Source organism: Bos taurus, chromosome 29, assembly GCF_002263795.3.
Source record: "Bos taurus isolate L1 Dominette 01449 registration number 42190680 breed Hereford chromosome 29, ARS-UCD2.0, whole genome shotgun sequence".
Lineage (NCBI taxonomy): Eukaryota > Metazoa > Chordata > Mammalia > Artiodactyla > Bovidae > Bos > Bos taurus.
Genome location: NC_037356.1, coordinates 15,036,293 through 15,108,381, shown reverse-complemented (window position 1 = coordinate 15,108,381; position 72,089 = coordinate 15,036,293). Strand labels below are relative to the sequence as shown.

At 37.4% G+C, this 72,089-nt stretch overlaps 1 long non-coding RNA gene across 1 annotated transcript; it reads left to right on the top strand.

Annotated features, from left to right (window-relative positions):
- Positions 1 to 43,881: 43,881 nt before the first annotated feature.
- On the top strand, positions 43,882 to 52,763 carry LOC132344248 (uncharacterized). The gene is made up of 4 exons (XR_009493434.1): positions 43,882 to 43,947; positions 47,421 to 47,588; positions 50,933 to 50,999; positions 51,861 to 52,763. It is a non-coding gene; the product is annotated as an uncharacterized lncRNA (long non-coding RNA).
- The last annotated feature ends 19,326 nt before the right edge of the window (positions 52,764 to 72,089 follow it).

Sequence of the window (72,089 nt, the reverse complement as noted above, 5' to 3'; positions counted from 1 at the left end):
CATGGGATTTTCCAGGCAAGAGTACTGGAGTGGGGTGCCATTGCCTTCTCTGAATCCCCCACTAGGCAACCACTAATCTACTTTCTGTCTATGAATTTGCCTATTACATACTTTTCATAGAAAGGAATCATATGCTATCCAGTCTTTTTAAACTGACTTATTTCAAGATACATCCCATTGTATTATATATCTGCATTACATTATTTTTGTTGACAAATATCCTATTCTATTGATATACCACATTTTATTTATCCCTTAATCAGTTGAAGAACAGCTGAGATTGTTTCCATTGTTTTTGATATAACGAATAATGTGTCTAAATTTTTCAGTGGACATATGTTTTTATTTCTCCTGAGTATGTACTTTGGAGTTTAATTATCTAGTACCTCTATGTTGAACATTTTGAGGAATGGCAAAACTATTTTTGAATTGCTTTTGCAAGCCAATACTTTATTTTTGATGGGAAAAGATATTAATTTTATGTCTCAATTAATTACATTTTCTATTGTTATTAGGGAAAAGTGGCTCAGAGGGATCAAGGGCCAGCAAAGCCACATAATGAGTTAGTAAGGAAGCCATGTCCAAAGTTAGAATCCATTCTGCGACCTCTAGGCTTACATTCTTCCCCCCATACTTCTCTGGACAAGTTACACTGCACTATGTGATATTGTGGCCTTTGTCATTTCATCTTCTCCTTGTCCAGAGCCCCACCCGAACTATGTGAATAAAAGAAATTAGTCTGATACAGCAATTATGCAGGAAAGAGGACAGGATAGTGAAGTTCTGAGTATTGAAGCAATAAACTGAAATGGTATTTCTCTCAAATTCCATCTGAGAGAAAAGCAAAACAGAACCTCTGAGATACAGTGAATGAAAGTCAAATTTGTAGCTTTTTGTGATAAATTTGAATACCTATGGTGTGTCTTACAGAATTTTGAGAGAAAGAAGGAATAGTCAAGGTAAGGTGCACTTAATCCTAAAGGAAATAGACCTTGAATATTCTTTGGAAAGACTGCTGCTGAAACTGAAGCTCCAATACTTGGTCACCTGATGCAAAGAGCCTATTCATCGGAAACGACCTTGATACTGGGAAAGATTGAGGGCAAGAGGAGAAGGGGACGGTAGAGGATGAGATGGTTGGATGGCATCATTGACTCAATAAACATGAGTTTAAGCAAATTCTGGGAGATAGTGAAGGACAGGGAAGCCTGGCATGCTGCAGTCTATGGGGTCAAAAAGAGTCAGACCGGACTGAACGACTGAACAAGAAGTTGCTGCTATCAAGCTTCTGTGTGCATGACTACAACCTGGAGCTAATGGTTAAAACTTTACATCTTTGACACCTATTTCACTCCCCAGGGATTCTTACTAAGCTTGTGTGGGGTGGGGCCTGGGCAGCTGAGCCATAAACAGGTACACAAGGGAAAGCCGAGAGCAGAAGGTCTATAGACACTGTTTTGACAACACTGGTACAGACTGAGCTTTAAAATTAATTAAGGAAAATTAAAATCTTACCACTGCCTGTGCAGTGCTGGGTAATTTCCTAGGGTCAGTGTGTTCATCTATTACATGGGACTAAAACCAGCCCCTTCACAGTGCTTCCATGAAGATGCAATAATACAAAAGATCCATCTCTAACTAATGTTGCCTTCCTCTTTGCTTCCCCAAACCAAAGTCATAAGGGACTGGTAAACATAATGACTTGTACAACTGATGTATAAACAAGCGTTGCTTTGTTTCACCATCTCTCCTTGAGGCCACCTCTTCCGCCCTCCAGCAATGTCTCTATTGTGAGCTTCCTGCCTCAACACATGAGAAATATGAAAACACTCTCTTTTGACTGAACCAGTTGCAGCTGCAAACATGACGGCAGAAACAAGGTACTATATATGCCCAATGTTGATTAGCATCACCACAACTCATTATTCTGATCAGCCAGAAGCAATTTACAATCATTTTGAAGCAAGTGCACATCATTTTCATAATTGACTTGCAAGAGCTTTGACACAACAACTTGTTGTAGCTGTCAATCACTGTCAAAGGATACAGAAGAAGGAAGCTCTTTTGGAAAGAGGAAAAGTACAGTGCCTGTCCATAGTGGGCAGCTATGATTCCTTTTCCAGGTTGCTATTTTCTGGGCCTTAGGACAGAATCTCTTCCAGATGGAGAAAAGAACCAAAATGTCATTGTGTGAAACACAATAATGCTAAAATTCTTAAAGAAACCTGGAATAAAACTAACAATTTTGAGTCATATGGAAGCCCTCTCAGAGCCCAGGGTTTTAAATTTTTCTGTAACTGTTTATAACACTGCTAGCTACAGTGAAAAGAGTTGACTTCCAAATTCAGTCTCTAAAAGAATGCATATTTTTGGATAACCTCAAATATACCTTACAGCATCTATGCAGTAGATGGATCTAGATGGATATATAAACAGATATTTCCATCTTTTCCCAACCAAATAGATGTAAAATATTTATTTACAACTTGTATACTTAATACTTATTTAAATAATTATAAATGGGAACATCACCTAATTTTTATCTCCATAATACCAAGAAAGTAAAGAGTACAAGAATTAAGTAAGTAAATGGCCTTGAAAAAATATCAATCAAAAATGAAAGAGAAAATCAAAACAGGAAACAACTGGTATTAAATGCTGATTCTCAAATTTATGACTATTTTGGCTCTTGGTAAAGTGAAATTAATAACATTTTCATGCATACTATTAGACACTGAGTGCAAAAGAACTTCAAAATGTAGACACTTGGGAACACAGTACAATATATATATATAAACAGGACTCTTGATGACAAGTTAGATTGTATTCTATTTCTGCCAAAATTGAGCAGTGAAGATTAAATCACCTATTGATGCATATAATATGCAATATTATATATGACCCATATGATGCATATGACAACACATATGATGTGCATAGGGTTATTTTCATGCAATCAGTGCACAAAAATAATATTTGCTATATTTATCTGGGGAGGTACCTTTCACATGAGCTAGTAGGAAAGAGAATCAAGGATGTTTAGAATGTCTTGGGCTGCATGGTAGACCAGTCTCAGTGTCAAAGATGTTCAAGGTGTCAGTGATCATCCAAGCTGAGCCTTTTTTCATTTCCTCCTTTACCTGGATGATAAACATTGAGTGGTGGCTTGATTTTCTCTATGGCAAAGTCATTAACTATGTTTTTACAGACATCCTATAGCTGGCCTGGTACTGTATAATAAAAACCTGCTAAACTGTAGTTCCATGAGGGCAGAAAGCACTGCTCTTTATTCTCGTCATTTATCCTAGAGGGTCACATACAGCACTTTGAATATGAGAAGCCCTCAGTAGCTATTTACGAATGTGTGAAAATCACTAAAATTTAGAGCACTGTATAAATTATACTTCCATATCCTTGGCTCATATCTTTTGACCATCACCTATCACATATTACTGCATTGTTCTTTTTTATGAATTTGTCAGCATTTCCTATATCTAGTAAAGGCTAAGAGGATAGGAGCTTCATTTGCTTCTTTTTTCCCTCAGAATCCTACTCAGTGATAGATGATTATGACTTTTATTTTTGTTGTTGTTGTTGTTAATAATCTATCTTTTCCTTCTGATAGATTTTTAAAAATTTACTAAGTACCCTTTATATACAAAATTTCATTGTGAAGTGTATGTGTGTTTGTTTTGCACTATTTAATATACTAAAAGAGTTGGACTGTGAAGAAAGCTGAGCACCGAGGAATTGATGCTTTTGAACTGTGGTGTTGGGGAAGACTCTTGACAGTCCCTTGGACTGCAAGCAGATCCAACCAGTCCATTCTAAAGGAGATCAGTCCTGGGTGTTCTTTGGAAGGAACGATGCTAAAGCTGAAACTCCAGTACTTTGGCCACCTCATGAGAAGAATTGACTCATTGGAAAAGACTCTAATGCTGGGAGGGATTGGGGGCAGAAGGAGAAGGAGATGACAGAGGGTGAGATGGCTGGATGGCATCACCTACTCGATGGACATGAGTTTGAGTGAACTCCAAGAGTTAGTGATGGACAGGGAGGCCTGGCATGCTGCAATTCATGGGGTTGCAAAGAGTCAGACACGACTGAGTACTGAACTGAACTGAATATACTAAGATCTTTCAGTCTGTAGACTCATGCTTTTTATAAATTCTGAAAAATTCTCAGCCATTATCTCTTCAAATATTGATTATCCTCCATATTTTCTGTCTTCTCATTTTGGAACTCCAAATAGATGTGAAGGAATTCTAGATCTATCCTCCATAATTCCTCTCTTTTCTTCTATACTTTCCACTTCTTTCCTTTGTATGGCTTTCTAGGAGAATCCTTAACTCCATCTTTCAGACCATTAATTCACTACTTAGCTGAATCAAGTCCACTTTTTAGACATCTATTTCCTTTTTTATAGCTGTGGTATTTTTCATTTCCAAGATCTCCATTTGTTTTGTTTCATGACTACCTATTTTTTATGTCTAATTCTTCTAATATAGATTTGACTTATTCATTATAGACCTGATAATACTTCTATTTTGGATATTGTCACATTTGCCTTCTATGAATCTTATGTTATCAATTTTTTTTGTATTTTCAACCCTTTCCTCTTTACTTATGTTCTTCTTATTCACATTTAAAGATGCTAGAGTTTTTTCATCTTGAAAAATAATTCTCCCTCAACCACACTCTTCATCCAACCCTGATCTCTTCCTTTTATATTGAACAAATTCCCTATATTTATAGTCCACATATTCTCAACCTACATTCATTTTAATCTGGTTTTCCTCCCATTGTCAGTTACCTAATAGTTAGATAGAATTTATTAATTCAGATGTCATTTTGCTTGGCTCTATTCCACACTAATCACTGATGACAATTCTCTTTTCTTAGCCTCCTTGATGCTACTGTTGTTTTTTTCTGCTACACCTCTGAATTTCCTTTTTTAGTTTTATTTGCAGGCTTATATTTGTTTACTGGGCCATGCTATGTTGGAACTCCTCCTCAGGGATTTGTCCTCTTCTCACATTCTAATTTTGTCCTAGAGTATCTAAGTTATGCACCTGGATATGATGACATCTCCACATACAGAGCTTCAGGACTCTATCCAGCACTAGCTTCTTATCATCTCACTTGGATATTTCAAAAGCACCGCAAATTCAGCAATACCTAAGACTCATCTTCTGAGCTCTAAACCCAGGCCTGTTCTGGCGGTCCTACATGTCACAGCCATCCTTTTGGATCAGCCAACAGGTATTTTAGGACATTTTTGGCACCTAACTTTCTCTTACTGTTTCTAATCCAATTCATCATCTCAGCTTACCAGGGTTACTTCTAAATACCTCACAAATCTATCATCAGATATTTTCTTCCCAGTCCTACACACATATCAAATGTCTACATTCCCACTGTATCTCCATTTAAATAGGATTTAAAGCAGGCTAAATTTCTCTCACTCATAGAGTATTAGGAACCTCCCTTATATACTTTCATAATACAGCATGCTTTTTCCACATGGCATTTGCCAGTTTAAATTGTATACTTTTGAGTGGTTAATTGACTGATGACTACATATACATCTAGATAATAAAATGCTTGCATAGACTCTATTTTGGCTCAGTCTTTGGAGCAATGAGGAGGCACTCAAGGTATTTTATAAAAATATTTGAATGGAATATTTGTAGGGTTCAATGTTAGCTATAGCAGTTGATCCCCTTATAGTTTATGTCTGTTGCCACAGATCGGTTTAGGATAGACCAGAAGATACTTTAGGATCTCTGTGCATATCAGCAGAAAAGAGATGGCATATTAAAATTAAGTAATTTGAAGAATATTTAATAAGAAATGATTTGCCAAGGTGTGATATGGATATAGGGAAATAACAAGAGATACAGGAGAGCTTCCAGGTTAGTGTCAGCAGGGGGAGTGGAAAAGAGACTGTCACTCTCCTCCTTCCCTTCAATTTCCTGCCCATTTTCCTCCTTGGCTAAACCCACCTGGAAGCCAGAGGAAAAGGGAGTCTATTATTCAATTTGCACAGACTACCTTCCTTCTGCAAAAGGAACATGGAAAACATATCTAAAGGAACAAACAAAAGTATCCCGTACATTATGCAGTCAATTAAACCTGAAACAACATAATTTTTTAAATTTATTCTTTAGTAAAAGGCTAAAGTTGACTTCTTTTTGTTTTTTTAAGTATAAATTTATTTATTTTAATTGGAGGCTAATTACTTTACAATATTGTATTGGTTTTGCCATACATCAACATGAATCTGCCACAGGTATACACGTGTTCCCCATCCTGAACCCCCATCCCACCTCTCTCCCCATACCATCCCTCTGGGTCATCCCAGTGCACCAGCCCCAAGCTTCCTTTATCCTGCATTGAACCTGGACTGGCGATTCATTTCATATATGATATTATACAAGTTTCAATGCCATTCTCCCAAATCATCCTACCCTCTCCCTCTCCCACAGAGTCCAAAAGACTGTTCTATACATCTGTGTCTCTTTTGCTGTCTTGCATACAGGGTTATTGTTACCATCTTTCTAAATTCCATATATATGCATTAGTATACTGTATTGATGTTTTTCTTTCTGGCTTACTTCATTCTGTATAATAGGTTCCAGTTTCATCCACCTCATTAGAACTGATTCAAATGTATTCTTTTTAATGGCTGAGTAATACTCCATTGTGTATATGTACCACAGCTTGCTTATCCATTCATCTGCTGATGGACATCTAGGTTGCTTCCATGTCCTGGCTATTATAAACAGTGCTGCGATGAACACTGGGGTACACGTGTCTCTTTCCCTTCTGGTTTCTTCAGTGTGTATGCCCAGCAGTGGGATTGCTGGGTCATAAGGCAGTTCTATTTCCAGTTTTTTAAGGAATCTCCACACTGTTCTCCATAGTGGCTGTACTAGTTTGCATTCCCACCAACAGTGTAAGAGGGTTCTCTTTTCTCCACACGCTCTCCAGCATTTATTGCTTGTAGACTTTTGAATCGCAGCTATTCTGACTGGTGTGAAATGGTACCTCATAGAGGTTTTGATTTGCATTTCTCTGATACTGAGTGATGTTGAGCATCTCTTCATGTGTTTGTTAGCCATCTGTATGTCTTCTAAAGTTGACTTCTATTTACTCTTTAATAAATAATGTTTTCCTATTAGGCTATTAGAATGTTTTCCTATTAGGAAGACTCAGGCTTCCAAAAGCAAATGTAGAAAAAAAATGCTAAGGAAGCTATCTACCCAAACCCTTTAAAGTAGCATGGCCACACTAATAGGACATCCATCTGGCCTGTTTTCTTCATTCTTCCTTATAATTGTGGAGTTGGATGATTCAGATGTTTCTTTGCAGTTTTCTTGGTTGTCAGAGAATTCTGCCTATCCTCATCTCAACCTCTAGAGAGGATGAGGAGTACTTTTTTTTTTTCTCTCTCTTTGCCATTCTCATATTTTAGATAAAGTTGCTTTTCTCTCAAGTACCAGATATTTTCCAAAACATTTCTCAGATTTGCCTTTTAATCCAAATGATGGCGGAACAAACTGTATGAATAGTATAGTCTCTTATTCCCTCTGGAAATTTATAAAGGATAATAGATAACACAAACCAAAGGAACTCAGTAGAATACTTATTTTTTAAAGGCTGAAAAGTCTCACAGTTAGCTTCAGATTAAGCTATAATTAATTAATTCACAATTGTTCCCCATGATCATCTTATAAACTTAATTTAAAAACTGGCAACACAATTAATATGTATTTCCTCATATATATCATGAGATTTGCCTTAAACTGCACCCTACTGATATAGATCATACAATGAATGGATAAGAAATTCAAGTAAGAATTTCACAGATTGAATGAATCTTAGATACCCCCTCATCTAGCTACACATCCAGTGTTGGTTTGTCTTCTTTAATCCATCCAGTTTCAATAAGTGCCATCAAGGATTGTTTCAACTCTATGATGCCAGTTTCTATTCCACTCTGAGGCAACTCATTCCAACCTGAGATACCTCTGACTCTGTGTACTTCTTTTCCCTCTTCATCTAAAAATCGACCTGATCCAGGATGATGAAGCTATAATGTACTGAGAAATTACTATGGGTTTGGGTTTATGCTTAGGGGTTTACAATTATTACTTGTTTATCCCTCACAATATGCCCTTAAGTAGATATAGTATTAATAGGTTGCTCAATGACCACACTTAACAACCAATCCTGATGACCACACCCCTTGCAATTTGATTTTTCTGCCCTTCCCATGCAGAGGTGGAGACTTTTCCTCACCTTCTTGAATATGAACTAATCTCATGCCTTACATTCAAAAATATAACATAGTGGGAATGACACTGCACATGTTTTGTATTCTAGGTCTCAAAAGTTACAGAAGGATCTTACTTTGTTGTCTTGGAACGTTGCCCAGAGGCTATCAAACTAGGAAGCCAATGTAGATTTCCTGGAGGATGCGAGGCTGAACTAAGGTCAAAAGCACCTCAGCTGATCGTCAGCACAACTTGTCAGACCTGTGAGTGAGTACGTTTGAGAGCTTCCAGCCCAGCTGATGCTTTGGCCAAATGCAGTCATGTGAATGAACAGGCAAAGCCAGCAGAAGGATTGTCAGGTTAACCCATAGACTTGAGAGGGATAAAATATTGTTTCTTGAAGCCACCGAGTTTTGTTGTAGTTCTTACATTGTTTCTTTAGTTGCTAAGTCGTGTCTGACTATTTTGCAACCCCTCGGACTGAGTCTGCCAGGCTCTTCTGTCCATGGTATTTCTCAGGCAAGAATACTGGAATGGGTTTCCAATTCTTTCTCCATGTTTTCACGTAACAAAGCTTAATTCAGTCAATAGGCATCATAATTATCTTTACTTTATAAATGGGTGAATGAGGCAGGGCAATGTCTATGACATTGTCCAAAATATTATATTATTATGTGGCAGAGCTGGAACTTGACTCCATACCTTTATGACTCTCACATCCATACCTGAAGATGCAATGATACATTGCCTTTCTAAACATATTTCATATTTTTCAGTAATTTACTTCCAAGTATTGGAAGGTAGCAACCATGCTGTCCAACGTCCTTTTCCAGACTACGCATTCTATTTGCATTTTACATTTCTTCATGCAACAGTGTCTTTCAGTCTTATCTGCTTGGTATTCATTTCCATTAGAAGGTCCAACATGTATGCACCTCTGTCTGAAAGGGCAGTGCTACACTAACCTCTTAGCAGGATCAGACAGAGAGAGCATACAGCAGGGTTTGCCAAAATTTGGCCCTTGGACAAGCTTTGGCCAACCACCTCTTTGAGTATGGCTGATGAGTCAAAAATAGTTTTTGCATTCTCAGTGGTTGAAAAACAATAGGAAAATAATATTTTATGAAAATTATATGAAATTAAAATTTGAGTGTCCATAAAATATTTATTAGAACGCAGACACTCATTTGTTTACATATTCCTTAGGACAGCTTTTTCATTACGAAAGCATAATTGAGTAGTTGTAACAGAGTTTATGGCCCACAAATCTGAGAATATTTACTGACTGATTCTTTTCAGAAAGTTGACTGAGCCTTGAAATAAGACAACTACAACCTTCTTCACTTTGGACACTCCACTGCTGTTATTTCACCCTTAACTTACATAATTTTATGGGTATTAATGTCACTCTTGAATGATACTGAACCATACAACTATCTTATCACTTATTTCCCTTTAGCCACAACTCCATTTCTTTCATTAAACTTTTGAACCCAAAGGCATGTTATTATAGTTTCATCAAATTGCATTTTATGTGGTTCAAACCACATTCTTTCTTTATTTTGTTATTTAATTTTTATTTTCTATCATGACAAGTAATGGTTTACTTACAATGCTGTATTAGTTTCAGGTTTACAGAAAAGTAATTCAATTATACATATACATATGTCCATTTTTTCAGCTTCTTTTCCCATGTAGTTTATTACAGAATATTGACTAGAGTTCCTTGTGCTATTCAATTGGTTCTTGTTGATTTTCTATTTTATATATAGTAGTGTGTATATGTTAATTACAAACACCTAATTCGTTCCTCCTCCTCCTCACCATTTCCCTTTGGTAAGCTTAAATTTGTTTTTGATGTCTGTGTGTTTCTGTTTTATAAATAAGTTCATTTGTGTTCCTTTTTAGATTCCACATATAAGTGATATCATACATTTGTCCCTCTCTGTCTGACTTACTTCACTTAATACAGTAATCTCTGGGTTTACACATGTCGATGCAAAAGGAATTTTCCTTCTTTTTCATGGCTGACTAATATTCCATTCTATGCATACAGCACATCTTCTTTGTACATTCCTCTATTGATGGACATTTAGCATACTTCCATATCTTGGCCACTGTAAACAGTGCTTCAGTTGGACATTGAGGTGCATGTATCTTTTTTGAAGTATGATTTTCTCTGGGTACATGTCCAGGAGTGGGATTGCTTGATCATATGGTAGTTCTAATTTTAATTTTTTAAGGAATTTCTACACTGTTCTCCATAGAAGTTAGACCAATTTACATTCCCACCAACAGTGTAGGAGGGTTCCCTGTTCACCACATCCTCTTCACCATTTATTGTTTGTAGACATTTTGATGATGATCATTCCGACTGACATGAGGTGATACCTCATTGTAGTTTTGATTTGCGTATCTCTAATAATGAGCGATGTTGAGCATCTTTTCATGTGTTTTTTTGGCCATTTGTATGTATTCTTTAGAGAAATGTCTATTTAGGTCTTCTGCATATATATATATACACACACACATATATAGAGCTACATGAGATGTTTGTACGTTTTGAAGATTAATTCCTTGTCAATTGCTTTGTCTGCAAATATTTTCTTCTATTCCATGGGATGTCTTTTTTTGTTGTTGTTTGTTTATGGTTTCCTTTGTTATAAAAAAGGACTTAAGTTTAATTAGGTCCCATTTGTTTATTTTATTTTTTAAATTTTCATTACTCTAGGAGGTGGATCCAAAATGATATTGCTGTGGTTTATGTCAAAGAGCATTGTGCTTATGTTTTCCTCTAAGAATTTTACAGTATCTGGTCTTAAGTTTAGGTCTTTAATCCATTTTGAGTTTATTTTTGAGTATGGTGGTCTAATTTTCATTCTTTTATATAGCTGTCCAGTTTTTCCAGTGAAAGTGAAAGGTGCTCTGTCATGTCAGACTCTTTGCTACCCCATGCACTGTACAGTCCAGGGAATTCTCCAGGCCAGAATACTGAAGTGGGTAGCCTTTTCCCTTCTCCAGGGAATCTTCCCAACCCAGGGATCAAACCCAGGTCTCCCACATTGCAGGCAGATTCTGTACCAGATGAGCCACAAGGGGAGCCCAAGAATACTGGAGTGGGTAGCCTATCCCTTCTCCAGTGGATCTTCCTGACCCAGGAATCGAACTACCTGTATTGCAGGTAGATTCTTTACCAACTGAGCTATCAGGGAAGTCCACTACTGAAGAGACTGTATTTTATCCATTGTACATTATTGCCTTGTTCATTATAGATTAATTGACTGTAGGTGTGTGGGCTGATTTCTGGGCTTTCTATCTTGTTTCATTTATCTTTATTTCTGTTTTTGTGCCAATATCATATTGTTTTGATTACTGTATCTTTGTAGTATAATCTGAAGTCAGGGAGCCTAATTCCTTCAGATCTGTTTTTCTTTTTTTTTTAAATTTTATTTTATTTTTAAACTTTACATAATTGTATTAGTTTTGCCAAATATCAAAATGGATCCGCCACAGGTTCTTTTGCAAGATTGATTTGGTTATTCAGGGTCTTTCGCATTTCAATACAAATTTTAAAAATTTTGTTCTAATTCTATTAAAATATTAAAATACCATTGGTAATTTAATAGGGATTTCACTAAATCTATAGATTGCCTTGGGTAGCAGAGTCATCTTGACAATATTGATTCTTCCAATCAAAAAACATGATATATCTTTCCATTTGTTTGTGTCATCTTCAATTTTTTCCCATTGGAGTCTTACAGTTTTCAGAGTACAGGTCTTTTGCATCCTTAGGTAGGTTTATTCCTAGGTATTATTTTTTTATTCTGATCTTTAAACATCTTGTTGGATATTTATTCTGTCATCCAGCATGTCTGACCTTTCTCCAGGTTGGACTTATCCACAAACTTAAAAAACAATGATTGTGATATTTTTGATGAACTGATTAGATAAATGTAGAGACAGCCATATAGCATAGCACTAGAATCCCCTGTTTTGAACTCCCATTCCTCAGTTAAAATACTCTTGTCAGTAACCCCCATATTTTGACAAACTTTTATCCAGGGTTATTATTCAATAATGCAGATGCATATTGAATCTCTATTACATCCTGGGCTTGGTGCTGGGGAGACAATGGTAAAAAGGGCACACAGAGATTCAGCTGGTTAGAATACTCAGCCGAGTTACTGCTGTAAACAAGCAATCATCCTCAAAATATGTCATTACAAGCTATGATGTTATGAATAAAATTACCTTGAATTACTAGAGTGTGTCAAGACATATGTACAGAATTTATCACTAACATCTCCCTTGACTCTTTAACAGTGTCTTTGACAACCCCATAAAAGAAGGAGCTGAGGGTAGACTAATGTGATTTGTTCTTGGTAAATCAGTGCTGTGCCTAGTGATCAGTGTTTCTCTGAAATATGAATCAGAACCTTTCCTCAGTGTGCTTCCATACCACTTGGGGTGGGGGATCATGTTAAAAGGTAGATTGTGATTCAGTTGGAGCCAGGGATTCAGCACAGTCAAAAAGCTCTAAGAAATGGTACACCGCTGCTCTACCCACCTCATTCCTAATAACAAGACCTTAACCAGATGCTCACAGTCCAGATTTTTAATAATTATTTCCTGTCATGGAAGGGCATGTCCTTTTAGAGAAGAATTACAGGAATTTTTGAGCAGAGAAAGGCAAACAGCCTAGAGAAACAACAGCTTTGGAATCAGACACATGTGGATTTATACACAGACCTGCACGTCGACAATTACGTGACTTCAGCCTGGGTCCTTCTGTCATTGCACTGCAAGTTCTTCAGCAGTGAAAATAGAAATAATTTGGGGGGATAATGATAAGTTTTCCATTTTGCTGTGGGGTTATTTGGAACTCAATCATGAAACATAGTAATGTTTCATGATTAAACAAACAACAGCTTTTACCGTGCTTATCAAAATTATAAAATAAGCAGAGATGTGCTTTGAAAAAGATTAATCACAAAATAAGATGCAGTTTGAATTTTTAATGGGGAGATACTGGGACACTTGGATAAATCAGATGTTGCTTTAGTTTAACCATTTTTTAATTAACACATAGTTAGAAATTATGCTATATGATGAGGCTTAAAGTTAAATCAGTCATGGTTTTCAAAGAAGTCAGTCAGGGAGGCAGATCAGCAAATAGACATTAGACCTAGAGGCTTGATAAACTTGGATCCATGTACAATATGAATGCCAGGAAAGTAGCATTTGGGGTGAGGAAATGGAAATAGGTTTGTTATCTATATTATAGTGGTTAAGGTGATAAGATATTATTATAAGAGAAAAAGAAAAGTGTTACTGATAGTTCTGAGACCTCAAAACCTGGGAGAATAGAGGTTTCATTAACAGAAATAAGCAATGTGAAAGAAAAATCAAATGAGAGAGGAACAAAATTGATTTCTCTTTTGCACATATTGAGTTGAAGAGTTCTTAGGTCATCTCAGTGTAAATGAATTCAAAGACATTTTGAAATAGAATCACCATGGGTAGTAATATGTGTAATTGAAGCTCATTTACAAAATTTGGAGAAAACTAACTTGCACCTTCTGGTTATTTTTATAACAATATAATTTGGATCACATGTTTGTGCATCTACTGTGTGTGTACTGATATAGAGAAAGGCATGTATGTTTATGTTTGGTGTTTACCCTACATCAGCAGTTTTAAAAAATTACTATGTTGTTTCTACTCTATTAATGACAGTCTGAATTTGGAAGGCTTGATAAGTTGTTTACAAGGAAGTTCAGAAGGATAAATCAGTACATGTTTGCAGAATATTGTGAAAACATTTTTCTCAGGATGTGTCATTGGAAATGGCAATTAGTCAATGTAGGGAAACTGATATAGTTTTAGACATCAAGTCACACTAACACAAACATCCAGGCCAATGCAGTTAAGGTTCTAAGAGACAAAAATGAAATTATGTTGATATATAAGTTTTACACAATTCATATTTGTTACCTGTGAATTCATATTAGAGTTCTCAGAATGAGATAAAAGAGAAGATTTCATTTTCATGTGGTATAAACAACTCTAGTGAGGAATGGGGAAATGAGAGACTCTGAGACTCATGGACTAGAAGGTGCCTGAAAAGTTTTATAGTGATGTCTGCTATAAGCCAGATACTGTGCTAGGAACTTTTGCTTTTTTGTTTCTTCCTCACAATAATCTTGTGCACAGAGTACAGTGTTATTCTTGTCATCTTGCAGGTGAGATAGTGCAACAACAAGTTAAAATAATCTGATCAATGTGTCAGGTAGAGCATTTATGAGTCACCTTCATGTCAACCACTTCTCTCTTTCCCTATTACAGTAGCTACAATTTCTACTTAGTGAACTGAATTCAGTCCTGGCTTCACAAGTGAAACATAACCTAAGACCATCAGGGTGTTATGTTACTCACAGAGTTTGGCTTTGAGATGGGCATGCCATCTAAGCTTCTCCAACCAAGAACCTAGAACTTGTGCTGAGAACGTTGAAACAGATGTCATTCTCTTCCACTGGCTGTATGAATGGAAAGACACTGGTAGCCATCTTAGGATCACATAGTTTCAAAGTGAAATGAGCAGGTAGAGAGATGTAGGCAAACGGGGTCATTGGTTAATCTGCTGGCCACCTTGTAGATGTTGGGGAGGTTGGAGGGATTCTGACATTTCAAGTTGTTGGGTCCATCATTAATCTCCAACATTTAACCACATATGAGGATTCCACTTGTAACAACATCCTAACTGCTACAGACATTACCTAGACCAGCTCCCTTTTGCCAGAGATAAGGTGATCAAGCTGAAAAAAGAAGGCAGTTGTCCAAGATGGCATGGGCTCACTCAAGATGAAGTTAAGCCTAGAATTCAGGAGTCTTTATGCCCAGTCTAGTGATCTTTCCAATGCAGCAAGCTGACATACCAAGGCCGCACAAAGACTGAGTAAAGACTAAGATTTCTTGATTACTTAGAATGTATCATTTCTCAATGAACTGTGGTTAAATACAAATTGTTTTAAATACTCAAGGAGAAAAGCAGCAAAGGAGGAAAAAAATGCACTTTGTAATCATGTTTTCACTTTTTGTTAGGAAATGAATTTGACTATTTTGAAAATTGTGTGAAGCTGGTGCTTTGACTTACATGTGCCTTCATACCCCTCACTGTGCCAAGGACAACATTACTATATTAGGTACTCAAATAGTTCTTTGCTTGATATCTGTCTTCCTTATTAGGTTATATATCTTGATAGCAGGGACCATGCCTGCCTGCTTCAGTTCGGTATTGCCAGTGCTTTTTACAGCATTTGATACATGGTGGATCTTAAATAAATATCTGTTAATGATGTTAAATAGTGTCACCCTCTATCTTGCACCTGAGGTTCAACTCAACATGAAGTCATAACTTGGCTCATAGACATAGTCTACCTAGAACAACACTGTCCAATAGAAATGCAACACAGGTCACACGTGTGAGGCATGCATGCAATTTTAAGTATTCTAAAGTGAAGTTAAAAAAGGAAATCAGTGAATTTAAAATTAATCCAATATGCCCTAAATATTATCATGTAAAATAAAATCAACAAAAAATAATGAGACATTTTACATATTTTTTGTACCAAGTCTTCAAAAACAGATATGTATACCTCATCCTTAAAATACTTTTTAGTCCAGACCACTACATTTCAAGTCATTAGAAGCCACATATGGATATGTTAATATAGTGACTTATATTGGACAGCTCTGATATTATCTATGTCTATGACATTGTATAAAGATAAATCTCCAAGAGCAAAATTATAATAGAACTTCATGTGAAAACAGTCAGAAATTTATCCTAAAATTTTACTGTACTCTATATCTCTATCTATCTATGTGCTGTCACATTAAAGTCTCCAAAAGTAGTCCTTGACACCAAAAGTTGTGCTTTCACAATGCCTAAACACTAAGATGTTAGTACCATTATAGAACAAACACCTAGTTAGTACTTAACATTATTGTTTTTCCTGTTTTGTGGGTTTTTTTGTTTGTTTGTTTTAATCATATAATCCTAACTCAAGGCAATTTCATGGCATACATGATTCTAGTTAGGAATGATCTCAATTAACTGTCTTACATAAATTTGAATGGCCTGTTGAAAACTTCCACATATGATTTCTAATAGTGGGATTCAGGACCCCTTGGGCTTCCCTGGTGGCTCAGATGGTAAAGCGTCTGTCTGCAATGCGGGAGACCCGGATTCAATGTCTGGGTCAGAAAGATCCCCTGGAGAAGGAAATGGCCCCCTACTCCAGTACTCTTGCCTGGAAAATCCCATGTACGGAGGAGCCTGGTAGGCCACAGTCCATGGGGTGGCAAAGAGTCAGACGCGACTGAGTGACTTTACATTCATTCACATTCAATAAACCCTTTTCAATCAATGTTAGAAAGCCAGTTAATTATTGCATGACTTCGCACCACAGCTTAAATCAAATTTCTCTTAGCATCTGGTCATTCAACAGCCATGTTCTGAATCTGTAAGGTAACTGGTTGGTTTTAGGGATGCAGAGATGAGTAGTTACTCCTCCCCTTCAAGTAAGTCCCTGTCTAGTTGAGTAAATGGCTAATGGATTTGGGATGTCAGAGAGATTCTTTTCTTAACTGAAGTTAGCCCAGGACACACTGGTGACACACAGGACTCAGTGATAATTTAACTGGTGGTGGGGGAAGAAATGAGAAAAGACTCCTCACAGAGGAGAAGAGCTTAAAAGGATTCTGAGATGTGGGTGGTGAGCCACTAGGACTTAGGGAGCTAAGTTCACTCTGTTCTACTGCGCAGAGCTAAGAGTGCAGGATGGCAGGGAGTGGGGCTGGGGGTCTGTGTCCTGGGGGCAGCAGCATGGGAAAGCACACTGCATAAAGCACAGAGGGAAGCCCTGGGCTTAGGGGAGACTTGGCCAAATGTGGAAGGCCAAGGTTGCTGCAATTTACATATTTCCATTTAGAGACTCCCCCCAACCCTATTAACCCATATGGTTTTGATAATTATGTTTAAATGGAAATTCAGATAGCGGCAGGCAATAAGTATTTGAAATAGGACTTCATATTGGGAGACTCGGTAGGGCACTTGGCAAGTATTATTTCCTCCTCCCAATAAACTAGAGGGCAAAGCTGGCATTTCTTACTCTAATTGTAAGAGCTCCACTCTCACCCTGACCAGCCATTCTTAATGAGGTGGAAAAGAGCCTGGCTCCTCCCTTCCCCCTTTCATGATTTCTCCCACCTGCACAAGAAATAAACAGTAGTTAGAAATAGAAATGACCTATATGTCAACAAGCACAGAGCATCATAATACAGCCAATGCCCAGGGAGTCAACCATTTGTGCTAGCACATGGGCACCCTCCGAGTGGTGGCTCTCCCCATAAGAAAGGGTGTAACCTAAAAAGCATAATGCCTGGCTAATTATCCCAAATCAATTAGTCTACTGCAGTGGTTTCCAAATGCTGACCTACAAGTAAGTTTTCACAAATATGAAGGAAATAAATTTTAGACTAATATAGTGTCAAATTCAGACTTAAATTGAAGAAAGTAGAGAAAACCACTAAATCATTCAGGTATGACCTAAATCAAATCCCTAATGATTATATAGTAGAAGTGAGAAATAGATTTAAGGGACTAGATCTGATAGACAGAGTGCCTGATGAACTACGGATGGAGGGTCGTGACATTGTACAGGAGTCAGGGAGCAAGATCATCCCCAAGAAAAAGAAATGCAAAAAAGCAAAATGGCTGTCTGTGGAGGCCTTACAAATAGCTGGGAAAATAGGAGAAGTGAAAAGCAAAGGAGAAAAGGAAAGATATACATATTTGAATGCAGAGTTCCAAAGAATAGCAAGGAGAAACAAGAAAGCCTTCCTCAGTGATCAATGCAAAGAAATCAAGGAAAATAATAGAATGGGAAAGAGTAGAGATCTCTTCAAGAAAATTAGAGATACCAAGGGAATATTTTATGCAAAGATGGGCTCAATATAGGACAGAAATGGTATGGACCTAACAGAAGCAGAAGATATTAAGAAGAGGTGGCAAGAATACACAGAAGAACTGTACAAAAAAGATCTTCACAATCCATATAGTCACAATAGTGTGATCACTCACCTAGAGCCAGACATCCTAGAATGTGAAGTCAAGTGGGCCTTAGGAAGCATCACTATGAACAAAGCTAGAGGAGGTGATGGAATTCCAGTTGAGCTATTTCAAATCCAGAAGATGATACTGTGAAAGTGCTGCTCTCAATATACTAACAAATTTGGAAAACTCGACAGTGGCCACAGGACTGGAAAAGGTCAGTTTTCATTCCAATCCTTAAGAAAGGTAATGTCAAAGAATGTTCAAACAACTGCACAATTGTACCCTTATCACATGCTAGTAAAGTAATGCTAAAAATTCTCCAAGCCAGGCTTCAACCGTGAACTTCCAGATGTTCACGCTGGTTTTAGAAAAGGCAGAGGAACCAGAGATCAAACTGCCAACATCTGTTGCATCATCAAAAATGCAGGGAAGTTGCAGATACACATCTACTTCTGCTTTATTGACTATACCAAGGCCTTTGACTGTGTAGCTCACCACAAACTGTGGAAATTTATTTAAGAGATGGGAATAACAGACCACCTGACCTGCCTCCTGAGAAATCTGTATGCAGGTCAGGGAACAACAATTAGAACTGGACATGGACCAACAGACTGGTTTCAAATACAAAAAAGGAGTATGTCAAGGCTGTATATTGTCACCCTGCTTATTTAACTTACATGCAGAGTACATCATGAGAAACGCTAGGCTGAATGAAGCACAAACTGGAATCATGATTGCTGGGAGAAATATCAATAACCTCAGATATGCAGATGACACCACCCTTATGGCAGAAAGTGAAGAGGAACTAAAAAGCCTCTTGATGAAAGTGAAAGAGGAGAGTGAAAAAGTTGGCTTAAAGCTCAACATTCAGAAAACAAGATCATGGCATCTGGTCCCATCACTTCATGGGAAATAGATGGGGAAACAGTGCAAACAGTGGCTGACTTTATCTTTTTGGGCTCCAAAATCACTGCAGATGGTGATTGCAGCCATGAAATTAAAAGACGCTTACTGCTTGGAAGGAAAGTTATGACCAACCTAGACAGCATATTAAAAAGCCGAGACATTACTTTGCCAACAAAGGTCCGTCTAGTCAAGCCTAGGTTTTTCCAGTTGTCATGTATGGATGTGAGAGTTGGACTATAAAGAAAGCTGAGAGCCAAAGAATTGAGGCTTTTGAACTGTGGTGTTGGAGAAGACTCTTGAGAGTCCCTTGGACTGCAAGGAGATCCAACCAGTCCATCCTAAAGGAAATCCGCCCTGAATATTCATTGGAAGGACTGATGTTGAAGCTGAAACTCCAATATTTTGGCCATTTGATGTGAAAAGCTGACTCATTTGAAAAGACCATGATGCTGGGAAAGATTGAAGGCAGGAGGACTAGGGGACGACAGAGGATGAAATGGTTGGATGGTATCACCAACTCAGTGGAGATGAGTTTGAGTAAACTCTAGGAGTTGGTGATGGACAGGGAAGCCTGGCATGCTGCGGTTCATAGGGTTGCAAAGAGTCAGACACAACTGAGCAACTGAACTGAACTGAACTCTTTAAAAATATCATTACTTTCTCTAATACAATGTTGGAAATCCTATGATAAATCTCCAATAAAAAAATACCTTCCTCATTCATGAAATTCAAAAAATTAACACTGGTGCTGCATAAAAAGTGGGCTTCATAATCTAATCAGTTAGAAAACAAAAGTTCGACTGAGTAAATTTTAAAAGTCTTAATTGGCTTTTTAAAATAATCCATGAACTGGAAAGCATCCAATCCATCAGACAGAAAAGCTCCAAGGAGCTTTACAAAATGAAACTTTCATAGGGCAGGAGGTAGCAGGAACAAGGAAGTTATACAGGCAAAAAGAGGGTTGATTACTGCAAGGTTACATCCCTTTACAAAGTGGCAGAGGTCTACCAGCCAGATTTCCTAACTAATGCTGATCAGGTGATTCCTCATTGACCGGTTAAAGATGGCGTTTCTAAGGGAGAAAAAATTGTAATCGTCGAGTCTCAGATTGGTGACATGGCATTTGGCATAAGCTTCTCCATTTGGGGTCTATTTTCTTTTTTTTAAAAAAAATTCCATGTTGGAATATAGTTGATTAATAGTGTAGTATTAATTTCAAGTGTACAGCAAAGTAATTCAGTTAACTGAACTATACATATACATGTATCTATTGTTTTTCAAATTCTTTTCGCATTTAGATTATTTCAGGGTATTAAGTAGAGTTCTCTGTGCTACACAGTAGGTGCTTGTTGGTTATTTATTTTAAATATGGCAGTCTGTACCTGTCAATCATAATCTATCCCTCCCTCCCCCCACTTTCCCCCAGTAATCATAAATCTATTCTCTTAGTTTGTCAGTCTGTTTCTGTCTTATAAATAAGTTCTTTTGCATCATCTGTCAAAGATTCCACATATAAGCAATATGAAATTAAAAGATACTTGCTCCTTCTAAGAAAAGCTATGACGAACCTAGACAGCATATTAAAAAGCAGAAATGTCACTTTGGTGACAAAGGTCCATATAGTAAAGCTATGGTTTTTCCAGTAGTCATGTATGGATGTGAGAGTTGGACCATAAAGAAAGCTGAGAGCCGAAGAATTGATGCTTTTTAACTGTGGTGTTGGAGAAGCCTCTTGAAAGTAACTTGGACAGCAAGGAGGTCAAACCAGTCAATCCTAAAGGAAATCAACTCTGAATATTCATTGAAAGGACTGATGCTGAAGTTGAAGCTCAAATTCTTTGACCCCATGATGCAAAGGGCCAACTCATTGAATAAGACCCTGCTGCTGAGAAAGACTGAGGGCAGGAGGAGAAGGGGATGACAGAGAATGAGATGGTTGGATGGCATCACTGACTCAATGAACATGAGTTTGGGCAAGTTCAGGGAGATTGTGAAGGACGGGAAGCCTGGCATGCTGCCAGTCATGGGGTCACAAAGAGTAGGATATGACTTAGCGACTGAACAACAACAGTTAAGCGAAATCATATCTTATTTGTCTTTCTCCGTATGACTTACTTCACTTAGCACGATGATCTCCAGGTCTATCCATGTTGCTGCAAATTTGGCCTATTGTTTTTAGCAAACTAAGATAGCTTTGAATTATTGCTCGACCAATTACTAAGTGGCAACTGTGGGCAAATTACTCAGCTTATCTGACCCTTGTTTTTTGGTTTCAAGTTGTAATAATCGATGTCTACTTAATAGGATCAGTGTGAAAATCAAATCATATCATGTACATAAAGTGCTCTAGAATTAATTTTCCTTTCTTTCTTACCTTTTTCTACCTGGTTAACGACTGTATCATTTAAGAATCAGAACGGATCTGAAAACTTGGCATAATACCCTCCTAAACCCTCCCATATGCACATTACACAAATAGATGAAGTAAATTAGCCCTCACTTGACCTCTGTGTTTATGAAACAGCTAATGTGAATGATTTGAGTGCTGGTTATACTGTAATGAATTACTGTTTATGTATCTGTCATGTTCTGTGACAGTATTTGCTGCATCTTCAGCACAGAGGGCAGTGCCTAAGTCGGAACAGCTGGCAGTAACTAAATGGTACAGGAAGAAGAAACACAAGCATTCATCCCAGTTATACCACCGTTTCCTTCTCTTGTACAGAGAAGATTCAAGACTGAACATCCAGCTGGGTCATGCTGTAAATCTGACCAAATACAAACACGTATAAAGACACCATTAAGCAATAATGTGGACTCTATGTGAAGGAAAGTAAGAGTCTTTCAAAGCCAGTGGCAGTAAAGTTGGAGGAAAAGGAATAAACTGAAGAAATACTAAGGATATAGAAGAAAAACAGTTCTTATTTAAACATCATCTTGCATACACATTAGAAGCAGCTGGGAATTCCTTAGTTTTAGGATTAAATTGTTTCTATTATTGCCTCTCAGTAATCGAGATTACTGTCAGTTTATTTCTCCTATTAGCATTTTAAAAGGTGACAACTGATTAAAGGGAAGATGAGTCACAAAAAATCTTGCTTTAGGTAAACAGAGAAAATTCAAGATAAATGACCATGATATTGCATTTACCAAGGCATTATAGGATAGCCACATAAGGAACAGTAATTAAAATCAATACATGGCTTTGAAAGAGGGTGAGGCAGATCTAAATAATTAGGACAATTAATGACATTGTTGAAAAAGAGCCCCCAAAGGTCAACTAATTAATTTATCTTAATGCACACAATAATGAATAAAGCTCCAGATTTCAGGCATATTGGATTAAAGGCAATCAGCAAAGAAGGTGCTATTCAGTGTGAAAGCCACCCTCACAACAGAAATTGACATTAGTTCATGCAGTTAATGAAACAAACAAAACAAACCCAAAGAATACGGTCAATAACATGAAAACAGAAACATCAGGTGGTTACTAAATAAAGGAAGTTTTACATCATCTCACAAAAGAGTCTGACTCAATTGTCACTAAATGTACATGTATTAATATCCCCAAAGTCTGTGGGAAGAACAAGAATAGGAGGTTTAGAATTCTCCACTATGAATTTGAATCCAGATTCTGACTCTTATCAGCTAATTTTCTTCAAACAAGTAGCTTAATTTATTTAAATCTCCATTTTCTGAACTGTAAAATATAAAGGATAATGTATAATTTACACGTTTGCTTTGATAATATAAAGAGATATGCATGAAAATATGTTTGTTTTTTGTATCTGTTAAGTCTTATTAAATATCTTCTTTCCTTTTGTCTATGAGGTTTCAGATGCAGTAGGAAAGCAGAATTTGCAACCAGAACATACCATCATGCCATGTATAATAATTTTACTGCTCTTAACTTCAGTCCATTTATTAGTAAGACGTAAATAATATCAATCATACAGTGTTGTTATAAAGACAGAGTTCATAAGTGTTCAGCAAATATTATTATGCGTCATCTTGTTTGCTTTCTGTCTCTAAGGAAAGACTGAAGAATTTTCATTTGCAGCATCCTAAAGCCACAGTCAACTCACTTCTTATAATGCTATAAGAAAAGAATAGTTTCTTTATTCACAGCCTCAATCCTCCCCTGGATTTGTCAGCTTTACTCATCATTCTTTACTATGCCCAGAGAAGAATGTATTTCAAGCAATCTGCAGCTTAACTCATGTGAAAATAATAGAGTGCCAGCAGGATTGTTTTAATGCATTTGGTGTGGATAGACTTGGCCTATTCAATAAATCCAGCAAACTCACGGTATGTTTCACAGCCAAGAAGAATGCTGAGCTTGGCGTTTGCCCCCTCGTCCCCACCCCCATCTCATGTTCCATAATGTTCTCACATAAGGGTCATGAAGCAAAGCCAACATTTACGTTATTTTCTTATGCACAAGCACCTAAATAATTATTAATACCATTATCACACACTGATTCATTTGAGGAAAAAGTACATTCTAAAAATTCAGTCTTTTAGATGGTAATAAGAACAATGCACGGATGACACTGAGAATGAAATGATGGCGGTAGTTGGGGTTGGCAGGAGGTGATCAATCACGGCAGGAATGACGGTGGTATTGATCACAGTAGTAATGGTGGTGGTTGTGGAGACTCTTGCTGTGCAAAAAGACAAATGCCACAGGGATAAATACCCCTACCACGGTCTATCTTGAGCTATCAATGTGTTATCAGTGAATGCAGAGTCCAGAAGACAGGATAACAGTCATATCTCATGAGCTGGTATGAGCCAGTCCCAACACACCACTAGAGATAATAGTAGTACTAACGTTAGTGGTACCAGTATTCATGGCACCAGCAATTCTACTGGTAGTGGATGCAATAGTGAGAGCAGTGATGTGAGAGATGGTGGAGCTGGTGATTATCGTGGTAATAGTCACTGCGAAGATGATCATGATTATGGTGATGGTAGCAAGGATGGTGATGATGGTGAGGATGGTGATAAAACAGTTCCAGTGGGAGTGGTAGTGGCGGCAGGGATGGTGACATTGGTGGTGATCGTGAAGGTAATATCGGGCACTTTTGTATACAGTTTTATAATTTAGATTCTTTTTATCTGGATTACTTCAGGTAACATCGCAAGGAATATTTAGTTAACGATAATTTTATCTCTTTTTACAGACTAGCAAACTGAACCTTAAGGGGTGGTAAGGATTAGCTATAAAACAAGGCCTTGGAGTCAGGTAGCAATGCTTTAGTCTGCCCCCACCTGGCTGTGCCATCCTGTAGGCACCTGCTGTTTTGAGGCCAGTTCCCCTGATTTTGAAATAGTGAAACTAACAGATTTTACTCAAAACTATCAGGAGAATATTAAGATAATGCAATTATTTTTAAATCACCATGAATTTCTAAGCGATAATATAAGTAAAATAATATAATTCTTTTCTCATGAAAGAATAATTCTTGCTTTGTAGAGATCATGCTTTCTGATAAATAGATTTTTGTTTATCTATTCTTCTTGCTTTGTTTTGTATGGATTTTTTGATGAGTGTTTGACACTGAGGACTGAGGAGAGTTCCCCTGTTTTGTATAACAGAATTCAGCTTTCCTCAGATAGTTCTCAGAAGAGGTTGCGAAGCAGAGAGAAATGGAGGGAAGAGAGAGAAAGGCAGCCAGTCACCTAGAGATGGGCCGGAATGAATGAAAACAGTACAGCAGCTTGAAAAATGGCCACTCAAAGACATCTGGCCCAAATCCCTGGAACCTGTAGATACTTTTATAAGACAAAAGTTCTTGGCACACACATGTGATTAAGTTAAGGCTTTTAGCATTTGGTGATTGTCCTGGACTATATGAATGGGTCCTAAAATTATCACAAGTGTCCTTATTTGAGAGAGGCGATTGGAAGATTAGACTGACACTGATGGGAAGGTGATGTGAAGATGGAATCAGGGATTGGGATAATGTGACCATAATCAAAGGAATGTCAGCAGTCCCCAGAAGACGGAACAAACAAGGAATGGATTCCCCTTGAAACTTACTAAGGAAACGCGAACCTGACTTTAGCCTAGTGATACTGATTTAGAATTTGTTGTTAAGACAACAAAAGCCACTAAGTTTGTGGCATTTTGTCACCATGGCCACAGAAAACTAACATAAACAGTGAAACCACTCAGTCTTTCATAAAAATACTTTAGAAATAAGAGGTTTAATATGAATTCTAACATTGTTTACATTGCTTTACCATTAATGCCATTTTAGCATTCCTATCCCTCAAAAAGAAAAAAAAAATCTGCAAAGTCAGTTATGCCTACAAATATTTTATTCAAGTGGATATGCTAAGTTGCATCTCCAGAACAAGGAATAGCATCACAGAGATGGTATGTAGATATAGGAGGCAGAAAGGTCATGAGGATAAATGATCATAGAATTTGGGAAAAAAAAAACTTGGGATAGAATACTTAATTTTCCATAGTCTATGAAATGTAGAGGTTCAAATCAATAGTAACTTGGGCGGTGGAGTCACAGAGAAAAAGTCTCCCAAATGGTGTATGTTATTCTTGTGAATTTGCTATTATTGTTTGTCTTAGCTTGGACTGCTATCACACAGTACCATTGACTGGGTGACTTAAACCACATACATTTATTTCTCACAGTTCTGGAGGCTGGGAAGTCTTGGTGAGGACTCAAGGTGTCAACAGATTCAGTGCTTGGTGATGGCTCTCTTCTCGACTTTCAGATGTCTGCCTTCCTACCATGTCCACGTGTGGCAGAGAGGAAGCTCTGATGTCTTTCTTTTTTCATAAGGGAGCTAGTCTCATCATCAGAACTCTAACTTCATGACCTCAACTAAAACTAATTAGTTCCTTAAGTCTCCATCTCCTAATATCATCACACTGGGATGGTTCCAGTCCTCTTACATGCTCAGAACACCCTAGAAAGAAGCATAAATAACCTGGGTAGTTCACTAGCTCCCCCGATGGGAGTGATTAAACACAGAAGAAATGAAGCATGGATTCCTGTTGACTAAGTGAAGGCCCAGGAACATGCGCTGGTAATCAGAAGAGCATGGGCCTCAGACATGAATAATTATGAATTCCAGTCAGTTTTCAAAATTTGAATGAGCTGACTTCCTGATGACTCTCACAGAAGGCAGCCATCACATTAAGGGGAATCTTGAACTGCAATCCCTCATTTTCTTTTCATTTCCATGAAAAAAGTCAGCATAATGGGAACTGATAAGAGAGCCAAATCACTGAAATATGAAAATCACAGAATTAGCATTTATCCAAATTCCTTAGCTGAGCCTATCATGGGAAGAGCTGTTTTAATCACATCAAGTTGCTGCTTCATGACTGTGGAGTTTCTTATGAGCTAAAAAACCCTTATTCTTACAGGCAAAATTAATGGCTCACCCAAAAAATTAGATTAATGAAGCAAAGAGCCTTTGACGATCTCCAAGAAAGACATCCTCAACATTTTTGAGTCATCACCCCATGAAACAGAAGCTTCAAGTTTAGATCCTTTGGAATTAATTAATCTAATGATCACCTCCATGTTTTCAGTTCTCAGCCTCAACATTTTGCTCTGTTCAAAAATTAGCTTGTTTAAGGGTTGGGGCAGTTTCAATAGCCACTGCTCTCTCTTCCAAATAACATGATAGATACAATTAAGCCCAATGGCTTTGTAAGATAAGTCAAGTGAATTATATCCATGGTCCTTCAAAGGGTGTTGTCACTGTGGGTTTGGCTCTGTCATAGAGGAGTCCAGATGTTATGTGTCAGAAGCTAGTCTGTTCTCTTTAAAGGCTGTTTCCTATTTATCCTCAACTGTGTGTGTGTGAAGATATAACATCGCTTATGGACACAGGTGGGTTGGTAGGGGGAGAAGGGCAGGGTAGGAGGTATGGCGAGAGTAGCATGGAAACATACATTACCATATGTAAAATAGATAGCCAATGGCAACTTGCTGTATGACTCAGGGAATTCAAACCAGGGCTTGATAACAGCCTAGAAGGGTGGGATATGGAGGGATGCTCAAGTGGTAGGGGACATGGGTAAACCTATGGCTGATTCATGTTGATGTTTGGTAGAAACCAATACAATACTGTAAAGCAATTATTCATCAATTAAAGATAAATAAATCAAAAAAGAAAAAAATATATCTCCATGAAAAAAAAGAATCCTTACTGCACTAACTGCTTAATTCTCTACTGTTTGCTCACCGCTAAGCAATTTTTGAATTATCGCGTAAATTCTCTTGGTCCCATTGAAAATTACTTGTTCTCTCCTTGAAATAAAAGCTTGGATAGTCAAGTTGGTGAATAGTCTTTAGGAAATATTCATTTGGTGGAACTGAAGGAGCAATTTCAGTGTGCAAGCCACAGGCATAAACAGTAATATTGATACGTGCCAGGGCAGGTCAGGACATAGCCACATAGCAGAGTTCTGTGATCTCTGCCATCATACCATGCTCCAGACATCCCAACTCCTTCCTCATCAACAGAGCCGGGGCACCACTTAAAAATTCTGAATGTGCTTTATCTCAACGTACTGTTTTTCCCTCTGTGCTCAATTTTGAAAAAAAAACAAAAACAAAAAACCACAAGTGTCTACTGTCCTTCTGCCATGCACTTTCCCCTACTTTGCCCCCTAAACTCAATAATTCAATATTATTTATAATTATTCTCAAGGTTAATTTTTAAGTTCTAATTGTATTCTATATATAAATGTATGAACAACCAATCTTCATTATTCAAGGATTCTATACCTGCAATTTGCCTGCTTACTAAAATATTTTTGCAGCCCCCAAATCAATGCTTTTGGGTTATTATGTACATGTGCAGAATGGTCAAACATTTGAATTGCAGACACACAACTTCCCAGCTAAGGTCAAACATGGTGGTCCTCTGTCATTTCAGTTCTCCCACTGTATGCAAGTATCCTTTCCCCGGTACATTTAGTGCTACATTTTTGGTAGTTGTGTGCTTTTTTGTAGGTGATTTCATTGTCTAAGTTGGCCCCCAAGGGCAGTGCTGAAGTGCTGTCTAGTGTCCTAAGGGCTGTGATGTGCCTTGTGGAGGAAATACACGAAGTAGAGAAACTTTATTCAGGCATGCATTTTAGTGCTATTGGCCCCTCAGTTCAGTTCAGTTCAGTCACTCAGTTGTGTCTAACTCTGCTACCCCATTGGCTGCAGCACACCAGGCTTTCATCACCAATCCCAGAGTTTACTCAACTCATGTCCATTGAGTTGGTGATACCATCCAACCATCTCATCCTCTGTCATCCCCTTCTCCACCTGCCTTCAATCCTTCCCAGCATCAGGGTCTTTTCTAATGAGTCAGTTCTTTGCATCAAGTGGCCAAAGTATTGGAGTTTCAGCTTCAGCATCAGTCCTTCCCGTAAATATTCAGGCCTGATTTCCTTTAGGATGGACTGGTTTGATCTCCTTGCAGTCCAAGGGATTCTTAAGAGTCTTCCCCAACTCCACAGTTCAAAAGCATCAACTCTTCAGAACTCAATTTCTTTTATGATCCAACTCTCACATCCATACATGGCTGCTGAAAAAATCATAGCTTTGACTAGACAAACCTTTGTCAGCAAAGTAATGTCTCTGCTTTTTAATAATGGTGTCTAGGTTGGTCATAGCTTTACTTCCAAGGAGCAAGCGTCTTTCATGGCTGCAGTCACTGTCTACAGTGATTTCAGAGCCCAAGAAAATAAAGTCTGTCACTGTTTCCCAATCTATTTGCCATGAAGTGATGGGACCAGATATCATGATCTTCATTTTTTGAATATTGAACTTTAAGCCAACATCTTCACTCTTCTTTTTCACCTTCATCAAGAGAGTCTTTAGTTCCTGTTTGCTTTCTGCAGTAAGGGTGGCTATCAGCCATTAGGTAAATGTTAATCAACAAAGTCGGAGAAGGCAATGGCACCCCACTCCAGTACTCTTGCCTGGAAAATCCCATGGATGGAGGAGACTGGTAGGCTGCAGTCTATGGGGTCTCTAGGATTCGGACAAGACTCAGCGACTTCACTTTCACTTTTCACTTTTGTGCACTGGAGAAGGAAATGGCAACCCACTCCAGTGTTCTTGCCTGGAGAATCCCAGGGACGGGGGAGCCTGGTGGGCTGCTGTCTATAGGGTCGCACAGAGTCGGACACGACTGAAGCGACTTAGCAGTAGCAGTAATCAACAAAGTATATTAGATAAGATGTTTTTAAGCAGAAACATACATAAAACAAGGTTAAGTATTGATCAGTTAGCAAGGTATGCTGTGACTTGAGGCTTACAGGAAACTAATCCCTGATTTCCTTTAGGAACAATGGTTCAGGATTCACAAATTCAGTGTTTATGGCTACTTTACAAAATGAAACTACCACAAATACTGTGAATCCACTGCATTTACTTACAGTGGGAAATTGATCATTTCCTAAAATGTAGATGTTAGAACAAAAGAGGGAAGGGAATGACCCGAGTGTTACAAAGTGACTGATTTTGCTCTAGGCTCATAATTGACCTAATCCCTTGACTGCTCTGGGATTCAGGCACCACATCCCATTAAAAAAATAAAATAAAACAGAGAATATATACACATAATATGAAAATATAATTTATTTTGTATCATCACCTTCTGCCCTTACTTTCTCCTGTGAGGTGTAGAACTGGGTTTGCATCTGACTGGATTAATTGCTAATAAATTGCTACTAACTGGGTATGATGATATTATTCGGGTTTTCGGGTTTTCATATAAAGAACACTTATTGTTCAGAGATATTTTAAAGATTTACAGATAAATTGTTATGACTTTTGGGATTTGTTTCAAAATAATGCTAAATGAATAGGGGACAAAATGATTTGATACTTGTTGAGTGTCACATGGGGGTCATTATCCTCTTAGGTCTCTTTTACATACCTTTGAAATGTTCTGTAAAAAAAAGTTGCAAGAATAAAGTAAGGAACACCATTCTTCTGTGCCAAAACCCATGGTTGAAGTTTTATATATGTTGTTTCATTCAACTCCTACATCATTTTATGTAGAAGGTATTTTCGTTCTTAATTTACAGCAGAACAAATGAGACAAAAATAATATCCTCAGTTAATCAGTGATGGTAATTATATTTTAAAATTTTAGTTTTGATTTAATTTTTAATAATTTATATATATATATATAACTTGTAACAATAATAAATGCATTTTCCTGTTTCAATTTTGAAAACATTCCTTTTCATCTTATAATGTGTTGCATATGCATTCTGTGTATATATGTGTGTTTTATATATATATATATATATATAATTTTTATCAGTAGCACAACTTTAAAACCTTGCACTATTCTGATCCTGTGAAATGACTGATTCATTACATCAAGTTCTTTTGACTTCAAGAGTACTTCTGTGCCATCAGTAATCATTCAGATGAAAACTGAATCAGTTCCAGAATGAAATTCTGCTCCAGATGTGGCACCTCATCAGATTTCCCATCTTAGTGTGAGGTGGAGTTTAGCTGAGTAAAAAATCAGGGCAGATAAGTTAAAATGGTTTCCTCCATTCCCTCCTCAACTTATTTACATGTGTGAGTGGTAATGGAGGGTAGTATAATCAAACTTTATTTAGTGATTTTAGAGTTTCTAGAGTTTATATATATATATAACCCTATAAGAAAGACTAGGGAATTTTAATACTATATATATATATAAATACATGTATATTCTAGGTTCTTTAATCTTTTGTTCCTTCCTGTTGTCATTTAGTCACTAAGTTGTATCTAACTCTTTTGTGACCCCATGGACTGTAGCCTGCCAGGACCCTCTGTCCATGGGATTTCCTAGGCAAGAAAACTGGAGTGGGTTGCCATTTCCTTCTTCAGGGTTTCTTCCCAACCCAGAGGTGGAACCCACATCTCCTGCATTGGCAGGTAGATTCCTTACCACTGTGACTACTTATCCAAAGTCCCAATTCACATTTCTAGAGTTAATAGTACCTGGAAAGGCAAATGACCAAGATAAAGTTTGTTCAAAAGTTCTAGAACTCAGATCTAGATATGAAAGACATAAATAGTCAAGAATATAACAATGATTTCCTTCTGAAATAAATTTCACCATTATTAAATTTAGAATCATAGTATTTTAGAATTTGAAGTGGTCCTAGATATCCAATATTTCTACACTTCAATAATATGAATCCTAGAAATAGAGAATAGGTAAAGTGGAGAACAGGTATCTGAATTTCCAGACCTGATCTCTTTCTGTTACCTCACATAGATTTATTTACCCCATATTGGAAAATATCTCAGGAGTTCTAGGTAACTTGAAAGAAAGAATAAATAAGTGTTCAAAAACACACATGATCACAGACACACTACACACACAAATGCAGATTAAAATGATATTTAAATTAACTGAAATACTTAAATTAACTAAATTGTTCCTTACCATAAACTAATAGGCATAAGTCACCCGGAGATGATTTATTTAACTGTTTGCAAATCCAAAATTAAATCCCTGCCCATGGAAGCTACACAAAATTTCATCCTGTGGTACTACACTTGGTTAAGGATTAATTAGATTTAAAAGCTTCTCAGACTAATTCACAGAAATAAGAAATGATAAGTTGTGAAAAGTGAAAGTGAAGTAGCTCAGTTGTGTCTGACTCTTTGTGACCCCATGGACAGAATAGCCTACCAGGCTCCTCCATCCACATAGTTTTCCAGGCAAGAGTACTGGAGTGGGTTGTCATTTCCTTCTCCAAGGGATCTTCTGGACCCAGGGATCGAACCTGTATCCCGACACTACTGTCTGAGCCACCAGGAAAGCCCTAGAGAGTTGTGAGTCTATAAAATAAGAATTTGTTTTACATGTTGCTTTTCTAAAGAAAGTCTTAATTATCTGTCTTTAGGAGAAGGCGATGGCCCCCACTCCAGTACTGTTGCCTGGAAAATCCCATGGACGGAGGAGCCTGCTGGGCTGCTGTCCATGTGGTCGCGAAGAGTCGGACACAACTGAGCGACTTCACTCTGACTTTTCACTTTCATGCACTGGAGAAGGAAATGGCAACCCACTCCAGTGTTCTTGCCTGGAGAATCCCAGGGATGGGGGAGCCTGGTGGGCTGCCGTCTATGGGGTCGCACAGAGTCGGACACGACTGAAGCAACTTAGCAGCAGCAGCCGCTGCCAAATGTAAAAGCATCTTTTCAGCTTAAAATATCTATTGAGGAAAGAAAAAAAACAAAAACAAAACTCTATAATTGAGAAGAAATATCTGCTTTACATGGAAAATAGTTTATCAAGCAATTAAAACATTAAATATATGAATAACCTAAGTTGAGAGGCATATCATCACAGATGTTGTGAATCAATGTCCCATCTATTTTCCAAAACTTAATTATTATTTGCTAACTTAGACAGATGTTTATTTTCAGAGGGAAAAAATCGAAATCCAAGTGATGGCAAAAACAAATCCGAAAATACCTCACAAACCATGCCTCCTCGCAACTAAGTGCTTTTAAAAGTTATAGTGAAAAAAAAAGAAAAGGCACAAAAAAGTTATAGTGCCCATGTTAGTCAGTCATAAACTCTATTGCACTTTAACCTTTGCTGCTGCTGCTGAGTCACTTCAGTCGTGTCCGACTCTGTGCGACCCCATAGACGGAAGCCCACCAGGCCCCCCGTCCCTGGGATTCTCCAGGCAAGAACACTGGAGTGGGTTGCCATTTCCTCCTCCGATGCATGAAAGTGAAAAGTGAAAGTGAAGTCGTTCAGTCGTGTCCGACTCTTCGAGACCCCATGGACTGCAGCCTACCAGGCTCCAGGCAAGAGTACTGGAGTGGGGTGCCATTGCCTTCTCTGACTTTAACCTTTAGAGGTTGCATTTACTGCTCTGTGCTTAAGATACAAGAGCTTCAAAAACAGAGCAAAGATTAGGAGAACAAGGATGGTGCTGGCAAAATAATAAACTCACAGAAAATTAAAAAGAAAATTGTATTTAGAGGTCCAAAGTGTGGTAAGCAACATTTTAAATCAATGAGGAAAGAATAGAATTGTCAGTGTATAGACTTATAAAAATTAAAAAAAATTGAAAGTTGAATTTTATATAACTTAAAAATTTTGGATAAAATCATGTGAAAAAATAAAATCCTCAAAGAGTTTAGAATATAAAGAAGTTATATTTCTAGCATATCTAAAGGAAGAAATTAATAAAGGAAATACTGGTTGATCTATTTAATGTGTATACTTTTCTCACATTCACAATTTTTATGAATCAAACTGAAAATCAAAAATGGAAACATCTCATCATGCATATTAATTAAACTTTTGATGTGATTGATAAATAATAAAAAATTATAGTTTAAAGCAATTAAATATGATTTTCATTTGTAAAATTGAGCTTAAAAGATAATATAGACTATTACAGGGAGTGTCACCTATTAAACAGTCTCAAACACAGCTCAATAGCAGTTCAAATTGAAACAAGCATTCTGGAGAAAATGTTGTGAAAATATATGAAAAATACAACATAGAGCAATTTCATTCTGTGATTTTTTTTTCTAATAATCAAAATGATAATAATCACAGCAAATACTAACTTCTGCCTAATATTTTTAAGTTGCATAATATACCATTCTTAGTACTTTACCCATATAGACTCATTCATTCATTTCCACCAGCCTGTGAAGTAAGTCCTATTATTGTCAGCCCATTTTACAGATAAGGAAATGGAGACACTGAGAAAATATTAAATAAAAAATATATATCCTCTTCTGTTTTTCCTTTTACTTTTTATCCCTACCCTCAATTTCCATATTGCTCTAAAATTATCCACAATGGAGGATATTCAATTAAATTCATAAACAACTTTGTAAAAAAATATAACATATATGCCCATATGTGGGCATATGTGGGGGGAAGCCTGTGTGGGGCTTCCCTGGTGGCTCAGTGGTAAAGAATTCACCTGCCAATGCAGGAAACCAGTGGGCTTGATCCCTGGGTTCAGAAGATCCCCTGGAGAAGGAAATGGCAACCCATTCCAGTATCCTTGCCTGGGAAATCCCATGGACAGGCTACAGTCGATGGGTCACAAAAGAGTTGGACATGGCTTAGTGACTAAACAACAACCTATATATGTATAAAAATCTGTATGTACACATATATACTTACAAATGCATGTTATTTTAGATGTATGTGTATATATATATGTGTTTGAATTTTATATGACCAGAGTTTAAAGTTGGGATAGATTAACATATATATATAATATACATATATTATATAAACTTTATTTATATAGCATCATATATAATATCTCATATTATATAGCATTACATATTATATATTATAAATATGTATTATTAATATATAAATGTAAACATAAATATATATTTTATATATTATATGTTATAAATATACAATTATTTATATAAGTATATATGTTTATATATCATATATTACATTATATATAATAAATATATATATTAATTCTGTCTCTTACACACACATACATGAGCACATATATTTATATATATATATACATATATATATATATATGTTTTTTTTTTTTCACTTGGATAACAGTGTGCTGGATCCAGCTAGTATCAACTTGTGAGAGTTTTTTTAATGATGAGCTATTTTTAACATTAGTTATATACACTTAATTAAATATGATGGTAAGTACTCCTAACTCATCATTTTATAAAGAATTTGACTGCAATTCACTATTTTCTGTATCCTGGAGTTTATTTATATCTATTGTGTCAGTACATGTGCATCTTTTCCCAATTACAAGTTTGGTACTGTTGTGGTAACAGCTTAAAAACCAATGGGGATATTTTCACCGAAGTGAAAGTGAAAGTGTTAGTCGCTCAAGTCCTGTCTGACTCTTTGCAATTTCAGGGACTGTAGCCTCTGTTAATGCAATTCTCCAGACAAGAATACTGGACAAGGCCATTCCCTTCTCCAGGAGATCTTCCTGACCTAGGGATCAAACCCAGGTCTCCTGTATTACAGGCAGATTATTTACCATCTAAACCATCAAAGAAACCTACAACTTGGGGTGTGGCCTATTATTTTGCTAATTGTGTAGATTTAAGAAAATGCTAATGAAGAAAATATTAATGAAGCAGATTAAATTTAAAACTGTGTCATGTCTGTAGACTTTACATCATGGATAACACTAGTAAATGGAGGAAATATTCTTCTATTATTGGAAGTTATTATTAAATTAGCAGAGAAATTCCTCACTGTTATTAATAAATGAGTGAGGTTCCCACATAGCTGTTCATTGTTTCACTTAGTGAAACTCATTCTCGCAGTGAATTTGAAAACTATGAAACAGGGCATATACAATAAAAATTATTTGTAAGAGCTCATTATTTGGGGTTTTTCCTTTTACATACAAATTACTTTAAAATTAAAATGAACTGTGAATAGGATTTTGAATTTCAATAATGTATCACGGGAGGTTCCCTGTGTTATAAAATGTACCTTTAAAACAGGCTTTCAGATCAGATCAGATCAGTCGCTCAGTCATGTCGGACTCTTTGCGACCCCATGAATCGCAGCACGCCAGGCCTCCCTGTCCATCACCAACTCCCAGAGTTCACTCAGACTCACATCCATCGAGTCAGTGATGCCATCCAGCCATCTCAACCTCTGTCGTCCCCTTCTCCTCCTGCCCCCAAACCCTCCCAGCATCAGAGTCTTTTCCAATGAGTCAACTCTTCACATGAGGTGGCCAAAGTACTGGAGTTTCAGCTCTAGCATCATTCCTTCCAAAGAAATCCCAGGGCTGATCTCCTTCAGAATGGACTGGTTGGATCTCCTTGCAGTCCAAGGGACTCTCAACAGTCTTCTCCAACACCACAGTTCAAAAGCATCAATTCTTCGGTGCTCAGCCTTCTTCACAGTCCAACTCTCACATCCATACATGACCACAGGAAAAACCATAGCCTTGACTAGATGAATCTTTGTTGGCAAAATAATGTCTCTGCTTTTGAATATGCTATCTAGGTTGGTCATAACTTTCCTTCCAAGGAGGAAGTGTCTTTTAATTTCATGGCTGAAGTCACTATCTGCAGTGATTTTGGAGCCCCAAAAAATAAAGTCTGACACTGTTTCCACTGTTTCCTCATTTATTTCCCATGAAGTGGTGGGACCGGATGCCATGATCTTCGTTTTCTGAATGTTGAACTTTAAGCCAACTTTTTCACTCTCCACTTTCACTTTCATCAAGAGGCTTTTTAGTTCCTCTTCACTTTCTGCCATAAGGGTGGTGTCATCTGCATACCTGAGGTTATTGATATTTCTCCCGGCAATCTTGATTCCAGCTTATGTTTCTTCTAGTCCAGAGTTTCTCATGATGTACTCTGCATAGAAGTTAAATAAGCAGGGTGACAATATACAGCCTTGACGAACTCCTTTTCCTATTTGGAACCAGTCTGTTGCTCCATGTCCAGTTCGAACTGTTGCTTCCTGACCTGCATACAAATTTCTCAAGAGGCAGATCAGGTGGTCTGGTATTCCCATCTCTTGAAGAATTTTCTACACTTGATTGTGATCCACACAGTCAAAGGCTTTGTCATAGTCAATAAAGCAGAAATAGATGTTTTTGTGGAACTCTCTTGCTTTTTCCATGATCCAGCGGATGTCGGCAATTTGATCTCTGGTTCCTCTGCCTTTTCTAAAAGCAGCTTGAACATCAGGAAGTTCACGGTTCACATGTTGCTGAGGCCTGGCTTGGAGAATTTTGAGCATTACTTTACTAGCGTGTGAGATGAGTGCAATTTTGTGGTAGTTTGAGCATTCTTTGGCATTGCCTTTCTTTGGGATTGGAATGAAAACGGACCTTTTCCAGTCCTGTGGCCACTGCTGAGTTTTCCAAATTTGCTAGCATATTGAGTGCAGCACTTTTGCAGCATCATCTTTCAGGATTTGGAATAGCTCAACTGGAATTCCATCACCTCCCCTAGCTTTGTTCGTAGTGATGCTTTCTAAGGCCCACTTGACTTCACATTCCAGGATGTCTGGCTCTAGGCCATTGATCACACCATTGTGATTATCTGGGTTGTGAAGCTCTTTTTTGTACAGTTCTTCTGTGTATCCTTGTCATCTCTTCTTAATATCTTCTGCTTCTGTTAGGTCCATATCATTTCTGTCCTTTATCGAGCTAATCTTTGCATGAAATATTCCTTTGGTATCTCTGATTTTCTTGAAGAGATCCCTAGTCTTTCCCATTCTGTTGTTTTCTTCTATTTCTTTGCATTGATCTCTGAAGAAGGCTTTCTTATCTCTTCCTGCTATGCTTTGGAAGTCTGCATTCAGATGTTTATATCTTTCCTTTTCTCCTTTGCTTTTTGCTTCTCTTCTTTTCACAGCTATTTGTAAGGCCTCCCCAGTCAGCCATTTTGCTTTTTTTGCATTTTAGAGGACAACGCTGCTGCTGCTGCTAAGTTGCTTCAGTCGTGTCCGACTCTGTGCGACCCCACAGATGGCAGCCCACCAGGCTCCCCCGTCCCTGGGATTCTCCAGGCAAGAACACTGGAGTGGGTTGCCATTTCCTTCTCCAAATAGAGAACCATAATATAGTTTTATTCTTAATTTATTTGACCAATTCCAAATCCATGTTGTTGGACAGATATATTTTAAAGTGCAGATTTTAGAGCAATAATTATAATCTCTTTTATTAATCCATGACATGACCATTCACATCAAAGATGTTTGAAAGTAATATACTGAGGCTCAAAATTACACTGGAGTGAGTGAGTGAAAATTGCATCAAACTCTTTGTTACCTCTTGGACTATACTGTCCATGTAATTCTCCAGGCCAGAATACCTGAGTGGATATCCTTTCCCTTCTCCAGGGGATCTTCCCAACCCAGGTATCAAACCCAGGTCTCCCGTGTTGCAGGCAGATTCTTTACCAGCTGAGCCACAGGGAAGCTCAAGAACACTGGAGTGAGTAGCCTCTCCCTTCTCCAGTGGATCTTCCTGACCCAGGAATTGAACTGGGATCTCCTGTATTGCAGGAGGCTTCTTTACCAACTCAGCTTGAGGGAAAATTACAATAATTATGACCTATATTAAGAGCTTAACTGCTCTGGTGATGCTGCAGTACTTTGAACTTTATCTTATAATTTTTGTACTTTTGACTCATTTCTAGGGTTTTATCAATTAAAACCAACAAAAGACAAATCATTTTAGGTTAGCACAGTTATCAATAACAGTGAATGTGGAAATCAAGTTGATACTTCCAACAAGGAAAGCTTCTTCCTTATTAGCAAGGTACAGGCATCCCCATTTATGAGAATCAGAACTTGAGATAGTACAAAAGGTTTCTCACTGGGACAGGAGGTTTTTGAAAGTTGATACCAAAGCATTACCATACATCTTTCATACAGATTGCTAGTCCTGATACATATATATATATATATATATATATATATATATTTGATATTTTAATATGTATATGATAAAGAAGTCAGCTGAAATAATAAGGAATAAAAACAAAATATGGTTTACTTCTTTTCATACAGTGATGACTTCTTGGACTGAGGCTCAGAATCCACAGTTATGTTATTAGATACTTACAGCTTCTTAAGTACTTCTCTCTACCAGCAATGCCTGCCTCATCTCCTACCATGCCCTAGGACAACTTTATTTTTCCAATGCCATCGAAGCTTCATCTTTTCTAGGAAGTCATCCTCACCCTCCCCTATACACACACACACACACACATAAATATACTGTGAGCTCTTGTCCTCTATCCCAATTTGTCATCACTCCCTGTTATAGCTCGAATCATGCCCCTTACCCCATCTCAAAAAATATGTACAAGCCCTAATGCCTGGCATCTGTGAATGTGACCTCATTCGGAAACAGCATCTTTGCAGATGTAATGAAGTTAAGATGAAGCTGTAAGGATTAGATAGGGCCTTAATCCAATGACTAGCACCCACATAGAATGAGAAATTGGACCCTGACAGATGCAGAAAGCTGGTTCTATGATAACAGAAGAGGTAGAAGTGCTGTATCTAAATTCCAATGAACACCAAGGACCACTGGCAACTATAGGAAGCTAGAATGAGGCAAGAAAGGATACCCGACTTGAGTCTTCAGGAGGAGCATGGCCTTGCCTGTACCTTGATTTCAAGATTCTAAACTCCAGGACTGGAGAAAATAAATGTCTATTATTTTAAGTTACCCAGCTCATGGTACTTTGATAGAACAGCCCTAATAAACCAATAACACCCCCTAACACTTTTTTCCTCATTCATCTAGCAAATTTTACTAAATGCTGACTATACGCCAGGCCGTATACTTGCTTGCTTTCTTCTAACTTCTCTACTAATCAATACAACCCTTCAGGAGAAAAACTTTATCATTCCTTTCTCCAGAGCCTATATAATTATACATACAAAAGAGGTTGCTAATAAATAACTGCTGATTAAATGATTAAATGCCACTTTTGATCTTTCACAGTGAGCTTCTTTTTAAAGTCATTTTTATCTCCTAGGAAAAGTCAGATTCAAAGAGAACGGAGGACTGAAAAAAAAAGGGAACAGTCTTTTAATGACAATCAAGAATCTATCTAAAGTAAACAACAGAATATGTGCATTTTAAACAAACATCTTAGATTTTTGTTGGTGCTGTTCTCATCGACTATGCAAATAAAATGTCATTTCTCTTTGATTGTCTGAATGTTCTTTTATTCATCAACATAAAAACAGCCAAATGGACTTTCACTGAACTTGAAGGATAGGCCTAAGAAATAGGATGGCATAATGGATAAACTCTGAAGTCAAAATGCTCACGTTTCAGTTTCTTCTTAGCCACTGCTTAGGTATAACCATAAGAAGGCAATCAGCCTCCCGAGGTCTGTAGCCCCTCAGCCATACAATGGAATTAATAAGTATATGTTACATATGAAACAGATGTGGGGATTCACAAAGATGCTGTATGTCTAATATAGTGCCTTAAATATAGCAAACACTCAATAAAGGTTAAATTTATTTACTCATATTGTATTACTCTCATTTTTAGTAGGACATCTATAATTGTTGGTCATAAAATCTTGGTACAAGTTCATTAAAAACTCTTATTAACTCACTAGGATAAAATGTAAACAATTTTAGAAAAGAGATGAGATCATACTTTTGCTAATACCTACTAGTCACATGGCAGTTTCAAAACTAAGGACAAGAAGATTGCACTTGCCTTCAAGAAGCTGTCGGTGTGATTTAATCATCTTGATCATGCAAAGACCCATTTAATTTGATGCTTTTGAACTGTGGTGTTGTAGAAGACTCTTGAGAGTCTCTTGGACTGCAGGGAGATCCAACCAGTCCATTCTGAAGGAGATCAGCCCTGGGATTTCTTTGGAAGGAATGATGCTAAAGCTGAAACTCCAGTACTGTGGCCACCTCATGCAAAGAGTTGACTCATTGGAAAAGACTCTGATGCTGGGAGGGATCGGGGGCAGGAGGAGAAGGGGACGCAAGAGGATGAGATGGCTGGATGGCATCACTGATTCGATGGACGTGAGTCTGGGTGAATTCCAGGAGTTGGTGATGGACAGGGGGGCCTGGCATGCTGCGATTCATGGGGTTGCAAAGAGTCGTACACGGCTGAGCGACTGAACTGAACTGAGTATCACTGAGGCAGGTGACACTAATGGTAAAGAACCCACCTGCCAGTGCAGGAGACCTAAGAGATGCAAGTTCAATCTCTGGGTAGGAAAGATCCTCTGGAGGAGGACACGGCAACCCACGATACAAGAATTGCTCCCAGTATTCTTGCCTGGAGATCCCATGGACAGAGGAGCCTGGCAGGCTAGTCCACAGAGTCAGTGATATTTGAACAGGACTGAACTGACTTAGCATACAAGCAGCACAGAGGCGCGTCAGCACAGGGTGTCCGTGTTGATACACAGAGGCACTGGAAAGCACTGTCTGTAAAATAACTGATGGTCATATAGGGAGACAGAGATACAATTACAGGGCTCGCTACCTCCTTACTTTCCGTGGAAAGCTTTCGTAACTCTTGAGCTAAGCACACAAGATGCTTCATGTTCTCACTTTTCTTCATCAGTGTATACAGAATTATGTTTCCCACATTGTATTTTGCTTTTTATTAATTCTTATTTCTCTGTGTTTCCTTTCTTTGTTGCTTTCTTTTATTCTGTTTACAAAATGTCATTTCTCTCTTTTAGTTGGGAAACAACACATTTTATTCCTATTCTCTTTGAGGTTAACTGATATATGTTTTAATATCCATTTTTGAGCTTAAAATTACGTAGCTGCCATCCCCTGGAAACACTGAAGGATGTTACAATACATCAGTCTAATTATTACTACATCCCCCATTTCAGATACTCTTCATTTCCTGAATGTTTGTTCTTTTAGTTGTCATCCAGTGAAATATTTGTATTAGGTTTATATAATTACTTCATTTCTATTAACTTGCTTATCTAGTTTCTTTGCTCATATTTTCTACCTGCACTTTGTATCATTTCCTGGGATTATTTACCTAGAATTCATTCATTAAATCACATTTTATAATGCTTCCTTTAAAAACACATGTATTGAAGTGCTATAGGTAGGAAATATTCTGTTTTGCTTGTCAAAAATTATTTTGATTTTACTCTTATTGTTGAATAATAGTTTGTGAACATATTTTCTTGGAGCACTTTAGGGATACCATTTTTTTGTTGTTGTTTTAGCAAGAAGTGAGAGGTCAAATTTAACACTGTTATTTTATCCTAAGTCGTCTGACTTTTCTCCTGAATCCTTTCCAGATATCCCATTTATATTTATTGTAGTTTTCCTATGATCTGCCTATTGTACATTTATTTTTATTCTGATTGTGACATGTTGGATTTCTGAGAAGTCAGAATTCATGTCTCTAATTGATAATGACAGTTAATCCACCATTATCACCTTAGTTATTGCCTCTCCCCATTCCCTCTATTCTTGACTTCCGGAACTACAACAACATATACGGTAGACCTTTGTCTCGTCATCCATGTCTCTTAACCAGTCTTTCTTAGTGTCTATACGTTTGCTCGTGTGTTGCACTCTGTGTAATTCTTTTCAACCTATCTTCTGTATATTCTGGGGCTCCCTTGTGGCTCAGCTGGTAAAGAAGGCACTTCCAATGCAGGAGACCTGGGTTCAATCTCTGGGTTGGGAAGATCCCCTGGAGAAGGGAAAGGATACTCACTCTAGTATTCTGGCCTGGAGAATTCCATAAACTGTATAATCCATGGGGTGTCAAAGAGTCAGATACAACTGAGCCACTTTCATTTTCTATATTTTCTAATTCTTATGTTAGCAGTTGGTATTCTGTTATTTTACCCATTCATTAAATATGGTGATCTTTTCTTCTGTTTATTGTTTATGCTGACTTTTGCTTTTTTTAATTTCCATGTGTGTTCTGTGATTGATATCATGAGTTTCTATTGACATCTGTATTTCATTTGTAAAAAATATCTGTAGAAATAATAAGAAAATTATTTCCCTCTGGGTAAATTTTATTTGTCAATTGCCCCCTATGCTTCCAGTATGGACAACTCTTATTTGATTTAGTCAGATTATAATTTGGGGGTTTCAGAAGTAGTGTAAATTTGAACCCTAAATCTGAATTAGGTCAGTTTCTCATGGGAGGTAATTTTTTGTTTTTGTTTTTTTAATCTAGAACCCATGCTAAGACATACACAAAATGTTTCTTTCATTTTCATTTTGCTGATTTAACAGATACCTATCTATTTCAACAATATATAAGACTGTTGGGAAAATCAAATAATATAATGATTAAAAAGATTTATAAATGGTAGCTGTAGTAACAGCAGCAATAATAGTCATAGGACTTACTGTTTAAATCAGAGGAGTGCAATTGTTATTCTTTGTATAGTTTTAAAAAAATCTGACATATATAGCAAATTGTTGTTGAAACAATTAGAAAATAAATACGTAAATTTAAAATATTCTAAATGTCTTAATGTAATGGTTTTAAAAGATGTTTCTAGCTGAGGAAGTGGGATTTGTGTGTGTGTTAAAAAATTGCTCTTGGATAACCCACTCTTTTCATATCCCAAGATGAAAAGAAAATTATATTTTTGTGCTTCTGGAGGATACTGGATTAGTATTTACCATATAACACTGTGTTTTATAATTTACTAGAAGATATAAGGGAGATTGATTACATCTGAGATGATAAGACCCATGAATTGAAGAGACTTGTACTAAAAGAGTGTGGAGGGGTGACACATTTTTGACCTATAGGAATTAGAATCTTCTTTTATTTAATAAGAGAAGAATTTTTAGAAGAAATGCTTTAAATTTAGCAGTGTTAAATATTCTCCATAACTCCCTTCTCATCAGTTACAAACTTACCTTTAAAAATGATAGACTATCTTAATACTAGAAAAAGCAAGATAGTTCCAGAAAAACATCTACTTCCGCTTTGACTACACCAAAGCCTTTGACTGTGTAGTAGTGAAAGTCACTCGGTCATTTCTGACTCTTTGTGACCTCATGGACTATACAGTCCATGGAATTCTCCAGGCCAGAATACTGGAATGGGTAGCCATTTTATTCTCCAGGGGATTTTCCCAACTCAGGGATCGAACCCAGGCCTCCTGCATGGTAGGTGGATTCTTTAACAGCTGAGCCACCAGGGATGCCCCTTTGACTGTGTGGATCACAAAAACTGTGGAAACTTCTTCAGGAGATGAGAATGTCAGTCCACCTCCCCTGTCTCCTGAGAAAGCCGTATGCAGGTCAGGAAGCAACAGTTAGAACCGGACATGGAATAACGGACTGGTTCCAAATTGGGAATGAAGTACATCAAGGCTGTATGTTGTCACCCTACTCATTTAACTTATATGCAGAGTACATCATACAAAATGCTGTGGTGGATGAAGCCCAAGCTGGAATCAAGATTGCCAGGATAAATATCAATAACCTCAGATATGCAGATGACACCACCCTTATGGCAGAAAGAGAAGAGCAACTAAAGAGCCTCTTGATGAAAGTGAAAGAGGAGAGTGAAAAAGCTTGCTTAAAACTTAACATTCAAAAAAAGAAGATTGTGGCATCAAGTCTCATCACTTCATGGCAAATAGATGGGGAAACAATGGAAATAGTGACAGACTTTATTTATTTTCTTGGGCTCCAAAATCACTGCAAATGGTGACTGCAGCCATGAAATTAAAAGATACTTGCTCCTTGGAAGAAAAGCTATGACCAACCTAGACAGCATATTAAAAAGCAGAGACATTACTTTGCCAACAAAGGTCCATCTAGTCAAAGCTATGGTTTTTTCCAGTAGTCATGTATGGATGTGAGAGTTATGGTCCCATGTATGATAGGACCATAAAGAAAGCTGAGCCCCAAAAGATTGATGCTTTTGAACTCCAATGTTGGAGAAGACTCTTGAGAGTCCCTTGTACTGCAAGGAGATCCAACCAATCAATCCTAAATGAAATCAGCCCTGAATATTTATTGGAAATACTGATGCTGAAGCTCCAAAACTTTGGCCACTTGATACAAAGAGCAGACTCATTGGAAAAGATCCTGACTCTGGGAAAGATTGAAGGCAGGAGGAAAAGGGGACAACAGAGGATGAGATGGTTGGATGGCATCACTGACCCAATGGACATGAGTTTGAGCAAGCTCTGGGAACTGGTGATGAACAGGGAAGCCTGGTGTGCTGCAGTCCATAGGGTCTCAAAGAATCAGCCACGACTGAGCAACTGAACTAAAGTGATCTTAATACTAATTAAACACTTGGTATATATTTACAAATGCTCCTATTTTCAATTATGAATAATAATTCTAATGCTGTATGTTCAAATTTATTTGGGGTTAAATATTTGTAGTGTGGTTGTTAATTTATTAATGCATTTCTTTTGTTCACTGAATTTAATTAATATTTTCAAAACATTGTGACCATCATCCTTGCACCATTTATTCTTTATCTAGGTAACTCTCCAAGGTATTATTTTATTTAAAAAACTCCAAAGTAGACATTTCTACTAACTTTCTTTTCTTTTTAATGTTTAATAAGAGTTTTTGATTCCAAAGCATATAGGCAGTCCAAAGACTCATCATTTGAATTTCAGTTATGTTTCATTTTGCAACCCTTCTACTTCTGATAACAAATTCATCAAGTGTAAACCTATGAAACTCACAGATGGTGAAAAATTAGTTCAGTATCAAAGGAATTGCAATATATTTTTATTATAAATAAATTTCTCTGGACTGGCTGGTGCAACTGTGTAATTGACAAAGAATATAGGATCCTAGAATAGATGTCAATGTTTTACAGACAGTATTAGCAATCAGCCCCTCAAAGTTTTCTTTAACTTTTCTGAAAGATTTTAAATTTTATTACTTTCTGAGTGCAATACTTTATATGTTAGAAAATTATCTTTTAACTCCTCTATGTTTAAATGCATATCACTGAGCTGAATGAATGCAATCATAATTGGCATAATAAGTTTTCCTCATTTGCTTTTTCTTGTTTATCACCCCAGAGAAGGAACTATCATTAACCCCCTCTACATTTAGCAGACAGCTTCAAATCTGTTTCTGCCTCTTTTGTTCCTTTTTTCCTTATTTACACAGTAGCATATCCTTTACCTTAAGTTTTAAATTAACTTCTTCTCTTCTTGCATCAATCCTGTATAAATCTGCAGAAAGCAGTCCTCCCCATACTAGCATTCCTGAAATTTTAGTGTATATGTGGAAGAGAAGGAAATTTTCCTGCAGAGTGAGCCCTGGGGCTTCCTATTTTTAGGCTAAAGATTCTTTAAATATGTCATGGCTGAATAAGTGATTAGATAGCATACACTTGAATTTTACCTTGCATTAAATACTTATGGGTTTCCATTAACCTGGTCTAACTTAGTGGAGATAGACTTGATGAGACTAACTTGAACCCCATTCCCCTACCCGATCCTAATGCTACTATTAATTTCTCTTTTGAAAATACAGTTTTGATCCCAATGCTCTGTGCTCTCAAACCTCTCATGGTCCCCTAGTACTAAGAGAACCAGGTACTTACAGCACGTTCCATGATCCCCAAACCCCCCAGGAAGTAGTCACCAAAATCCCATACAGAAAATTTGAGGGTGAAATTTTTAATTAATTCATCAAGATAGGAGTATGCAGTTTTCTTCACATCTGTATATAACCTATCAAATAATTCTAGAAATACAGAAATTGCGTATTTCTAAGTATTTTACTTCTCTCTCCTGTCTCTATTACTCCTTCCACTGTCTTAATTCAAGACCTTATCATATCTCATTTGGGCTATTTCAGTACCATCCTAGCTCACTTACCTGGATCTTACTGCTCTAACACCAGCCCATCTCTCACTCTATAGCCAATGGGATCCTTTTAGCAGAAAATTTGATCATGACTTTCCCCTCCTATTCTGCCTATTAGCCTAAGACCTGGCACTTACCTGTTTGTACCACCTGCCTCTTACACTACTCTCTTCCTACACTCCCAAGCTCATGCTCTGCCAAATCCTCTCATCAGTCAACCAGATAACCATCCTTACTGCTCCTTCAGATGTGTAGAATAATCTCTGCTTGTTCATCATAAAAAACATGTATTGATTTTTCAAAGTCCTTTGCTAATCATTCCTTCATCTTTTAAGTTTTATTTACTTCCCTTTTTTTAGGCTGAATTAACCATCTCTTTCTCTGAACTACTTATATTTCTTGAATGCAATCATCTCCTTGCCCATATCTCACAATAACTCATGGCATTAGAATTATTTGTAATTATTAGTCTAATTTTCATATTATAATTCTTTAAGGCAAACACAATTGAAAGATTGTTCTGAGTACTGCTATATACCAGTTATTGTAAGCGGGAGGTAGAATAACTAGACAGGTAAAAGCCCTACCTTTCTTGGCATGATAGGGTAGTGACTGTTTTATTCATCTAGTTACTGTAAGACAGAGAAAAAAACCAAGATATATTTGTTAAATGAACAAACAGGTTAATAATCCTACTAAATAAATGGATATGGTATCCACCATAAAGAGAATTCAGTCTCATTTTTTAAAAACCAATCTAATTAGTTTTTTTTTTTTTTTTTTTAGACCAGGATTTCAAAAGCCAAATAGCAAAGGAAGTCAATTCCATCTCCAGGTCAAACTACCTAAGAAGAGATTATCAGCATCTGAAGACTGCAGTGTGCTTTTAGATATGAGACAGACAGGCGGACATGCCTTGGAATGTCTGAATCATCCCACATGGAGCTCTCAGAGGTGAATTCACATCATTCTACAGACTCTATTATAGCCATGTCTAGACTTGCCTTGAATAGTTTCAGTAATAGAAAATCCTTCATTTCCTATCACAAGTTGTTCCATTAACAATTGTAAATTTTTTTAGCAAATGAAACAAAATAGTGCATGTGTATATAGAATTGCAGCAACAACTTGCTGTTGTACTCTTGCTGATAAAGTTAAGACTATTTTAAGTAGGATTCCCATATTCTAAGTGACAAGGAAATAAGGCATTTCTTTTTGTTTTTGATACAATGACAAGACTGTGGAGGAACTAAAAATTAATCTAATCCAACATAATTGTTTTACAGATGGGGCAAGTGAAGTTCACCCAGGGAAGAGTACAATTTACTCAAGCTGAACTGCCTGTTCAGTGGATGAGCCAAAACTTGAATCTAGATCTCTTCCATCTCTCAGTTCACCCCACTGTACTATCTCCTCTAAGAGCTTTATCTGGACAATATTTCGTCAAGGTTTTTGTTTCTTTTATATCGTATGGTGTCCATGTTAAAGAAGTATATGTATGTATGCATACAAGGTCATTTCAGTCATGTTCAACTCTTTGAAACTCTGTGGCCTGTAGCCCGCCAGACTCCCCCGTCCATGGGATTCTCCAGGCAAGAATACTGAAGTGGGTTGCTAATGCCCTGCTCCAGGGGATCTTCCCAACCCAGGGATCGAACCCACATGTCTTAGGTCTCCTATGTCTCCTGCATTGGTAAGCAGGTTCTTTACCAGTAGTGCTACCTGGGAAACCCATATACCTATATACAGGTATATAGATATAGAGAAATAGATATAGAGAAATATTTTATAATTGCTTTTGTGGCAAACTAAGATCCAAGAGTCATGTTTTTACCACATTCCCATGTCCCCTACCCCATTTCCTTTAGCCTTACCAGGCACACTGTGGTCTCTCCTTGAGCCTTTCCTACTAGCCTAAGAAGAACTTTTCTCTTTCTGCCAGGTTCTTGGGGAACTTTGTGATATGCTTTTACACAATAGGTTTGGAAGGACAGACACAGAAACAGAGGTGAAAATGACTATGAAGGGAACAATATTATGTGAATCTTTAAGAATCTAGAGAGAGAGAGAGATAGCAGACGCTCTGAGATGTCTTTTGGCAGAGAGACTTGGTAGTGGAGGGTGAGGATAGGGAGATGTCAGGTGAGGCACCAAATGTCAGGTGCTTGCTGAATGCAAGAGGTTTAAAGAAGAGAAGACATATAGGGCTATGGCTTAAATCTCCTTTATAATCTACTAAGAGATGATGATTACTATAAGTGAAATTTTGTTATTGTCTTTATGATTGTTAGACCTGTTTGAACTGTTTCAATAAATTTGACCTTGAAGTAAAACTTGTAGCTTTATTTTGGGCTAAAGTAGATAAACAACTAAAAGTACTTATACAGATACATGTAGATGCATTTGAGAATATTAAGTTCTAGACCAGCATTTGTCAAACTATGACTCAATTTTATATGACGTATGATGTTAGAAAAGATTTATACAGTTTTATAAGGATTGTAAAGACAAAAAGAACAACAACAAATGAAGGAAAAACATACAGACAAATCTTAAAATATTTACTATTTAGCCCTTTAAAGAAAATGTTTCCTAACTCTTGTTCTAAATGAAGGGCAAAGAAGACCCTTTTAAATTCTTTTAAGTATTTGGATTTCAAGTTATCCCTTGAAAAAGAGATGGGACATTTGCCAGATGCGGAGTTGGGACTTGAGGAGTCAACCTGTAACTATATCTGAAATGAGACAATCAGGAGTGGTTAAAGCTGCCAGGAGACTGGAATGCAGAGATTAAAGAGAACTTGTGACTGTCAGAGAGGCTGACAGGCTAAGTAAATAAAATTCAGCATGAAATGTTTCCTAAATTTAGGAGACATCTCAATAAAAGGGTCATATTAAGATTAGAGAAGCAGGGGCCCGGTGCGGGAAGTGGGAGGAGGTAAACTCGTCCTGTCACTGCATCGGGAGAGGCTGGAAGGAGCACATGTTCTACGGAGAGAGGCCGCGGCCGCCCCTGCCCCGGCCGCCCCTGCCCCGGCCGCCCCTGCCCCGGCCGCCCCTGCCCCGGCCGCCCCTGCCCCGGCCGCCCCTGCCCCGGCCGCCCCTGCCCCGGCTCCTAAAGCCAGAAACCACCTCCAGCCCGAGTTCTGTTCCCTGCGCCTCACCAGGTCGTAGTCCTCCTCATCATCGCGCATGAAATCATCCTCCATGTGCATGTATGCCAAGTTGCTTCATTTGTGTCTGACTCTTTGCAACCCTATGGACTATAGCCCGCCAGGCTCCTCTGTTCATGGGATTATCCAGGCAAGAATATTAACCCTGCCTACAAAACCCTAATATTGATATAAGGACCACCAAGACTTTGGAGTTAAAGTTAATATGTTTGAACAAGTCACATAACTTCAAAAAACATTAGTTTATTCATTCATAATATGGAAATCAAATTGATAGCTCTTTGATGGCATTATTATGAGAATTAAATTAGGTAATTTATATTAAGTACCAACCTTTCACCTTACCTGGCACAGATAGAGTGATAAGTAGAAAGGATTCGATTTTAGACATTTTATTTTTTGTGTGACTTTTTAAAAATAAAATGGTCAATTTTGACAATTACCAGAGAGCTCAATAAGATAGTTGAGAAGCACAGGCTTGCTATTACAATGTACTGAATCCATGGGGCAGTTAGTTTTCTCTCAAGGTAGGTTCAGATGCTCAGATGCAGTCAAAGGACAATCTCTGTCCACATTTCTTTTCTAGGGGGGAAAAAATGAGTCCTTCATTTCCCACCTGACAGCTTGGCTCCTTCCCAAGGTCGCCTTCAAATAATTACACAAGTGTACACTCCGTTTTGTCACTGAGTCATTTAATTATCTGCCTAAAGGTGAGTGAGTGAACGAGTGATATTCACTCAGTCATGTCCAACTCTTTGTCACCGCATGTAAGACTACGATGGCAGGACTGTAGCCTTCCAGGCTCCTCCGTCCATGGAATTCTCCAAGCAAGAATACTGGAGTGGTTTGCCATTTTCTTCTCCAGCCTAAAGGTGAACCTGAATGATATTTCCTTAAACTCCTCTTGGATCAATCACTGTGCCACTCATAGATGGTTTATCACGAGTGGATAATAGATTATATGGCTATTCTGGCATTTGGCTGGGGAAGAAGAATACACTTCCTAACAGGAACCAAGGACACCATTAATTATAAAAAGCAATTATTACTTCCATTATCATCAATGTAAGTACTGAACGAATATATATAATTGTTAAATAACCTGTTCTTCATTCTTTACTTACAGCTGCATCTCAGTGTTATTTAGTATCTAAACTACAGGAAGTTCCCAAAGGACAAGAAGTCAGTATAGGGTGAGTATGTTTATTGTTTACTACTTGGTTAAAATAAGCTAACAAACAAGCAAACAAAACACAGCCCAGCAAAAACAAAACTGAATGATCAGTAGATTTCATTAAAGTTTTATCAAAAGCTCTCTAAGCCCTTCAAAATATCTAGGTACCATATTCAGGGGTCACTTAATAATTTTATTTTAAATGGACTAAATTAAACTTAAACCAGGCCTGTGGGAGAGGTGATCTGGATATCTTAGTGCCATTATATTTTATCAATAGAAAATCTGAAATAGGATTTGTTACGCCAGACTCTCTGACAGCATAATATTATTTATACTGGTAGGTATGGGTAAGTGAGTGAGTTAATGTTGCAGCATTTTAAAAAGCCCAGCTGTTCCCCAAGCAGGAAAGTAACTGGCTGTCGTAAATGATCAATTATATAAAAAGGTCCAAGTTTTGCAAATTTTCACACAAGATATTCACTGAAATTCTCCATCTACCTAAGTAAGTTCACTCTAGCAACCAAACTGGAGGACTGAGAGCTTCAGTTTCATGCTAAGAGATGTATTTTCCTTACCCTAGAGTGTCAAAAAATTGGAAATGTCACAACCCTTGGGGGCACATGAAAAATGCATATTATATCACATCTGTTTTTCACTTGATCCCAATGGGCCTGATATTTCTCCAAATTGCTATGTGGAAAAACCAATTTAATTTGATTGAGGTATGAACAGAAACTTAAAAGCAAAGTAGAATACTTTGAAATGGGAAACTTTGTATTGTGATTACTGAGAAATGCTTCTAAGAATATTCTCTTTTTAAAATCCTACTTTCTTTACTTATATTAATACTAATGTTACTCTAACTACTCTTCTTAAGGTCTACTTCAAGAAACATCCCAAGATTTCACCTAAAATATATGTTTCCTCTTGCTGAAAATCTCCTGTAGGTATAATCTTTAGAGGCAGATAATGGAAAGCTGAAAATTTAGAAATGAATAACTGAGTTGAAAGCCTAACTCTATTTCTTAATAGCTGTGTGGCCTTGATCAAATTATTTAACCATTCTGAGACTCAGTTTCTTAAGAGGCAACATGGAAATAATGAGTGGTCAAGAAGATTAAGCTTGGATGATGAAAAAGATTGGTCTCTTTCCATTTGATAATGATGTGATTCAATGTTTAGAAATGTTTTCTATGTAGCAGTACTCTTCACATATCCTGAAGTTTAAAGAAGTTGAAAAGCAAGGTTTTTATTGTCAGGATATCAAAAGTCACCCAAGTGCAAGGAACGTAAGGATACCAGGGCTATGCTGAAGGGAAATGTGGGCATTCTGAAGGAAGATGGAATGTATCCCAATCCATCAACCCTCTGATGATCTTGCCTTTTTCCCCATCTCCCCAGGGGGATGCGTCAGATTAGATTTAGCACAATGCATTTTGCAGAAGGGCTGTTTGTGTACTGATAAGCACACTGAGCAGCAGGAGAGCATTGTCTGTGACTTTTCCCTAGAGCGCTGGCTATTTATTTCACTTCTACCCCAATCGAGCAGACATTTACTAAATTTCTCTTGATGCTGTCACAGGATCCCTTTAAAAAGCAGTATTTGCAGGAGGCTGGAAAGGTTGGCAAAGAAGAGGCCTGTGACTAGCTCACAGGACTACAGTGGCATGTGTGGGATTTCTTGGGGAAAATTATACCTTCACCGGGCAATGAAAATCCATCTGGTTATTGTGCCAGCTGCAAAATCTGCTGAATTCAGTGCCAGTTACTATCAGGTGTGGATGCCTCAAATTTCCTTTGAATGAGATGTTGGGAACATTCATCCCATAATACATCCCTTGTGAAATGAAGTTAAAAATGCAGAATAGGATAAGAGGGTCATATAAACACAGAGCAATTTATTAGGTGCTGTTTACTGTTTTTGTACTATTAGCCTCTCTGACTGTCTGGTAAAGTCCATGGACTTCTTTCTCAAAATAAAATTTTAAGTACATAAGATAAATACATAGGAATGCAGAGAACAAATTATACTGGAATAAAATTATAAATATTTATTAATGTTTTAATAATAAGTTCATGTGTAGAGTCTTCTCATTGGAAGAGGGTGTTTGCTATGACCAGTGGGTTCTCTTGGCAAAACTCTATTAGCCTTTGCCCTGCTTCATTCTGTACTCCAAGGCCAAATATGCCTGTTACTCCAGGTATTTATTGACTTCCTACTTTTGCGTTCCAACACCCTATAATGAAAAGGACATCTTTTTTGGGTGTTAGTTGTAAAAGTCTTGTAGGTCACCATCAGATCAGATCAGTTGCTCAGTCATGTCCGACTCTTTGCGACCCCATGAATCGCAGCACGCCAGGCCTCCCTGTCCATTACCAACTCCCAGAGTTCACTCAGACTCATGTCCATCGAGTCAGTGATGCCATCCACCATACTGCTGCTGCTGCTAAGTCGCTTCAGTCGTGTCCGACTCTGTGCAACCCCATAGACAGCAGCCCACCAGGCCCCGCCGTCCCTGGGATTCTCCAGGCAAGAACACTGGAATGGGTTGCCATTTCCTCCTCCAATGCATGAAAGTGAAAAGTGAAAGTGAAGTCACTCAGTTGTGTCCAACTCTTAGCGACCCCATGGACTACAGCCTACCAGGCTCCTCCATCCATGGGTTTTTCCAGGCAAGAGTACTGGAGTGGGGTGCCATTGCCTTCTCCTGCCATCCACTATAGAATCGTTCAACTTCAGCTTCTTCAGCATTACTAGTCGGGGCATAGACTTGGATTACTGTGACACTGAATGGTTTGCCTTGGAAACAAACAGAGATCATCCTCTAGTTTTTGAGATTGCATCCAAGTACTGCATTTCCGACTGTTTTGTTGACTATGATGGCTACTCTATTTCTTCTCAGGGATTCCTGCCCACAGTAGTAGTGGGGCAGGATGTAGTAGTAGTAGGATGTAGTAGTAGATGTAGTCTTAGATATAATGGTTATCTGAGTTAAATTCACCCATTTCAGTCCATCTTAGTTCACTGATTGCTAGAATATCAACGTTCACTCTTGCCATCTCCTGTCTGACCACTTCCAGTTTGCCTTGATTCATGGACCTGACATTCCAGGTTCCTATGCAATATTGCTCTTTACAGCATGGGACCTTGCTTCTATCACCAGTCACATCCACAACTGGGTGTTGTTTTGCTTTGGCTCCATCCTTTCATTCTTTCTGGAGTTACTTCTCCACTGATCTCCAGTAGCATATTGGGCATCTACCAACCTGGGGAGTTCATCTTTAATTGTCCTATCTTTTTGCCTTTTCATACTGTTCATGGGGTTCTCAAGGCAAGAATACCAAAGTGGTTTGCCATTTCCTTCTCCAGTGCACCACATTCTGTCAGACCTCTCCACCATGACCCCTCCATCTTGGGTGGCCCGACACAGCATGGCTTAGTTTTATTGAGTTTTCATTCATTCATTTCATTCATTCATTTGCACCCAAAGATAGAGAGCCCTATACAGTCAGCAAAAACAAGACCAGGAGTGACTGTGGCTCAGATAATGAACTCCTTATTGCCAAATTTAGACTTAAATAGAAGAAAGTAGGGAAAATCACTAGACCATCCAGATATGACCTAAATCAAATCCCTTATGACTATACAGTGGAATTGAGAAATAGATTTAAGGGACTAGATCTGATAGAGTGCCTGATGAACTATGGACGGAGGTCCATGACACTGTACAGGAGACAGGGATCAAGACCATACCCATTGAAAAGAAATGCAAAAAAGCAAAATGGCTGTTGGAAGAGGCCTTACAAATAGCTGTGAAAAGAAGAGAAGCAAAAAGCAGAGGAGAAAAGGAAAGATATACCCATTTGAATGCAGAGTTCCAAAGAATAGCAAGGAGAGCTAAGAAAGCCTTCCTGAGTGATCAATGCAAAGAAATAGAGGAAAACAATAGAATAGGAAGACTAGAGGTCTCCTTGAGAAAGTTAGAGATACCAAGGGAACATTTCATGTAAAGATGGGCTCAATAAAGGACAGAAATGGCATGGACCTAACAGAAGCAGAAGATATTAAGAAGAGGTAGCAAGAATACACAGAAGAACTATACAAAAAATATCTTCACTACCCAGATAATCATGATGGTGTGATCACTCACCTAGAGCCAGATCCTGGAATGTGAAGTCAAGTGGGCCTTAGGAAGCATCACTATGAACAAAGTTAGTGGAGGTGATGGATTTCCAGTTGAGGTATTTCAAATCCTAAAAGATGATGCTGTGAAGTGCTGCACTCAATATGTCAGCAAATTTGGAAAACTCAGCAGTGGCCACAGGACTAGAAAAAGTCAGTTTTCATTCCAATTCCAAAGAAAGGCAATGTTAAAGAATGCTCAAACTACTCCACAATTGAACTCATCTCACAAGCTAGTAAAATAATGCTCAAAATACTCCAAGCCAAGCTTCAGTAACATGTGAACCATGAACTTACAGATGTTCAAGCTGGTTTTAGAAAAGGCAGAGGGACCAGAGATCAAATTGCCAGCATCCGATGGATCATCAAAACAGCAAAAGAGTTAGAGAAAAACATCTATTTCTGCTTTATTGACTATGCCAAACCTTTGACTGTGTAGATCACAAAAACTGTGGAAAATTTTGAAAGAGATGGGAATACCAGACCACCTGACCTGCCTATTGAGAAACCTGTATGCAGTTCAGGAAGCAACATTTAGAGCTGGATAGAACAACAGATTGATTCAAAATAGGAAAAGGAGTACGTCAAGGCTGTGTATTGTCAACCAACTTATTTAACTTGTATGCAGGGTACATCATAAGAAACGCTGGACTGGAAGAAGCACAAGCTGGAATCAAGACTGCCAGGAGAAATATCAGTAACCTCAGATATGCAGACGATACAACCCTTATGGCAGAAAGTGAAGAAAAACTAAAGAGCTCTTGATGAAAGTGAAAGAAGAGAGCAAAAAAGTTGGCTTAAAGATCAACATTCAGAAAACTAAGATCATGGCATCCGGTCCCATCACTTCATGGGAAATAGATGGGGAAACAGTGGAAACAGTGTCAGACTTTATTTTTTGGGCTCCAAAATCATTGCAGATGGTGATTGCAGCCATGAAATTAAAAGAGGCTTACTCCTTGGAAGGAAAGTTATGACCAACCTAGATAGCATATTGAAAAGCAGAGACATTACTTTGCCAACAAAGGTCTGTCTAGTCAAGGCTATGGTTTTTCCAGTGGTGATGTATGGATGTGAGAGTTGGACTATAAAGAAAGTTGAGTGCCGAAGAATTGATGCTTTTGAACTATGGTGCTGGAGAAGACTCTTGAGAGTCCCTTGGACTGCAAGGAGATCCAACCAGTCCATCCTAAGGGAGATCAGCCCTGGGATTTGTTTGGAAGGACTGATGTTGAAGCTGAAACTCCTATACTTTGGCCACCTGATGGGAAGAGCTGACTCATTTGAAAAGACCCTGATGCTGGAAAAGATTGAAGGCAGGAGGAGAAGGGGACAACAGAGGATGAAATGGCTGGATGGCATCACTGACACAATGGACATGGGTTTGTGTAGACTCTGGCAGTTGGTGATGGATAGGGAGGCCTGGTGTGCTATGGTTCATGGAGTCACAAAGAGTTGGACATGACTGAGCAGCTGAACTGAACTGAAGATGGGAATGAAAATAACACCTATCTCTTAGGTTCTTTTGAGAATTAAATAAATTAATATATGTAAAGTCTTGATACAGGATCAATGCATATTAAGATCAATGCAAATCCTAGGCCATTGTACGTTTATGAAACCCTCTGCTCTGATATTTCTAATTTTCTCCCCTGGACATTAGGTTAAAAATGGAAAAGTGGAATTTTATTTATGTATTAATTTGTTTATAAATTTCTCTTTTGTTTATAAATTCCTCCTTGATGGACAGGGACTCCTGGCATGCTGTGGTTCATGGCGTCGCAAAGAGTCAGACATGACTGAGCGACTGAACTGAACTGAACTGAATAATAATTTCAATCAGCAAGTCTGTTAACTGGCATGATTTGAAAATGCTTGTGATCATAAATGATACCTCAAGGTATATTAAATCTTTAATATGGTATTATTTTTATTTCTACTGAAGATAAATTTATAGGAATAGCTAACACTAATGATTTGTTGTCCACATTCATACATCAAGAAAATGCTTAAATTCAATTACAGATTAATGAATTTCTCCATTTATTAATTTCTCCCTCAACTTATAAACATCTATGAGTGTGAAAAGCTTTGATATCAGAGTGAAAAAACCCTAGGCTGGCAATCTAGTACTGCCATATTCTAAATGTGTGATCCTTGTGATCCAGGCAAGTCCTTTTAATAAATATAAGTCATCATTTCCTCAATTTTATTTACAGGGAGTTCAGTAAGATTCAAATATACTAACACTGTTGTCCAACATTTATTGAGTGCTTACCAATGTCAGGTGTGTGCTAGTTGTTTTACAGACATTAACTCACATCATGTAGAAGAAAATTATTAGTGTAATTAAAAGTTGTATAAATATATACATAAGGTTCCCAAATAAGACTGGAAACCTTAGGAAAATTCATTTTAGCCTAGGGTTTGCATGGGGAAACTTTAGAACCTATAGAAATTTCTTCTAGTCACCATAAAACATTACACTGACCATTATTTTAGTGATACGTTAGCAGGGGAAAGGAACTTTAAGAGGCCTATTCCAAACTCTTCATTTTCTGGCTGCCACTCTGAGGAATGAAGGGATTCTCCACCAAAAAATGTCCCATTGACAATCTCAGTATAACTTTATGAAGATGGCACTTGAGATAATCATCAAAATATCTAACCACATAAGATTATGGTGTAGAAAGAGCCTGAATTCACCTCCTCACAAAGATATAAAAAATATATGGCCAGATAGGGAAAAATTTCCTCTGAAACAAACCTGAGAAAATAGCTGAAGACCTAGCTGACCACGACAAAAGTTGAAAGAGTCACGACGAGATGGGTAGGAAAGGCAGAGACATGCTTTTGGCAAGAAACACACATGCATCATAGTAACCCAAAAAGGAGAGGAGTATATATACATGTATGATATATCTATCAATTTCATGCATAGTTGGAGCTTCTCCTTGAGAAGCAAGATGCTTATACCCCATACTAAGTACACCAAATCTGGGGGCGTGCTTCAGAGAAAAGAACATCCGAAATGCCTGGCTTTGAAAATTAACAAGGTTTATATTTAGGAGAAACATAGGCTTATAGGGAACAAAGATTTGAGTCTCAAACAATCACACACAGAGACACTTGCTCCAGGACCTAGTAAAAAAGCAGCCATTTGAAAAGAGCCTGGACAAAATGTGAAAAAGATTCACTGCCAATCCCAAGCATCAGCAAAAAGGGGCAAAATCTGCTGGGTCTTTCCCTGGGGATGAAGCACTGGTGGATGCTGTTTTCACAGACTGCCTCTACATTGCTGCTCACAGTGCCGGAAGTTACTATTTCTGTACATCTCAATATAACCTGCTAACAGCAGCAAGCAAGCAGCACCATCCATCCATGTTACTCAAGCAGCCCCATCAGCTCCATGTCACTCTCTCAACCCCCTTCTTCCAGAGACAACAGGCTTATGCAGCCTACACAGGGGATATCCACAGAGCAGTAGGTTCAAGTTCCTAGGGAGGGTTGCATTTCCAGACCCCATTAATCTGAAACAATCCTCGAGAGGAACAAGAAGAACTAGGGCAAGATTAAATCATAAATCTCAACTCCTACACAAACCCATTCATTTAAGAAAGAAAGAGATATATTGTTTCACATAATACATACACACAAATACTGAGAGTCAATTAAAATGATGAAAGAGTGGATAATTTTCAAAATAAAGAAACAGAAAAAATTATTAAAGAAATGGACACAGTATCTTACTTGATAAAGAGTTCAAACAAATGGTCCTAAAGATGCTCACTGAACTCAGAAGAAGAAACAGCAAACACAGTAACAACTTCACAAAAAAGACTGAAAATATGAGAAAGTACCAAAAACAACTCACAGATCTTAAAATAGAATAACTAAAAAATATACTAGCAGGAAGAAATAGCAGATTAGATGATATGGAAGAACAGACCAGTGACCCAAAGGACAGAGTAATGGAAATCACGTAAAATAACAGCAAAAAGAAAAATAAATTTAAAAAATGAGGGTAGCTTAAGGGACATATGAAACAATATCAAGTACACGTCTCTCCATTTTATGGGGGTCCCCGGAGAAGACAAACACAAACAAAAGAAAAGAGGTATAAAACTCTTGAAGAAATGATGGACAAACATTTCCCTAACCCGTGGGAGAAAAGTGACATCCAGGTCCAGGAAGTGAAGGGAGTCTCAGTCAGGATGAACCCAAATAGATCTAAAATTATTGCAATTAAAATATCACAAAATAAAGAAAGCTTACAGCAGCAAAAGTAAACTGGCTTCATACAAGGGAGCCCCCATAAGAATATTGGCTGATTTTTCAGCAGAAACTTTGCAGTCAAGAAGGGAGTGACATGATGTGTTCAAAGTGCTAGAAGAAAAATAAACAGACAGACAGACAGACAAGAAAACCTCCCAAGAATACTCTACCCAGCAGGATTAGTAAGTCAGTATAAAGGTAAAAGTTTAAAGGTTAATAGTGTAAAAAAATAGTAAAAAAATAAATTAATAAAAAAAAAATAAAAATAAAGGTTAATAGTGTAAAGGTTAAAAGACAAAAGTAGTAAAAATCAACTGTAACTACAATAATTATTTCAAACTTACATAAAATAAAAGATGTAGAAGTAAAAAAAAAAAAAAAAAAAAAAATCCAGGGGAGGGAAGTGAATGTTATTGAACTTAAGGAACTTTTAACTTAAAATAGACTGTTACTATATAGGTTGTTATTATGAACCTCATGGTTACTACACATCAAAATCCTGTCATATATATACAAAAATAATGACAAAGTGATCTAAACAACATTAAAGACAGCAATAAAAACACAAGCGAAGAAAGTGAAAAAGAAGAAAGGAATGAAAAAGCACAGCAGAATACTTCACAGAAAACAATAAAATGGCAAAAAATACATACCTATCAGTAGTTATCTTAAATATAAATAGACTAAATTCTCTAATTAAAAGACATAGGGTGGCTAATTGAATAAAAATACAATAACTCATTTAAATGGTGTCTACAAGACTCAATTCACAAACAGACTGAAAGTGAAAGCTTAAAAATGATATTCCCTGTTATTGGAAATGAAAAGAAAGCTGGAAACAAAAAGAAAGAATGATAAGCCAAAAATATGTATATCTGACAAAATATGCTTTAAAGCAAAGACTGTAACAAAAGACAAAGAAGATCATTACAAAATAATTAAGGGGTCAAGTCAACAAGAGGATACAACATTTGTAAATATTTATGCACCTAACATAGGAGCACCAAATGCATAAACATATATTAAAAGATAGAAATGGGAAATTGACACAACACAATAATAGTAAGAAATTTTAACATCTCACTTACAATAATGGATATATTATCTAGACAGAATATCAACAAGGAAACATTAGTCTTAAATGTATACAGACTTTGTACCCTGAGATAATGAAGATCATATAGAAAAACCTACAGATAATCTCATACTCAATAATGAAAAGCTTAAAGCTTTTCCTCTAAGATCAGAAAGAGGACAAAGATGTCCACTCTTGTCATATATTTAAAATATTATTGGAAGTATTAGCTAATCAGGAAAGAAAGAAAAAAATTAAAAAGCATTCATTGGAAATGAAGAAGTAAAACTATAATTATTTGCAGATGAAATTTTATATAGTAAACCCTAAATATTCCACCTGAAAACTGTTAGAATAAATAAATTCTGTAAAGACACAGGACAGAAAATTAATGTATTGAAATATGTTGCATTGCTTTATACTACTTTTGAAAAAAGCTGTCAGAGATTTTTTAAATGTCTCATATACAATTGTTTCAAAAAATACAATTTCCAAATAAAATTAGCCAAAAAAGGTGAAAGTTCTGTACTCTGAAAACTATAATACAGAAGATATTGGGGAAAGAAAATGAATACATCACAAATAAATGGGAAGACATAGTGTATTCACAGACTGGGAAATTAAATACTATTAAAGATACCATACTACCTAAAGCAAGCTACAGATGCAACACAATCCCTATGAAATACCAACGTGTTTTTCAGAGCAAAAGAAAAAGTAATACTAAGGTGAATATGGAGAAGGCAATGGCACCCCACTCCAGTACTCTTGCCTGGAAAATCCCATGGGCAGAGGGGCCTGGTAGGCTGCAGTCCATGGGGTCGCTAAGAGTTGGACAGGACTGAGCCACTTTGCTTTTCATTTTCATGCATTGGAGAAGGAAATGGCAACCCACTCCAGTGTTCTTGCCTGGAGAATCCCAGGGACAGGGGAGCCTGGTGGGCTGCCGTCTATGGGGTCGCACAGAGTCGGACACGACTGAAGCGACTTAGCAACAGCAAGGTGAATATGGAAGCATAAATGAGCCTAAGTACCAAAAAAATCTTCAGAAGTAATTATAAAACTGGAGGTACCCTGGGTCCTGATTTCACACTAGACTACAAAGTTAGAGTAATCAAAACAGTATGGCACTGGTACAAAAACAGACACATACATCAATGGCATAGAAATAGTCGAGAAATAAACACACACATACGTGGTCAATAATCTTTTATGAAAGAGGCAAGAATACACAATTTGGAAAAGACAGCATCTTTAATAAATATTGTTGGAAAAAGTGGACAGCTACATACAAAAGAATAAAACTGGACCACTTTCTTATACCACATTCAAATCTTAAGTCAAAATGGTTTAAAGACTTAATTGTGAAGTTCTGAAACTGCAAAGCTCCTAGAAGAAAACATAGGCGGTAAGCTCCAATATTGACCTTAGCAATGTTTTTTGGACACATCTCCTCAGGCAACAATGACAAAAGCAAACATAAAGAAATGGAACTACATCAAATCAAGAAGTTTTTGCATAATGAATACAGTCATTAACAAAATGAAAACATAACCTACTTACTAGGAAAGGGTATTTGCAAATAGTATATCTGATCCTGGATTAATATTATAAATATACAAAGGACTCATATGACTCAACATCAAAGAAACAAAGATTAAAAAAATGGGCAGAGGACCTGGATGGACATTTTTTCAAGGAAGACATATAGAGAGCTAATGGATACATGAAAAGATGCTCAATATCACTAATTATCATGGGAGTTTTACTCAAAACCACAATGAAATATCACTATACATCTGTCAGAAAGGTTATTATCAAAAAGATAAGAAATAGCAAGTGTTGGTGAGGATTTGGGTAAAAGAGAGCCTTCATGCACTGTTGATGGTGATGTAAATTGATGCAGCCAGTATGGAAAGTGATATGGAGTTTCCTCAAATAATTAAAAAATAAAACTACCATTATGATTCAGCAATCCCACTTCTAGGTATTTATCTGAAGAAAACAGAAACACTAATTGAAAATGATACACTTGCATATCTTGTAACAGTATTTATGTTAACAAAGATAATGAAAGCAAATTAAGTGTCCATGATAGATGAATAGAAAAAGAAATGGTGTGTATATACACACACACACACAATGAAATATTACTCACCCATAAAAAGAATGAAATCTTGCCTCTTGTAACAACATGGGTGGAACTTGTAGGAATTATATTAACTGAAGTAAATCAAAGACAAATAGTATACAATTTCATTACATGTGAAATATGAAAAACAAAACAAATATAATGACAGACAAAACGAATCCAGTTACACAGTACAAACTGGTGGCTGCAAAAAAAGAGAGTTTGAAGAGGGTGGGAAAAATAGGTGAAAGGGTTCAAAAGGCACAAATTAGAAAAAAGAATAGGTCAAGGGGATTAAAGTACAGCATGAGGAATACAGCCAATGATATTTATTTATTAACTTTGTATGATGACTGATGATAGCTAGATCTACTGCTGTGATCATTGCACGGTGTGTGTAAACACCAAGTCACTGTGCTGTGCATTTGAAACTAATGCAATTTTGTATGTCAAGTATATATCAGTGAAAAAAATAAATCTAACTGTGTAGGCAGAAATTATCTAGGAAGGACTCCTGACCATTTTAAAGGATACTGCTGCTGTTGCTGCTAAGTTGCTTCAGTCGTGTCTGACTCTGTGCGACCCCATAGACGGCAGCCCACCAGGCTCCCCCGTCCCTGGGATTCTCCAGGCAAGAACACTGGAGTGGGTTGCCATTTCCTTCTCCAATGCATGAAATGAAAAGTGAAAGTGAAGTCGCTCAGTCGTGTCCGACTCTTCGTGACCCAATGGACTGTAGCCTACCAGGCTCCTCCATCCATGGGATTTTCCAGGCAAGAGTACTGGAGTGGGGTGCCATCACCTTCTCCATCAAAGGATACTAGCAGTAAGCAAAGGGCTCACTACATTTACAAAATCATTCCAATTACATTCAAAAAGTTTTAAAAAATGACAAAAGAAGGAAATACCCTACATTATTTTAATGAAGCAGCATACACTGACACCAAACCCAAGAATGACTGGCTTAAGGAATTTTATTCCAGAAATACAGGTACGCATCAATACTAAGAAATGTGTCATGTGACATGTAAATCAAATAAAAAGAAAAATTATATGGACATTTTGTGTGTGCATGTGTTCAGTTGCTCAGTCATGTCTGAATCTTTGTGACCCTATGGACTGTACACATCCAGGTTCCTTTGTCCATGGATATTCCCAGGCAAGAACAGTGGAGTGAGTTGACCTTTCCTTCTCCATGTACATTTTACTCAATGTTAAAAGAAAAGTCTTTGATTTTTTTAAATTAAAAATAAGAAATACTCAGACAATAAAAAAAACATCCTGTAATGTGTTGGACCAGGGCTCGATCTCTGGGTTGGGAAGATACCCTGAAGAAGAAAACAACAATCCACTCCAGCATTCTTGCCTAGAAAATCTCATGGACAGAGGAGCCTGGCAGGCTACAGTCCATGGGGTCACAAAGAGTCCGACATGACTGGTTGGCTAACACTTTCACTTTTTCACAAAAGTTTTTACTGAAATTATAAAGCACACATATTTCAAATTCAAAGAACATTGTACTTAAAAACTATATGAATGATCACAAAAGTCAAACAATGATATCAGTTCAGTTCAATTCAGTAGCTCAGTCGTGTTCGACTTTTTGCGACCCCATGAATTGCAACACACCAGGCCTCCCTATCCATCACCAACTCCCGGAGTTCACTCAGATACACGTCCATCGAGTCAGTGATACCATCCTTTCACTCAGACACACGTCCATCGAGTCACTGATACCATCCAGCCATCTCATCCTCTGTTGTCCCCTTCTCTTCCTGCCCTCAAGCCCTCCCAGCATTAGGGTCTTTTCCAATGAGTCAACCCTCCACATGACATGGCCAAAGTACTGGAGTTTCAGCTTCAGCATCAGTACTTCCAATGAACACCCAGGGCTGATCTCCTTCAGAATGGACTGGTTGGATTTCCTTGCAGTCCAAGGGACTCCCAAGAGTTTTCTCCAACACCACAGTTCAAAAGCATCAATTCTTCAGTGCTCAGTTTTCTTCACAGTCCAACTCTCACATCCATACATGACCACTGGAAAAACCACAGCTTTGACTAGATGGACCTTTGTTGGCAAAGTAGTGTCTCTGCTTTTGAATATGCTATCTAGGTTGGTCATAACTTTCCTTCCAAGCAGGAAGTGTCTTTTAATTTCATGGCTGAAGTCACTATCTGCAGTGATTTTGGAGCCCCCAAAAATAAAGTCTGACACTGTTTCCACTGTTTCCCCATCTATTTGCCATGAAGTGATGGGACAAGATATACATAATCACAATTACTATTTAGTATTTTATATTTATCAGCCAAAAAAAATTAGAGAACTAAAAAGAGATCTATAATGGAATATTTGGAAAGATCTAATAATAAATATCATTGAATACTTGGAAATTCAGAAAATAATTTTGAAAAACTATTACCAATAATAAAAAAAATTTTGTAACTATCTAGGCAAAAAAATTTTTAGACATAAGATCACAGTTTTCATACATGTAAATAGCATTCAGTTAAAGGACAAAAAAAGTGGTAAAACTCAAATTTCTAACAGCAATAGGATAGATACAATATTTAGCCAGGCTGGATGAAACACAAGCTGGAATCAAGATTGCTGGGAGAAATATTAATAACCTCAGATATGCAGATGACACCACCCTTTTGACAGAAAGTGAAGAGGAACTAAAGAGCCTCTTGATGAAGGCGAAAGAGGAGAGTGAAAAATCTGGCTTAAAACCCAGCATTCAGAAAACTAAGATCATGGAATCCTACCACTTCAAGGCAAATAGATGAGGAAACAATGGAAATAGTGATAGGCTTTATTTCATTGGGCTCCAAAATCACTGTGGATAGTGATGGCAGCCATAAAATTAAAAGACCTTGTTCTTTGCAAGAAAAGCTATGACCAACCTAGACAGTGTATTAAAAAGCAGAGATATTACTTTGCCAACATAGTCGGTCTAGATAAAGTTATGGTTTTTCTGGTAATCATGTATGGATGTGAGAGTTAGACTATAAAGAAAGCTGAGCATTGAAGAATTGATGCATTAGAACTTGGTCTTGGAGAGACTCTTGAGAGTTCTTTGGACTGCAAGATCAAACCAGTCAACTCTAAAGGAAATCAACCCTGAATATTCACTGGAAGGACAATGGTGAAGCTGAAGCTCCAATACTTTGGCCACCTGCTGCAAAGAGCTGACTCTTTAGGAAAGACCCTAATGCTGGGAAAGATTGAAGGCAGGAGGAGAAGGGGACAACAGAGGATGAGACGGTTGGATGGCATCACTGACTCAATTGACGTGAATTTGAGCAAACTCCAGGAGACGGTGAAGAACAAAGAAACCTGGCATCCTGCAGTCCATGGGGTCACAAAGAGTCAGACACAACAGAGTTACTGAATAACAACAAATATTTAAAAATAAATCTAACAAGAAATGACAAGATCTATACAAATAAAAATTTTAAATGCTACTAAAGTACCCAAAGATGAATACAACAGGTCCAAAGGAATACAGAGAGTTTGCATGGGAATATTCTGTATTATCAGAGAAGGAAATGGCAACCCACTCCAGTACCCTTGCCTGGAAAATTCCATGGACTGAGGAGCTTGGTAGGTGGCAGTTCATGGGGTCACGAAGAGTTGGACATGAGTGAGCGAATTCACTTTCACTTTTCACTTTCAAGCACTGGAGAAGGAAATGGCAACCCACTCCAGTGTTCTTGCCTGGAGAATCCCAGGGACAGGGGAGCCTGGTGGGCTGCCGTCTATGGGGTTGCACAGAGTTGGACACGACTGAAGTGACTTAGCAGCAGCAGCAGCATTCTGTATCATGATAATGCCATCTCTCTCCCTAAGTTACTCCATCAATTTGTCATGAGATAAATACCATACAATACCAACTTTTTCTCAAGTGAGAAGTCAACAATCTGATTATACATTTATATGAAAAAATAAAGAAGCAAGAATCACTTGGAAAATTGGAAAAAAAAAAAAAGATTGGTGTTTAGGTGTTTAGTAATGCTATCACAATTGCACTCATCTCACATGCTAGTAAAGTTATGCTCAAAATTCTCCAAGCCAGGCTTCGGCAATACGTGAACTGTGAACTTCCAGATGTTCAAGCTGATTTTAGAAAAGGCAGAGGAATCAGAGATCAAATTGTCAGCATGTGCTGGATCATGGAAAAAGCAAGAGAGTTCCAGAGAAACATCTACTTCTGCTTTATTGACTATGCCAAAGCCTTTGACTGTGTGGATAACAATAAACTGTGGAAAATTCTGAAAGAGATGGGAATAGCAGGCCACCTGACCTGCTTCTTGAGAAACCTATATGCAGGTCAGGAAGCAACAGTTAGAATTGGACACAGAACAACAGACTGGTTCCAAAGAGGAAAAGGAGTACATCAAGGCTGTATATTGTCACCCTGCTTATTTAACTTATATGCAGGGTACATCATGAGAAACGCTGGGCTGGAAGAAGCACAAGCTGGAGTCAAGATTGCTGGGAGAAATATCAATAATGTCATATATGCAGATGACACCACCCTTATGGCAGAAAGTGAAGAGGAACTCAAAAGCCTCTTGATGAAAGTGAAAGAGGAGACTGAACATGTTGGCTTAAAGCTCAACATTCAGAAAATGAAGATCATGGCATCTGGTCCCATCACTTCATGGGAAATAGATGGGGAAACAGTGGAAGCAGTGTCAGACTTTATTTTGGGGGGCTCCAAAATCACTGCAGATGGTGAATGCAGCCATGAAATTAAAAGACACTTACTCCTTGGAAGAAAAGTTATGACCAACCTAGATAGCATATTGAAAAGCAGAGACACTACTTTGCCAACAAAGGTCCATCTAGTCAAGGCTATGGTTTTTCCAGTGGTCATGTATGGATGTGAGAGGTGGACTGTGAAGAAAGCTGAGCACCGAAGAATTGATGCTTTTGAACTGTGGTGTTGGAGAAGACTCTTGAGAGTCCCTTGGACTTCAAGGAGATCCAACCAGTCCATTCTGAAGGAGATCAGCCCTGGGTGTTCTTTGGAAGGAATGATGCTGAAGCTGAAACCCCAGTACTTTGGCCACCTCATGCGAAGAGTTGACTCATTGGAGAAGACTCTGATGCTGGGAGGGCTTGGGGGCAGGAGGAAAAGGGGACGACAGAGGATGAGATGGCTGGATGGCATCACCGACTTGATGGATGTGAGTTTGAGTAAACTCTGGGAGTTGGTGATGGACAGGGAGGCCTGGTGTGCTGCGATTCATGGAGTCGCAAAGAGTTGGACATGACTGAGTGACTGAACTGAACTGAACTGAATAATATCAGATATTAAAACATGTTGCAACAAGGACCTACTATATGCATACAGAACTCTGCTCAACATTATGTGGCAGGCTGGATGGGAGGGGAGTTTAGGGGAGAATGGATACATGTATTGTGTGATTGAGTCCCTTCACTGTCCACCTGAAACTACCACAATATTGTTTGTTAATCGGCTTTACCCTAATACAAAAGAAAAGGTTTTCCAAAAAAAATATTCTATAGCTTCAATAAATGAAACAATATGAAAATTGGTAAATAAAGTTAACGACTCAGAAAGTCTAGAAATAGACTAAAATATGTGTTTGAGTCTAGTGTATGAGAAAGATAGCATTATAAATAAGCAAAGTATACATGAACTATTTAGTGAAAATTTCTGTAACATTGTGATAGGCACTTGGAAGAATATGGTTATATTTATGCCTCACTCATAATACTAGATCAAATTCCAAAATGACCAAATATTTAAAAATATTTTTTGAGAATGAAACCATAAAAGTATTGAGAGAAAAATTGGATATTTAAATGTATCATTTTGGAAAAGTCATTTTTAAGGATAATGTCAGACTCAGAAGTCATTAAAACAACATTCAATTCAAACATAGCTGCATGGTAAAGATAACCATAACCAAAATAAATAAATGAATAGAAATATATTTTCAGTTAATTACAGGAAAATATAGAAAAACTGGCTTCAGTAAAGCTTTAATTTATCATCAATAAAAAGAAATAAGTAAAAATACCAAATTGCAATATATTAGTGGGAAAGGAAAATAAAATAGGTCACACATGCAAAAAATGCCCATGATTCTTAAAGATATGGAAAGATGCCCAGTCTCATTCAAAACCAGAAAATATATCCAATTAAATTACATGTGCATGCCATTTTTGAAGTATTCAATTGCTCAAAATAGAAAATTTTGATAATTCACTGCTGAGAAGAAGGTAGGGAAGCAAACATTCCTCTTGATGGTGAGAAGAAAATTCACACAGCCTCTATAGAGGGCAATTTGTCAATATTTAGCAAAAATAAATACACATTGCTTACATGAAATATTTAGCAGAAGAATACACATTACTTACATGAAAATGAAATAAATGATACATAAAGTTATTTACTGCAGTATGATTTATAACATAAAATCAATTGGAAAAACTTAAATGTCTCTCAAAAGAAGGCTGTTTAAAAAAACTATGGTACTTTCATAAAATATTTCTCCTCAGTGGTTTAGAGTACTTATACATATTTCAGCTCTTCTTACATATCTTCACATTTTTGTATGTTTGATTAAACAAAAAATCCCCATTTATGAAGTCATTTAAGTTACATGATCAGTAACATATAAAATTCTTACAAACATTTGAGTCAGTTCAGCTCAGTTCAGTTTAGTCGCTCAGTCGTGTCTGACTCTTTGCGACCCCATGAATCGCAGCACGCCAGGCCTCCCTGTCCGTCACCAACTCCTGGAATTCACTCAGACTCATGTCCGTCGAGTCGGTGATGCCATCCAGCCATCTCATCTTCTGCCATCCCCTTCTCCTCCTGCCCCTAAGCCCTCCCAGCATCAGAGTCTTTTCCAGTGAGATGTCTCTGCTTTTGAATATGCTATCTAGGTTGGTCATAACTTTCCTTACAAGGAGTAAGCAATCTTATTCAATTTAAAATAGGTGAAAGATTTAATATAACAAATTGTAACAGGTTATAAACTAATTTTTTAAGGAAATATCATATAGATTGTCACTATTCACTTGCTGTCATTGTCACCAATTATATTTTAGCAGATGACTTTTCTTCTCATCTGAACTCTATATGGTCAGTGACTGCAGGAAACTCATGGAAACCGTTCTAAGATGAATCTTAAACATACGTAAGAATTACACGCATTGATTTATTTATAGAGCTATTCATAGATAAGTAGTACATAGATAGGCTTAGGTAAATGGAGATGGTGGACAGATTGAAGAGAAGGTGGAGAGATTAACAGGCTGACATACAGAGTTGTAACCTAAATGTCCTCATCCTTCTAAAATTCTTATACTGAGATCCTAAACAATTATTTCTATTATTAGTAAGTGAGGCCTTTGTGATTTGATAAGGTCCTAAGTGTGGCACCTTCTTGAATGGAATTAACTGGTATCTTTGGAAGGAGACCCTACAGAGCTTTCTCAACCCTCTGTCATGTGAGGAGATTTTGAGAAGAAGGGAGCCTAAGAACCAGGAAGCAAACCCCAACCAGACAGTAAATTTCCTGGTGCCTTGATCTTGTTTGACCGTCCCAGCTTCCAGAATTGTTTAAGAAGTAAATGTCTGTGTTTAAGCCCGTCAGTTTCTGGTATTATGTTATAGCAGCCTGGACAAACTAAGATACATATATAGATGATACATAAAGAGTATCTAATTCGTTCTTCTTCTATGTCATTGTCATCCCCAACCACAAGCATGCACACATACATACACTTCTGCTTCCCATTCAGATCCTGGCATCATCCTTTCAGTCAGAGTCTAACAGCATAAAGAAGTTTGCAGACTGATATTTTCCCCCGAAATAGTAGTTTTCAAAAAGTGGCTTTCAAATATAAAGTGGATCCTAAAATCAATTTAGTGAGTCATAAACATTGTTTTATTTGAATAGAATAAAAGAGAAGAGTAGACAACACACATATGCCTAATATATATTTAAATATTTTCATGGCAATTTTGAATTCATTTTAATTATAATTTCATGTAATATGGACTGAAATTTGACATGAAATATATTTCTTAAAGTGGGGCAAGATAAAAAGTTGAAAATGTGTGAAAATTATTGTCAGATTTTAGACAGCAAAAAGCAGATGGAAGGATTTAATCTCAGATTTATATAATAAATCATTTTTTCCAGGGCTTTGAAAATTATAACTACAGCAAATTAATATTTTACTGAGGTTACTAACCATAAACTTCCCATTGATCATCTATACTATTCCTTTTATGCTGATAAGACAACTGAAACTTACTAGAGTTTAGTGTCTTTTCCAAGCCATTCAGTTAAGAAGCTATGAAGCAGAATTGGGAATCTAGCTTAGGCTCAAGCCTATACCTTCTCAATCAACAGATATAGCAAGCTTATTTATTCCTTTATTTATTCACCCATTCAAAAAATAAATGTGCATTGTATAGTCAGTGAGGTCCAGTCATGGTATGGAAGACAGGAAACATATTGAAGGGCAATACAGTTATTATTGCATTATTGCTGCTGCTGATATATATGTATATATATACACACATATATATATGTACACACATATTTGTTTATATAGTCATGGCCCTGCTTTAATGAAGCTCACAGCTTAACATCCACAGGCTTAGCAAGTAGTGAAATGCAACTGGACCTCAATGAAGTTTAACTTCTTTCATTGATGCTTAAGAAGAATTATGATGTAGATATAAAAACAGGTTTGTCATGACACAGACCCAAGCCTGCATCCTCACTTCTTTCCCATGTCTTTGATATTGGTCAAATCACTTCTCAAATTCAGCTTTCTCCTCCTAAAATGGAAATTATAAAACCTAGCTTTCAAGTTTGCTATTAGAAATAATACAGCAAAAATGTGGGGTCCTATGTCTGGCTCTTCACTGTCATTATTATGAGCTATTACTGTCAACAAACACAAACAAATCCTGGAGAATACTCACTTAAAACATAAGGACTCAGAGAACCTTACATAAGTATTAACAGTAATAGATATGAAGACTCCTTAATAAATGCCTGCCAAATCTCTTACATATAAATGCCAATTTGTAGTCCTCAGCAAATATAAATATAAGAGCTGTCCACTAATATGTATTTAACAAGGACAATAAAAACAACATAACCCAGAGAAAATGGAGAGCTCAACATTCCCATCAGTGCCAAAGCATTTCATTTGCTTTATCTCTAGAAGAAAGTCAACCTTGCCTACTATGGAAAATTCTCTTGATTCATAGTAACTGGCTCTACTTACAGCATCAGTGCTTAAAATAATCCCTCCAGGGAACTGATAAAGCAAAACTACCAAGGCTTTAGCTATTTGGCAACAGTCTTTTTGAAATTTCCTATAAACATTTACCCTGACCTGTGATATCTTTCCATTCTTCAAAGTTTGGCATCCCCA